We start from the raw sequence: 72,089 nt of genomic DNA on the forward strand, positions 1-72,089 counted from the left end.
CAGCAAATGATGGCAGCACAGCGGTGAAGCTGTTTACGTCGGTTGTGTATTCTGTGGGGTTACTAGTTTTTACAGCCAGGCTAAGTTTGGTCGATTGAGGCCGCTTCAAGGGCCCTTTGTGTGCGCTTTTTAACAGCCATATTGATTTATCACTGCAGAAAATCAGAAGCATTCATCTAACAAAAGATAAGAAGTGCTGCGGTGATGTTAATCTCTATGATCAGTCAGTCTTGGACGGTGAGAAAGAAATTTGAGAGTGTATGCCAGCTAAAATAAGGCCTCTGCCAAGTTTCCTGTGGCCCACTTTTGTCACTGCTTATTAAAATAAAGCTGTTACTCACTTTCTAAGTCGGCTTATTCAAGTAAACAGTGCCAAAAACATACAACTTCAAACAATGTTTTCCAATCAAAACCTCTTTCCTTGAACATTGTGTTTTATCTGACTTATCAACAGTGCCACTCAGCTAAGACGGGTTGAAATCTTAATAACCAACGTAGAACTCAGCATTGACATCTGCAGGACACCATCTGTTGGAATGGAAGTAGTAATAAAAGACTTGGCTGGAGCAAAAAAGGCCTGTGTGTCTGTGAAGAGTTCAGGGCAAGTAGTGTTTGCTCCGGAGTGTCAGTCAGGACACTGGTAAAGGATTCAGAATATTCCGCACAGCAGCTCCGATTGAAATCATAGCTAATTTATTTGAAGATATATAAATAAACATATATATAACTATATTTGAACAGGTGTGTGTGTGGAAAACACATTAGTAAATTTCACAAAAGTCCACTAGATGTCAGTATTACTCTCAAATTAGTTTAGGTAATAACTTGTCAGCAGTATGACATTTAAACAAAGTTTATCAATAAACAGTATCAAAAACCTAAAATATTATAGTAATGTAATAACATGAAATTATCCATCCATCCATCCATTTTCCAACCTGCTGAATCCGAACACAGGGTCACGGGGGTCTGCTGGAGCCAATCCCAGCCAACACAGGGCACAAGGCAGGAACCAATCCCGGGCAGGGTGCCAACCCACCACATGAAATTATTATTGAAATAAATATTACTGCATGTAATAACACTGAGGCAAACATTCTTACACATAAACGCTGAACAGTACACTTTAAACAACATTCCATCTTAACTGTATGATGAACAAGTGATGCAAGTTAAATACAAATGGCCATTAAATGCACTCTTTCTTATTGATTCAGGATACTAAAGACTCTTATTTATTATGAATGACTACTTCTCTCTGAGGAAATGACTAGTACACGTGCATCTCTTTCTCTCCACAAACATCCCATAATACTACGTGCTCTTGTGCATGCTGGGATGTGCACCCTGAAATGTGAGATGTATATCCCGATTAGTGCTGGCCCTCTAGCAGTTTCATTTTCCATTCCAAAAAATGGTGCCTCACAAACGTTTGTAATAATAAAATGCATTACTAACAATATTTGTGATGTGCCATCTGTTGGAATGACAAATGCAATGCACATGTCTCTATTATTTGCCATTTGGTTTGGAACTCCGAAAGCAGTGTTAATGTTTGTGATGCACCATCTGTTGAAATGACAAATGCAATGCATGTTATTACATTCATATGAAAAAGTTTTGGAACCCCTCTTAATTCTTTGGATTTTTGTTCATCATTGGCTGAGCTTTCAAAGTAGCAACTTCCTTTTAATATATGACATGCCTTATGGAAACAGTAGTATTTCAGCAGTGACATTAAGTTTATTGGATTAACAGAAAATATGCAATATGCATCATAACAAAATTAGACAGGTGCATAAATTTGGGCACCCCAACAGAGATATGACATCAATAATACTTAGTTGAGCCTCCTTTACAAATATAACAGCCTCTAGATGCCTCCTATAGCCTTTGATGAGTGTCTGTATTCTGGATGGAGGTATTTTTGACCATTCTTCATACAAAATCTCTCCAGTTCAGTTCAATTTGATGGACAGCCTGCTTCAAATCATCCCGTAGATTTTCAATGACATTCAAGTCAGGGGACTGTGACGGCCATTCCAGAACATTGTACTTCTCCCTCTGCATGAATGCCTTTGTAGATTTCGAACTGTGTTTTGGGTCATTGTTTTGTTGGAATATCCAACCCCTGCGCAACTTCAACATTGTGACTGATGCTTGAACATTATCCTTAAGAATTTGTTGATGTTGGGTTGAATTCATCTGACCCTCGACTTTAACAAGGGCCACAGTCCCTGAACTAGCCACACAGCCCCACAGCATGATGGAACTTACACCAAATTTGACAGTAGGTAGCAGGTGTTTTTCTTGGAATGCGGTGTTCTTCTTCCGCCATGCAAAGCGCTTTTTGTTCTGACCAAGTAACTCAATTTTTGTCTCATCAGTCCAAAGCACTTTGTTCCAGAATGAATCTGGCTTGTCTAAATGAGCATTTGCATACAACAAGCGACTCTGTTTGTGGTGTGAGTGCAGAAAGGGCTTCTTAGTCATCACCCTGCCATACAGATGTTCTTTGTGCAAATGCGCTGAATTGTAGAACGATGTACAGATACACCATCTGCAGCAAGATGTTCTTACAGGTCTTTGGAGGTGATCTGTGGGTTGTCTGTCACCATTCTCACAATCCTGTTCATATGCCGCTCCTATATTTTTCTTGGCCTGCCAGACCTGCTGGGTTTAACAGCAACTGTGCCTGTGGCCTTCCATTTCCTGATTCCATTCCTTACAGTTGAAACTGACAGTTTAAACCTCTGAGATAGCTTTTTGTAGCCTTCCCCTAAACTAGGAGACTCAACAATCTTTGTTTTCAGATCTTTTGAGAGTTGCTTTGAGGATCCCATGCTGTCACTCTTCAGAGGAGAGTCAAAGGGAAGCACAACTTGCGATTGACCACCTTAAATCCCTTGATATGTCATGATTGGACACACCTGTCTATGAAGTTCAAGGCTTAATGAGCTCATCCAACCAACTTGGTGTTGTAAGTAATCAGCATTGAGCAGTGACAGGCATTCAAATCAGCAGAATTACAAGGGGACCCACATTTGTGCACAGCCAGTTTTTCACATTTGATTTAATTTCAAAGCATGGGTGCTTTTCATCAATCAATAAAATCTTAGCAAAAGTGTCCACGCTTTTATTTTACAAGTGATGTATGAGAGACTTATTTTTTAATTTGAAACTGTGGAAGAGAAGGGGAAGTCAAGGAAGAATGGGTTTTTGTGCCAAACATTATGGATCTATCTATCTATCTATCTATCTATCTATCTATCTATCTATCTATCTATCTATCTATCTATCTATCTATCTATCTATCTATCTATCTATCTATCTATCTATCTAATTAAATGTTGAAATTCCTCATTCATTTATGCACTCAGACAGTTTCCTGTGGAACTTCAGATTGAGGTCAGGTGCATCCTGTTTACTTCAGTTCTCCTTCTCATGTGTCTACTTTAGTGGAGTCCAAGTGTAGTAAATGGAATAGATTGGACATCATTTAGAAAGGCAGCATGTCAGGACAAGCACCAAGCCATCAAGTCCAAGGAAATCTCTTTAGACCCATCCATCCATCCATCCATCCATCCATCCATCCATCCATCCATCCATCCATCCATCCTCTTCCGCTTATCCGAGGTCGGGTCGCGGGGGGCAGCAGCTTGAGCAGAGATGCCCAGACTTCCCTCTCCACGGCCACTTCTTCTAGCTCTTCCGGGAGAATCCCAAGGCGTTCCCAGGCCAGTCGAGAGACATAGTCCCTCCAGCGTGTCCTGGGTCTTCCCCGGGGCCTCCTCCCGGTTAGACGTGCCTTGAACACCTCACCAGGGTGGCGTCCAGGAGGCATCCTGATCAGATGCCCGAGCCACCTCATCTGACTCCTCTCGATGCGGAGGAGCAGCGGCTCTACTCTGAGCCCCTCCCGGATGACTGAGCTTCTCACCCTATCTTTAAGGGAGAGCCCAGACACCCTGCGGAGGAAACTCATTTCAGCCGCTTGTATTCGCGATCTCGTTCTTTCGTTCACTACCTCATAGTAGTGAACTAGCTCATGACCATAGGTGAGGGTAGGAACATAGATCGACCGGTAAATTGAGAGCTTGCCTCAGCTCCTTTTTCACCACGACAGACCGATGCAGAGCCTGCATTACTGCGGACGCCGCACCAATCTGCCTGTCGATCTCACGCTCCATTCTTCCCTCACTCATGAACAAGACCCTGAGATACTTGAACTCCTCCACTTGGGGCAGGATCTTGCTCCCAACCCTGAGAGGGCACTCCACCCTTTTCCGGTTGATGACCATGGTCTCGGATTTGGAGGTGTTGATTCCCATCCCAGCCGCTTCACACTCGGCTGCGAACCAATCCAGAGAGAGCTGAAGATCACGGCCTGATGAAGCAAGTAGGACAACATCATCTGTAAAAAGCAGTGACCCAATCCTGAGTCCACCAAGCCGGACCCCCTCAATGCCCTGGCTGCGCCTAGAAATTCTGTCCATAAAGGTTATGAACAGAATCGGTGACAAAGGGCAGTCCTGGCGGAGTCCAACTCTCACTGGAAACGGGTTCGACTTACTGCTGGCAATGCGGACCAAGCTCTGGCACCGATCGTACAGGGACCGAACAGCTCTTATCAGGTGGTCCGGTACCCCATACTCTTGGAGCACCCCCCACAGGATTCCCCGAGGGACACGGTCGAATGCCTTTTCCAAGTCCACAAAACACATGTAGACTGGTTGGGCGAACTCCCATGCACCCTCCAGGACTCTGCTAAGGGTGTAGAGCTGGTCCACTGTTCCACAACCAGGACGAAAACCACACTGTTCCTCCTGAATCCGAGATTCGACTATCTGATGGACCCTCCTCTCCAGGACACCTGAATAGACTTTTCCAGGGAGGCTGAGGAGTGTGATCCCTCTGTAGTTGGAACACACCCTCCGGTCCCCCTTCTTAAAGAGGGGGACCACCACCCCAATCTGCCAATCCAGAGGCACTGTCCCTGATGTCCATGCGATGTTGCAGAGGTGTGTCAACCAAGACAGCCCTACAACATCCAGAGCCTTGAGGAACTCCGGGCGTATCTCATCCACCCCCGGGGCCCTGCCACTAAGGATTTTTTTGACCACCTCGGTGACCTCAGTCCCAGAGATGGGGGAGCCCACCTCTGAGTCCCCAGGCTCTGCTTCCTCATTGGAAGGCATGTTAGTGGGATTGAGGAGGTCTTCGAAGTACTCCCCCCACTGACCCACAACGTCCCGAGTCGAGGTCAGCAGCACACCATCCCCACCATATACAGTGTTGACACTGCACTGCTTCCCCCTCCTGAGATGCTGGGTAGTGGACCAGAATCCCCTCAAAGCCGTCCGAAAGTCGTTCTCCATGGCCTCCCCAAACTCCTTCCATGCTCGAGTTTTTGCCTCAGCAACCACCAAAGCCTCATTCCACTTGGCCTGCCGGTACCTATCAGCTGCCTCCAGAGTCCCACAGGACAAAAGGGACAGGTAGGACTCCTTCTTCAGCTTGACGGCATCCCTCACTGCTGGTGTCCACCAACGGGTTCGGGGATTGCCTCCACGACAGGCCCCGACCACCTTACGGCCACAGCTCCGGTCAGCCGCCTCAACAACAGAGGCACGGAACATGGCCCATTCGGACTCAATGTCCCCCACCTCCTTCGGGACGTGGTCGAAGTTCTGCCAGAGGTGGGAGTTGAAGCTACTTCTGATAGGGGACTCTGCCAGACGTTCCCAGCAGACCCTCACAGCACATTTGGGCCTACCACGCCTGACTGGCATCCTCCCCCACCATTGAAGCCTACTCACCACCAGGTGGTGATCAGTTGACAGCTCCGCCTCTCTCTTCACCCGAGTGTCCAAGACATGTGGCCGCAAGTCCGACGACACGACCACAAAGTCGATCATCGAACTGAGGCCTAGGGTATCCTGGTGCCAAGTGCACATATGGACACCCCTATGCTTGAACATGGTGTTCGTTATGGACAATCCGTGACGAGCACAGAAGTCCAATAACAAAACACCACTCAGGTTCAGATCGGGGGGGCCATTGCTCCCAATCACGCCCTTCCAGGTCTCACTGTCATTGCCCACGTGTGCATTGAAGTCTCCCAGCAGTACGAGGGAGTCCCCAGAAGGTATGCCCTCTAGCACCCCCTCCAGGGACTCCAAAAAGGGTGGGTACTCCGAACTGCTGTTCGGCGCATACGCACAAACAACAGTTAGGACCCGTCCCCCCACCCGAAGGCGGAGGGAGGCTACCCTCTCGTCCACCGGGGTAAACCCCAATGTACAGGCTCCAAGTCGGGGGGCAATAAGTATACCCACACCTGCTTGGCACCTCTCACTGTGGGCAACTGCAGAGTGGTAAAGAGTCCATCCCCTCTCAAGGAGATTGGTTCCAGAGTCCAAGCTGTGCATCGAGGTGAGTCCAACTATATCTAGCTGGAACCTCTCAACCTCGCGCACTAGCTCAGGCTCCTTCCCCTTCAGAGAAGTGACATTCCACGTCCCAAGAGCCATCTTCTGTAGCCAAGGATCGGATCGCCAAGGTCCCTGCACCTGACCTCCTTGGTGGTGAGCCCATGGGAAGGGGGACCCACATTGTCTTTTCGTGCTGTGCCCCGTCGAGCCCCATGGGTGCAGGACCGGCCACCAGGCGCTTGCCATTGAGCCCCACCTCCAGGCCTGGCTCCAGAGGGGGGCCCTGGTGACCCGCGTCCAGGCAAGGGAAAACGTCATCCAAAGTTTTGATTCATCATTGAAGGTTTGTTGAACCGCACTTTGTCTCATCCCTCACCTAGGACCAGTATGCCTTGGGTGGCCCTACCAGGAGCATAAAGCCCCGGACAACAGAGCTCCTAGGATCATTGGGACACGCAGACCCCTCCACCATGATAAGGTGGCGGTTCAAGGAGGAGTCTCTGTAGACCTCTGTGATCAAATTGTGGTGAAGTATAGATCAAGACGAGGTGAGAAAACCATTTCTAAAGCTTTGATTGTTCAGAGTGGCCCTAAGTGTGAAAAGTTTGCAACCACCAGGACTCTTCCTACAGATGAGGTTTTGAGCAATTAGATTGTGTCAACCAAACAATGAGGGTGTTAGTCATGAAGGTGACCAAGAGCACAATGGTCACCCTAACAGAGCTGTATAGACCCTCAGCTGAGAGAGGAAAACCTGCCAGAAGGATAACCATCTCAGCAGCACTGCATCATTTAAGCATTTACTACAGAGTGACTTAGACAGAAGCCACTCGAGTTAAAGTTTGTAAAACTGCATTTAAAAGATTCTGGGAGTGTGACATCACCTGCGTGATGCTGTCCCTACGGTGAAGCAAGGTGATGGTGACAAAGTCCAAGTGCTTCTCAGTGGCAGGGATAGGGAGACTGGTCAGAAATGAAGGAAGAATGAATGTAGCGAAATGCGAGAGGTCTCTGAAGAAAACCAGCTCCAGAGTTCACATCACCTCAGACTGGGGTGACAGTTCCCCTTTCAGCATGACAATGCTGGAATGGTTTCAGGACAAGTCTCTGAGTGTTCTTGAGTATCCCAATCAAAACCCGGACTTAAATCCTGTACATCATTTGTGGAGTGACCTGAGGATGGTAATTTAGAGACACTCCCTATCCAATCTAATGGCGTTTGAGAGAAGCTGCCAGGAAGAATTAGATAAACTGCTCAAATCCAGGTGTGCAAAGCTTGTAGAGACAAACCAGGAAGACTCGAGGCTGGAATTGCTGCCAAAGGGTCTTATCCAACATAGTGAATTAAATGTCTGAATAATTAATATGAATGAGAGATTTCAGTTTTTAATCTGTAATATAGGGTGGTCCAGATCTAATTATGCAATTTCTTAGCAACTGTTCGACTGACAACCGTCTCCCCGCCATTTTGGAATGCAGGGCAGGTGCTGCCATCTATCGGCAACAAAAATAATTTTAAGTGAAATCTCTATGTGCAGGGCAAGTGCTTTAGAATTCTCTATGTAATAAACAAGTTATAGCGTAATGAAAATTGCATAATTAGATCTGGACCACCCTGTAGATTTGCAACCCTTTCTGAAAAAGTTTTCACTTTCACTATTATGGGTTATCGAGTGTGGATTGATCGGCAGGAAATTAATTTTGCAGCATAGTAAAATGTGCACAAAATGAACGGGCCCGAATAATTTCTGAATCCACAGAATTAATCAGTTAATACGTGAGATCTGATGGCATTGAAAGCTGAAGAAAACTCCAGAAATAATGTTTTGACAAAACAACCAGGGGTTTCTAGAAAAGAGCAGACATTATCCGCATCCTCTTTTTTGTTTGCCCAGCAAGCAGATCTGCGGTTGCCTTGAAAAGGCGTCGTGCTGGTTCTAGTGCTTACCAAAAATTAAAAAAAAGAAAAAAAAAAAACAAAAACATCAAAGCGGCTTTGGCCTCCAGCCCTCCACCGCGAGGTAGTCTGACAGTCAGGTGAGCTCTGATTCGCTGCACCGCCCTGCCGCGCGCTCTTCTCACAGGCGCTCGCCCTGTTCGTCCAAAGCGGCGGCGGACAGCACGGGACTTGAGTGCGCGATGCCCTGCGGAGCGTGTCCACTGTCCTCCACGGCTCTGGGACTTCGGGTGCTCCTCGTCTACGTACTTGGCACAGGTAGGAGATGGGTGTGGGGTTCCGACTGCCGGCGGAGGAATGGGGTTCATCTAATCAGTTGGTCGGATTAAGGTTTGTCGAGTGGGTGAAGTAAAACGAAAAAGAAAAGCGAGCCGAAGCCCCAGGAATCTTTACAAGATAAAAATGTCAGACCCCGCGATCGGACACAATGGTCACCTCGTATCCGTCTTGGCAATTCACTTTGTGTTTATGGGTAGGAACAAACGGACTCGGGGTGCGATCCTTTTAGGTGCCTTTGCTTCTTCTTTTTTTAAATCTTTTACGAGGCAACTTTTAAGAATCGGACTGTTTATGGCCACTTCATCATTATGGTGGAAGAATGGCGGGGACTGGTGTTTCTTATCTGAAGGGGGCCTTAAGAGTGAGAGAGACGCCTTCCATCCTCATTTTATTATTTTTAGGACAGTCTTAATCTTTAGTTTTTCGACGAAATTAGTAAAGGAAACCAGTTGTGCTTCAGCAGCGCGTTCCCACTTCTCAATTTTTTAAACTGGTGAACTAAGCGAGCTGTCCATAAAGCATTAGCAGATGGGGATCTGCTCTAGAAGACGAGCTCCTTCAAGTTCATGTTTAGTTTTAGTTATTAAAGAGATAGATATTAAATCTCTTTTATTTCTTTTGTACCTTTTCCTGCAGCACATAAGCCGTCAGTGGGTTTAGCGCAAAACCACAGCAGCAGAACCTCGCAGTGTAAAGACGACATGACAGACTTGCACCAAGGTCAGCTTCAGCTTTTTTCTTTTAAAAATATGAATGGGTCTGTGTAATTTTGTTGGGGGGTGGGGGTCTCTCAGTCGTCCATACGTTTTCCCTAAAGTTTGTGAGATGCTCTCTGCTCCTCTCTGCATGGAAGTTCAAAAAAGTGGCTGCCATATGCCCTGGCTCTGCCATCACTGGTTATGAAGACATCTGAAAAACAAATAAAGAGGAAGCTGTCAGAGAAAACAGAAGAAGGTTTATTAAATTCAGCTCACTGTGCTTACCAGCAGGGCCTTCTTAACAGCATTATAGGCCCCCTGGCAAAGCGGTGCACTCACAGGAATAAAAATGTAAATGTTCGATAAAATTAAACATACACTGTATATTTATTGTATTGGTACTGTCAACAGAATCAGTGTTTATACATTAAAAAACATGCTGTACAGCAAATGTTTGAACGATATAACATGAGCCTTGAAAAATACACACATTTCAACATATAAATGATACTCAGTAAAACATACGACATGGGACCCCTATGTTCGTGGGACCCCCGGACAATTAATTGCGCAGCGTGCCCATACGTTAAGACTGCCCTGCGTATCAGTTTGTTCGTGGAGGCAGGGGACAACATGATCACTTTGCTTCATCTCGAAGGCATCAAGACTCACACGAGGCCCCTCTTTGTATAGACTTACTGTCAGCTTTTACCGACCGTCTTGTGGAGAGACTTCTTAAAGATTCGGACTTCATTTTGGTAGGGCTGACTGTGACTTTTGAACAGATGGGACTCAAGAGTGAAAAGGTTCACTCAGGCTGTCTGTGTTAGGCACGCTGCATTCATCTCCACTCTGAAACACTCTTTACAGTTCTTTACTGGGTTCTTCATAGAAGCACAAAGCACCATTTCATTCTAGATGGGGTCTTTACTTATGATGTTGGTTCTTTGTGCTTTGAAAATTTTTCAAATGCACTGTAAAAAATGTTACATTTACGGTATAAAAAACTGGCAGCTGTGATTATCAGAATTTTAACGTAAAAAAGAAGGTGACAATATTTTCAGGTTTACAGTATAACTTTATAGTAAACAACGTTTTTTTCTTTACAATAGAAGTAATGTAGGAGCACTGTAAATAATATGCTGTCAGAATCAAATATCAATAAAATAACAACCAATACAACAGCAAACATGATTAAAAAATACTTTATTTAAACATATTTAGATGATCTATAAAACAAAAGCACACTATTTCAATCTATGTCATCAATTACAATCGACTGTAATCAGCTAAAATCCATCCATCCATTTTCCAACCCGCTGAATCCGAACACAGGGTCACGGGGGTCTGCTGGAGCCAATCCCAGCCAACACAGGGCACAAGGCAGGAACCAATCCTGGGCAGGGTGCCAACCCACCACAGGACACACACAAAAACACACTAGGGCCAATTTAGAATCGCCAATCCACCTAACCTGCATGTCTTTGGACTGTGGGAGGAAACCGGAGCGCCCGGAGGAAACCCACGCAGGGAGGACCCGGGAAGTGAACCCAGGTCCCCAAATCTCCCAACTGCGAGGCAGCAGCGCTACCCACTGCGCCACCGTCAGCAAAAATCTAATATATTTAACTATCTATTGTATTGTACACTTTTACATATTTTTAGGCAATATATTTAAAGACACAATCTTTACGCTATTACAGTCTATATCAATTTACAACACAATATAAGGTTCCGAGTCCTGTGCCCTTCCTGTTAGGGTTTGGGGCGCTCAGGCTGTGCATGGCTGCGGTCCTTCGGTGTCCAGGACAGAGTGGTCTCTAAGTAGGCTGCGGATGGACTTGCAGCATTCCCGGCTTATCATCCTTTTGTTTCTGAGGACGAGGCGGTTCCTGGCGAACCTGAGAGCGTCTTTCACGCAGCACACAAGACGCCGTAGCTCATGGCTTCCAGTGAGTGGGATACCGGGGAACAGTCCAGAGAGCACCGAGTAGGGCGAGAGACTTTTCCAGTTGGTCTTTCAAGGCGTCCAGCAGTAACTGAGAATTTCCAGAAGAGGTGCAGTGAGTCTTCTTCCCGCAGGACGCACCTTGGACAGTAGCAGACGTGACGTATCATTTAGTTTTATACATTGAAAAGAATTCATTGCTTAAGGAGATTACGGCATGTTGTCTGTTAGAGAAGTAAAGTTTGCTTTTGCGGTGTATGGTGTCCTACAGGTGTGCCAGTTTATCGAACACAACCCACCATAAATCAGCTTCCATAACCTCAAAAAACCTTCAGCGTGCGGGGAAAAAGAAGTCTGCTAACTTTGTTTTTTTTTCTTACAGTGCAAAGCTATGGTGTTCACTGGGAAGGAATGGTAAAAAGGGGCGTGTCCTTATGCAAATATCGTAACGTCGGTGTTTATGAAACGGGGAGAAGGGATCGGCGGCAGGTCGAATGGGAACCGAGCTTTACCGTTTGACACTTTACAGTTGTTCACCTTCGCTGTTTAACAATTTTACACCGTAACAGTAACGGCCATTTGTTCAGTGTTACCGTAACGTAATGTATCACTAAACGGTGCCTAGCATATTTTGAAGGTAGAAAAATAATCGATTTCACAGAACTTGTATGTTAAATTTATGAAATGTATTGTTTAAGACATACAGGTAATTTTCAGTAGAAAATAAGGTAACTTCCTTTTTTTCAGAAAAGGTATTTTTCTTTCACCGTTCACAGTATTTTTACCGTAAAATTTACGGACTTATTTTACAGTGTATGTAGAAAAAAAATCTTTAATATTTGGTAGGCAACCTAGCAGGATACAAGCAGAGTAAGAAATCCTGGACTTTGCCTTTGTTATTGTATGTAGCGGGAGTCGTTTCAATATCAGGAGCCATTGGTATTTCACAAATCTGTCATCCATGTCTTCATGGTTGTTTACTGTACAGATCCTGTAACACATTTAAATAAATAAAGGCATTTTCTGGAACCTTCATGTGGAAGGGTCTTTTAGGAACCAAAAATGTTTCCACTATGGCATCACTCTGAAGAGCCACCTTCATTTTAAGAGTGTGGATAGAGAACTGCTGGTTCCTTTGTCATTCGTATTTTATTTGTAACTAGCTGTTCCCCGCAGCTCGTAGTAGTGAAACAGAACTAACTTTAAAAATCAATAAATAAATGAAATTCGGGCCAAGCGGAAGGTAGGTACACTCCAATGTCAAACGTTGGCACTGTACCTGATTGTGTTCAGCTCTGATGGGAAAAGCACATGGCCGTGATATCTCTGGGAATGAGGAACTACCCTCTAAAACACACGCAGCTCTCATCTCTTTCTCTCAACAATCTGTAGATGATAATGTCTGTTGAACAAACAGGTATCCCTGTACTGTATAGCTTAGCGCAGGCAAGGTACGCTCCAATCCGCTGCCGCTCTCTCGGATTCGCGCGAACCGCAAGTGAACTATAATACTTTGTTGGATAAGAGAAGTTGCAAAATTAACCGGAATGTTCTAGCAAATTATAGAAAAAAAACCCCGATCTAAATCCGTTAAGTAGTTCTCTCAAAAAGCGGATAGACGTACAGGCAGGCAGACACATTGGATTTATATATATATATTTATATTTTTATATATATACGACCATAAGCTCTGGTGGTGAACAAAAACACTGGCGGCCAGTTTCCCTACGCGCGTTCGTAAGCGCCAATGATTTCCCATTCTCCATTTCCCATTTTCTTTTGTTTGCGTCTACAGGGCCTAACAAAGCAGCTGATGTTGCAATAGGAGTTATAATTTTAACCAAGCAGAGGCCTCGAATACTGGGAGAGGTAGGAAAACTGTTGCTAGTGTGGTTGAACGAGAAGCAACTTGCAGGGGATAGCGTAAGCGAGCCGATCATAAGCGGGAAAGGCTGGAAGATTCATGGCGATTTGCGGGAAAAAAAATCCGTCTTCGAGTGGCAACGGTGAGGAATTTAAAGCCAGTAGAGGATGGTTTGAAAAGTTTCGCAAGAGAAGTGGAATTTAATTGTGCTTCCCTGTGCTTAAAACTCATAAAAAAAGTGTTTACAGCGAGCGGTTCCTAAGGGTCTAGCGCGAACTAATATTACTTTTCTCTGTTGTTCAAGGTTTTCTCAGTGTTATTCAATGTTTTTACATTTAGTTTACTATTACAGTGTGCATTCTATGGTATAATTAACTATTGTTGTGCTTAATATATATATATATATATATATATATATATATATATATATATAGTTCGTACGGTCTGGAACGGATTAATTGTATTTACATACAGTCATGGGGAAATTGCGTTCGGGTCGCGACCAAATCGGGTTGTGTCCAGAGTTTTGGAACGAATTACATTCGTGACCAGAGGTACCACTGTATTAGTAAAATCTGTAAATGTAGAAAATAAAAATTATTTATTGCAGTCAAAATCACGAAATTCTATAAAAGTGTAAAAGAAAAATTAATTATTAGGAGTAAAAATCATAATATGAAAATAAAATATTTACTCTCTTGGAGTATTCCCGTTAAACTGAGGTCCACTATGCTCGATGAATATTTATAAGAGATTAAATAAACAATCCATTCGTTTTAACTGACATTCTTATAGATAAAAACCCCCTTTTTTTAAAAAAAATTACTCATTTAAATAACAGGAAAAACCACGTGAAAACTAAAGTGGTATACAATGGGTCATCGTAACTCGACCTTCAGCTAACTAAATCACCTAAATACAAACATTGGTGTTATGAATAGATAATTTTTTAATAGTTTGTTCATGTGAAAAAACGTTTACCTGATCAAAAATAAAAACCACGACTTTCTTGATATTTTAGTTTATAATTTAAAAACGGAATAAGAATCTGAAAATCTAACAACATCACATTAAAGTTTGATACATTCTGAAAAGAATGATACCAAACATATATATGTAGGTTTTAAAATAAGCCCGATGTAAAGAGTGACATAAAATCATTGCACATAATCGTTGCACTTTTAGGCTTAGCATTTTATATATATATAGAGATAGATAGACAAATAACTAACAAGCAATTTAAAACAGGGAATGGAACTGTTTAAGGCTGAAAGAAGCAATCAAGAGTTCAAAAATTAAAATCAAAATCTATCTATCTATCTATCTATCTATCTATCTATCTATCTATCTATCTATCTATCTATCTATCTATCTATCTATCTATCTATCTATCTATCTATCTATCTATCAATAAAAATGTACACATAGCAGAAATTTAAAAAACAAACAAACCAAAGCATGGCAGGTAAAGATTTTGCTGCAACTTTTAAAATTAATATTTGTGGACACTGACCACAGCAAATTCAGCCACTATGTCTGTCCTTCTGGTCCAAAGACCTTCAGATGCTGCAGTCGATTTAAATGTGAGCTCGGGCACATGGTAGCTCTCCAGTAAGATTTAGTCAGCTCTAAACCCCTCTCACCTGAGGTAACAGTCATTAAGAGTCGGGACTGCTGACATTTTGTCTCTGTGGACCCCCGTCCCACTGTTACCCCTCACCCTGTGGCTCAGTTGGTGCTGCTGATTTTGGTAAAGTGTGGCCTGCAGAGACAGAGAGACTGCCTGAGGCCCAATCACAAATGGCCAGATTGTTTCTTCTTCCAGACATGTCAATCTTTTTCATGATTTATGAAATCAGCTTTGATTACGTTTAACATTCCTATAAAAAAGTAACATTCATTACAAACTTTACCAACAGTAATTGGAGCCCCCCCCCTTAAGCAGTGTTGCAGTTGAGTTATTGTGGTGTGTCAATGCTAAGCTTCAAGGGGGTTTCCTGATGATTTCTGTTGCATAAAATAAATGTAAATGGACAGCGTTGGGCCCCGCACCCCCTCCAAGTTCGAGGCCCTGCCTTGTCTGTCCCGTCACTACCCCTCTGGCTAGGAGCTACATGTGAAAGGAGCCTGGGGATATAGGACCCCACAAGTGTCTCCATATACCGTGTACCATTGACGTCTCTGTAGGGAACTTGATATGTGCAGCTACAGGGAGCCACCGGAGTGACCTGTAAAGTGAAGTGACCTGTGGCCGCCTTGGTTGGTTGATCACCAGATGCGCTGCAGCATTTTGAATCACCTGCAGTGGCTTGGTGACACATATCAGTAAGGAGTCCAGATGTGACTGGACCAGGAGCTGTACTGCATGCTCCGTCAGGTCTGCTCTGATCTTGTAGATGTTATCCAGAGTGAATCTGCATTATTGCAGTGTGGTCAGTGAAGAACACGGCCATCGATCACCAAGGTTGTGTGCACTGACCTGGTGGGTGTTAGCAGCAATGAGCGACACCGAACAGAGGTGGGGTTTTGAATAACAAGAAGGGAAGAGCTGCGATAACAAGAAGGTCCACCTTCGTCAGGCTGAGCTGGTGATGATGGCTCTTCTTCTTGGTTGCAATCAGGGCCGTATTAACACATGGGCACACTGGGCAGCTGCCTGGGGACCCCATGTTGTGACTTGCTGTCAATAAATACATACTATACTCTACTAAACTATAAATATTTGTTATTGTGTTATAAGTGGACATTGGCATTTAGTATCACGGTCACCTCTGCCACCTCATGTGCCTGTATGTGTACGGATCTCACGCACTACATCACGTAAAAAGCGTATATGTTAACGTCACTTCAACTCAATTCTCTACAAAGAAATTTCATAAAATGTTTGTGTTGAACACGTGATTAATAATAAATAATTCAGCGCAATTCCATACTGTGACATCTCCGTCTGTATGGCTTAACAATTTAAATATTTCTCAAGGCTCATGTTCTCTTGTTCAAACGTTTGTGTTGATTATCCTTTGCTGTACAGCATTTTTAATGTTTAAACACTGATTTTGTTGGACGTACCAATATAATAAATATATTTTTAATTTTATCGACCATTTCCATTTTTATTCCTGTGAGTGGTTGTGTAGGTAGGGGTCCCAGTGCACTGCTTTGCCCAGGGGGGCCTATAATGCTGTTAAGACGGCCCTGGTGGCACTGTCAGTGGCACATGCAGAGCTTTTAGCTGCCATCCTGTGGTCGTCTGGAGGAAACAGCAGGGCCAGCTGGGTATCAGCGGTGCAGCAATGTGAAGTTGTTGGCATCAGGTTTCTGGTTCAAGATTACAAGGATAGAAAGCAATGCTTGAAACAGGCTGCTATTAATCTCCTAAATATCAATAATAATTATTTACATTTATATAGCGCCTTTCTCACTACTCAAAGAGCCACTTCAACCACCACCAATGTGCAAAGATCCACCTGGATGATATGACGGCAGCCATTTTGCGCAGTATGCTAACCACATGTTAGCTATAAGCCGGTGAAGGGGTGACGGACTGTTAGCCAATTAGAGATAGGGGATGATTAGGGGGCCAGAATGACCAGGCTGTGGACTTCGGGGTACACCCTGCTCTTCACGAAGGATACCCAGAGATCTTTAATGACCACAGAGAGTCGGGACCTCGGTTTTTACATCTCATCTGAAGGATGGCCCCATTTTTACTGCAGTGTCCCCGTCACTGCACTGGGGACATTGGGGGACAACACACAGACCACAGGGTAAGCGCCCCCTGCTGGCCTCACCCACCAACACCTCTTCCAATAGCAACCCACGCTTTTTTCCTGGTTGGTCTCCCATCTAAGTCCTGGTGGGTCCTGAACATGCTTAGCTGCAGGTGGATGACCCCTTCTGAAGTGTAGGTGGTATGGCTGCTGGCCATTAATACAGTATGTGTAATATTCATGATCCAATGTCAAACCAGAAGTATGGGGGCTCTTTGCTCTGTTTTATTTATTTGCACTAAGATTATGTTCATGGTGAGGTGTTTTTAATCTCGTGGTCTCTCTGGAAAACCAGCTGACAATAAAATTGAATTGATGGTGGGGTGAGGATGTCCACTCACTTCCATGTTTTTCTTTGTAGGTTACGCTGGACCAACAGGATGGGTCATCTGTGCTGACCTTTACCAGAATGTGCGGCTCTCTGTCCAGCAGTCAGTGGGCCAAAACAGTGTGAACATCGAGTGGAAGAACATCCAGAATCAAGTGGTAATCACAAAGATGTTTCTGAATCACAATGCTTCATATTTTGGGAAGTACCAAGGGAGAGTGAGCTGTGATGCCCAGTGCAACAGTCTCTGTTTACAAAACTTCACGCAAGCAGATGAAGGCAACTATGAGAGGACAGAAACACCCAAAGATGGGACTCAACACAAGTGGACAGTCCATCTCTTCATGCTGCGTAAGTCTACTGGAGTGAGGATGAGGAGGGAGCGAAGGACACGTCTCTACGTCTGGCAGGGTGTGCCTAACAGCTTTGCACCACAGCGCCTCACTCTGGCAGCCTCTGGCAATTACCCAGAGTTGTGCAGCTCTGTCTGTCCCTGACACAGGCATTACCGCGCGCCTCACTCATTTGTCTTTCTTCTTCACAGGGTCTCCCGTAGGACTAAATATTTCTGTTCCATCCAAGAACAGCTCTGATGCCGAGCTGACGCTACACTGCCAGGCCCAGGAGGGAACGTGCCTCTCCTATTGGTGGCTGAAAGACGGCAAGCCCCTCCCCCTGGACGGCCGCCACCAGCTGTCCCGGTGGAACCAGACTCTGAAGATTGTGAACGTCACTGGAGAGGACTGTGTGAATTACACTTGTGAAGGTGCAAACCGCCTTGGCTTAGTAGCAGCCTGGCGAGTACTTTCAGGTAACACCTCTTTGGCTTGGGGGGGTACCTGGGGCCTCCTCACATGGTGGAATCCTGGGAACTCTAATGGATGTCCATTTTCTTGTCTGTAGATAAGAACTCCAGCGCTTGTGCCAAAGCAACCTTCTCAGCCACCCGTACGCTGGCAATATCAGTGGGGATCATCTGCCTTCTGGGCTTCTGCCTTATCATCTACTGCGCCCATCGCCACCGTCAGGGTAGCAGCAAGCGTTCTTTGAATTCCTAAAAAAAAATAATAAGGTTAAGAAATAAATAAACAAGTAACTTGCTACTTTTTCTTTCTGTAAGGTAGCCATCTACAGTTGGATCAGAGGTGAGGAAATCCTGCTGTCTTCATCACTGGCTTGTGCTTTCTGGCAGCAGCTCTAGATGGCGCTGTGTCCTGTGCAGTGACTTCTGTTTAAGGAACTCTCGGGGTCTCTTTATTTGATCGAGTGCTCTGCTTTATACTTCAGTATGGCAGCTCAGTACCTACAACACATAACTACGGCGCACAGCAGGCTTACGAGTATCGAGGTGACAAACCCTCAAAAGGCACAAAAAAACTGTTAACAAAGATTAACATCAGCCTCCCGGACATCAACAGGGTGACCTCCACACATCTGGAGGACACCTGCTGATGGCTGACCCTGAGTTCTGGCTTGTGGGATAAGTTGGTTTTATTTTTTTAATATGCAACTTATTTACAGAGCTATTACTTTTCTTTAGGACAACAAAAGGAAGAAAATACGTACATGGAGGTAGTCGACACAGGTATGTGTTGAAAGGTGACCTGCAGATAGACACTATATGGGGTAAACAGAGAGAGATCAATTATTTTGTGTTTTATTTTGTTAATTAATTTAGAGCACTTTGCAGGGACCTGTTTTGACTTTACACATTAAAGAGTCTTTGTCTATTCATCAGTGTGAAAAATCCAAATTATATCCACTTAGATTCAATGTTGTTTGACAATGAAAAGTGAATAGATAGATATGAAAGGCACTATATAACAGATAGATAGATAGATATGAAAGGCACTATATAACAGATAGATAGATATGAAAGGCACTATATAACAGATAGATAGATAGATAGATATGAAAGGCACTATAATAGATAGATAGATAAATAGATATGAAAGGCACTGTATAACATAGATATGAAAGGCACTGTATAACAGATAGACATAGATAGATGTGAAAGGCACTATATAACAGATAGATCGATAGATAGATATGAAAGGCACTGTATAACAGATAGACATAGATACTGTAGATAGATAGATATGAAAGGCACTGTATAACAGATAGATAGATAGATGTGAAAGGCACTATATAACAGATAGATAGATAGACATGAAAGGCACTATATAACAGATAGATATGAAAGGCACTGTATAACAGATAGACATAGATAGATGTGAAAGGCACTATATAACAGATAGATAGATAGACGTGAAAGGCACTATATAACAGATAGATGTGAAAAGCACTGTATAACAGATAGATAGATAGACAGATAGATATGGAAGTTACTATATAATAGATAGACAGATAGATAGAAAGATAGATCTGAAAGGTCTATATTAAAGCTAAATAGAGAGGAAAAGCACTATATAGCAGATAGCTCACTAGATAGATATAAATGGAACTTTATAATAGATACATAGATAAATAGATATGAAAGGCACTATATAATGCATACATAGTGTAAAAACTTGGGGGCGCTAGAGAGCCCCAAACCCCAACACGAATACACCAAGGCATTCCAGGGTTCAAATAAATTGATTTTTTTTTTTTACAATACCTCACAAATGAAGCACAAAAACACAGTTATCTCTCCCACCATTCACCTCTCCTCTCTCCACCAGTTGAGTGTTGCTCATCTTTCTTCCAGCTGCGACTTGGCTGGGCAAGTCAGTGCGGTCCCTTTTATTGAGGACCCGGGAGTACTTCCAGGGTCAGGGTTGTTGGCTCTTGCAAGTACTTCTGAACCACATGGAAGTCCCACATAACAGGGAGTACATCTCCCTGCAGCGGCCTCCTGTGCCACTCATGCACCCCAGCAGGGCTGCACTGCCAGACTACAATTCCCAGCATTTCCTGCTGGTTCTCAAATAAGTGCCAGTATCGAGGGCTGCTGCCATCTACCTACTGGGAGGCAAAAACAACCCCCAGAGGCAGTCCTTCTCTGTTCTCCTCTTTAATCCTGGCCAGGGAAGGTGCTACACACATGTCCATTTGGGACACACGACTATTTGTCTGGGGCTTCCCACCTGGGTAAGGGACTGTCTTTTCTGGATGGGATGTCCATCCATTCATTAGGGAAGGCTTGTCTGGGTGTGACATCCTTCCTCTTTTGGTCGGGATGCCTTATTGTCCACTCAGGGCCTCCCGTCCAGGTAAAGTATCTTCCCTATTTCTTGTCGGGATGCCCATCCATCCCATGTGCCACCTACAATAGATACATATGAAAGGCACTATATAGCAGATAGATAGATAGATAGAGATGGGCAGTGTAAAGGGGTATTGCTGAAGAAGCCCCATTAGCTTCTTGATGCAGTTTCTGCTGAATAATTCTTTGACAGGAAGTCCTCCATGCTAGAATGTCACAGTGAGAACAGACAGGCAGCTTTGTGCATAATGGCTGTCAATTTTGTCTTCATTTTGTACTCTTCTACTACCTCCAGTGTGTGGTCCATTAACTGAGTCTCCCTTCCTTTCCTGCTTGTTGATTCGGTGGGTCTCCCTTGAAGTGCTGTTATGGGCCCAGCACAGCACCTTGGCCATCACAGAGGTGTAGAGGATGTGCAGGATGTCACTACCCACATTAAAGAAATGCAGTCTCCTAAGAGAAGAGAGCCTGCTCTGCCCTTTCTTCTTTAGGTCCTCCGTGTTTGAGCAGGGTCTAAAGTGGGCCAGTAATACCAGCAATCCCTCCAAGTTCTTCTTAGAGTACCGAGAACACTATTTAGCAATTAAATTGTATTTAATTGAGGTGACCCTCCCCTTCTTTTTGATCAAATACTCTTGTATTATGTCACATGAAGTTTCATGGGAGATCCCAAGCCCCGAGCCCACTCTTTAATCAAATGCTTGTGTATCGCCATAGAGTGTCACCTGTAATGTGGTTCCACTTCAAGCACTGGTTACGAGACGAGACTAAGCTGTCACTGGTGTGGACCGCCAAGTATCTGCAGCATTACACCAGCTTCACATCCTCTCCGTAACGGTGACCATGCACAGAGGCTCTTTGGTGTGTTATAAAGTTAATTTTCAGTTCCTTGGTTTGCTGTTGTTAAGTTGCTGGCAGTTCTCCAAGTTCTCCCCCCCGACTCCTCTCCCGTCTCATCCCCCTTATCAGTACACACCACTAGTGTAGAATCATCTGAGAAGTTCTGCCAGTGACCTGGTCTGCTGTTATTATGAGAATCCGAGGGGTATGAAGGGGACAGAAGAGCTGACAGGTCTGCTCCATGTGGTGCTCCATTGTTACTCACACAGTCGTTGAGCGCCACAAACCGCCGGACTGAGAGTCCAGTATCAGGACACCACAGGCTCGTCCACCTTTACACCCCTTTAAGGATTAAAGTTGCATCATTACGCTTACATTATCTCTTCAAATGTCATTATTTTGTTCCCTTTATTTTTGCCTGCACAGATTTGGACCCCCGATGCCCCAATACGCATCACACACCAGGTATGTCCATCTGTTTCTATGCTGAAGACGATGAACGTATCTGATGTCTTTCTAACTTCACTTTCATTGTCTCAGGGGAAGGGGAAGACCCATATAACGGACAGGAACTTGATCAGGTATGTTAAAATTAAAATTCTAGGAATACTCCACTCCAAAAACAATATTTTCTTTAAATGTGACTTACCCTGTGCACTTTGTAGTGACAGCCAGAAAAAAAAATGCAATCTCATACTTTCATTTAGTACAAGAGAAAAACAGTTTATGACATAAATAGGACAGAAATGGTGACCAGATGTGACAAATGACAAACAATGTGAAAACGTCCATGGAAAAAAATGTCACATAACTCGTATTTCATATTCCACATATTGCAAATATCCATTATCCATATGTATGGTCAAAATGTGCAAAATGCGTGTGTCTTTTTTTTCTAAAATGTTATTAACATTTGCTTCCTGAAACATGGCATTAAATGTCAACAGGAAAGAAGTTCTGCGTATATCTATATGTGTGTGCGCGCGCGCGTGTGTGTGTGTACAGTGTCCTCCATAGACAAAGACAGTCAGTCAGTCAGTCATTATCCAACTCGCTATATCCTAACTACAGGGTCACGGGGGTCTGCTGGAGCCAATCCCAGCCAGCACAGGGCGCAAGGCAGGAACAAACCCCGGGCAGGACGCCAGCCCACCGCAGGGCACACACACACCAAGCACACACACGGGACAATTTAGGATCGCCAATGTACCTAACCTGCATGTCTTTGGACTGTGGGAGGAAACCCACGCAGACTTGGGGAGAACATGCAAACTCCACGCAGGGAGGACCCGGGAAACGAATCCGGGTCTCCTAACTGTGCGGCAGTAGTGCTACCCATTGTGCCACCGTGCCACCCGAGAAAGACAGTTTTCCTTGATTTGCCCCTCTGCTCCACAGTTTAAAATGACAAACATTTCAGACATCGTGATTAGAGTGCACATTGCAGATTTTTATTTAAGAGGACATTTCAGTCACATCATGTAGAAATGACAATAGTTTTTCTACATGGTCCCCCATTTCAGAACACAAGCAGCCCTCAATACAATATAATTATGCAATAGAAATATTACAAGTACAGAGCAGAATTCAACAGTAGATGATATTACATAACCCAATGGCACACTGCACACAATTGACTTGAGCGTTCATAGTCTTCATCCTCTTTCTCTGTACGTTTACCATTCGTTTACTCAGAGGTTGATGCGCCTGCTGCTTCCTGAGCAGCTCTTCTGTTCTCCACCCTAGCAGTCCCCTTCTTCTCTTCTTTCATCGGCACCTTTTCACATTAAAATTGATTAAGTCTTTGTTTGTGTTGCAATTACTTTGTACGTTTTCTTTAAATATTCACTTAAGCTGACATGAGTGGTGTAGCCACACTGGTGGCACAGGGGTTTGTGCCGCTCTGGGTGGGGTGGTGCTTCAATTTGCTGCCCTCCAACTTATCTAAATATGTTAACCTATTTAAATAGCATTCATTCATTTCCCAACCCGCTATATCTTAACACAGGGTCACAGGGGTCTGCTGGAGCCAATCCCAGCCAACACAGGGCACAAGTAAGGAACAAATCCCCGGGCAAGGTACCAGCCCACCGCAGGGCACACACACCCACACACCAAGCACACACTAGGGACAATTTAGGATCTCTAATGCACCTCACCTGCATGTCTTTGGACTGTTGGAGGAAACCGTAGCGCCCGGAGGAAACCTACGCAGACACGGGGAGAACATGCAAACTCCACGCAGGGAGGACCCGGGAAGTGGGGACCTGGGTTCACTTCCCGGGTCCTCCCTGTGTGGAGTTTGCATGTTCTCCCCGTGTCTGCGTGGGTTTCCTCCGGGCGCTCCAGTTTCCTCCAACAGTTCAAAGACATGCAGGTTAGGTGGATTGCCGATTCTAAATTGTCCCTAGTGTGTGCTTGGTGTGTGGGTGTGTTTGTCCTGCGGTGGGTTGGCACCCTGCCCGGGATTGTTTCCTGCCTTGTGCCCTGTGTTAGCTGGGATTGGCTCCAGCAGACCCCCGTGACCCTGTGTTCGGATTCAGCAGGTTGGAAAATGGATGGATGGATGGATGGATATATAGATATATATATATATATATATATAGCTAGAGATCCACAAAGGAAGATAATGAGTCACGTATCTTAAAACGTTTTTTTATTGCTAAGCTTTCGACAACTTGCCAGGTGTCATCATCAGAGAAAATGATTAGACAAGCAGGAATCCATCCATCCATCCATTTTCCAACCCGCTGAATCCGAACACAGGGTCACGGGGGTCTGCTGGAGCCAATCCCAGCTAACACAGGGCACAAGGCAGGAACCAATCCTGGGCAGGGTGCCAACCCACCGCAGGCAAGCAGGAATCAAAGACCATATATAGCTGGTGAAGGGTGAGGATGGAGGGGGAGGTTGTAAGGAGTGGGGGGTGGATTAGTAAGGTAAGTCTTTTTTTTTATTATTTAGACCAGTGGTTCTCAAACTGTTGGGTGGGTCCCCCTAGGGGGGCGTGAAGTAACAAAAAGGGGGGCGCAAAGATGTGAAAAAAAGAAAGCAAGAATCGAAAATATGAAAAATACATCTATTGAAACCAAAACAAATGAACTTAAACTACATTCTGATGCTAGAAAAATAAAGTTAGATAAATGTCGATAAAAGTTAAGTAGGTATAATAAAACATGCATCTATGATATATCATTAATTAAAAAAAGAGCAAATTGGTATTAGTGGGCTCCTTTCAAAAAAACGTTAGGGGGGCGCGATTAAAACTGTTATGAAAACTCGGGTTGCTAATACTTAAAGGTTGAGAAACGCTGATTTAGATGTTCTTCTTTTAAAGCCTGCAAATGCTCAGTTCAAGTCCGATATACAGTATGTATATTCTGGTTTGTTATTTTAAAGTGTTTTCTTGTTTGTCATTTCATTTTTACTTTGCCTCTCATAAGTGTGGCTTTGTGCCATTTGTCTAACTTACAAGTCTACTGCCGTTCCAGTAATGACTTATTAGGAAACTTCTCAAAGCACACCGACACACTTTCCAATGCAACCCTTCAGGCAATGCGATGGTTCTTTATAATGGAATGGATTCACGAGGTGCCACACAGCCCATTAAGTGCCATTTAAGAACCAGGATTTCTAAGAGTGTAGTGCTCAGGGGATTCATTTTGGTGTCAAATCTTCGATCGATGTAAAGTTACAGTTTGAGTGCATTGAAATGAATTCATTTGTCTTCCTCATTCCTTTGTCCCCGGTGTGTTATCCTTCTCTTCTTGTTCAGACATTCTGCTCCATTTTAACTCCTCTGTATTCTTTGCTTTTTGTCACCTGTAGACCTCAAGAGCTTCTGTGATGGTCCAATATGTCTACGCAGATATTCTTCCTCCAAGGGAGAATGGATGCATTCACAGGATCAACGGGGACCTCAATGACTCCGTTTACTCTACCATCATATCCGAGAGTTCGCTCCGCACCATAAGGGACAACACTTGGCAGCAGAGCTCCAGAGAAGCCCTTTAGGTGTGGTGACTCTGACAGGACTCCTCTATCATGCAGGGCAGGCTGATGCCATCAATGCCAAGTTGATGGTAATCTTGGGAAGAATTATAGGAAATTGGAGCCTAGCAGCTCAACCTCAAACCCTTTGGCTTCATTTTGTTGAAGCAGGAAGACAGCCGCTGGGGTCACCAACACCAACACCAACTCAGTAGGCGTCCATATGCCAGGCCAGTTCATTTAATGACCCAAACAGTCAGCACTTCTAGGAATGTCACACCCATCCATGCTGGAGAGTCCAGCAGGGTTTGTGGTGCTAGCAGAGCGGCGACATTGTGGCGATGGAGTGAACTTCCACTGCCGCACATTGTGGAACATTCAGTGCAGCTTCGACAGCTAACAATAAAGACAAATATGAGAAGGCACGAGGCGTCTCGGATTATTTTTTTTAATTATACATAATTGTGGGTTTGGTTTCTCACGTCTCCTGGTCGCTGATGGATTTCCTGTTCGCAGACGACGAGCGCTCTTCGTGAAGCTTCAATATGCACGTGCGCCGTCTTATTCAAGCGTAACTCCTCTCCATCGGTTTGGAAACTACAGCAGCCCAGCCCGAGAGCTGGCACCCAGCAAGACAATGGTGGACAGGCACCGCCGGGGCGCGACCCCCGGCAGACGGGGGATTCTTCTAGTCGCGCTTCTGGGTAAGTCCGCGCCCATGGCTCACCCAAATGCATGCCGATCTGACGACCGAGCGATCGAAGTTAGGTGGACGAGGCGGACAGTTTTGCAGCTGTGAAAATGGAAAGAATTGCATTATATATACTGTATATATATATATATATATATATATATATATATATATATATATATATATATATATATATATATATATATATATATATAGTAATAATGAGAATATAATTAATTACACTGGTCTCTTGTGAAAAATTTTAGGATTAATAGATTTGTGACGGTGCTGCATCCAAAACTGGCGGCAGTGTCGCTCCATCACTTTCAGTTCTTGGGAGATGAAGGCTTAAAATGAAAAAAAGAAAATCTATTTTTGAAACAAAACGTGATATAAACATGAATGATTCGGACATGAAAAAGTATATACATTCCACTTGGAGCGGTTTAACTAATATTACAAAACACCTCTAATTCTCAGAAGGTGACTAACAGATGTCTGCTAACATTCACCGTCCACTACAGCTAAGCGAGTCCCCCTCATGCTCCTCAGTGATCGCCACCTCGTTCTCCAAATGAGGGTGCACGAAATGGACCTGCAATGAACTTATTGATGTGGCTGATTGTTTGACTGATTGATTGATTGGAGTAATCACACTGCAGACGATGCCCCTTGCTGAAGATGAATATTTAAGGCGGGGGTGCAAACGATGCTGCAGAGATCGGCACCTTGGCGGACGAACGAACGAACGAACGAACGAACGAACGAAAGAGGACTTAACGAAACGGGGCCATACATGAAAATATTCAAAGAAGTAACCATGTATCACAGGGCATTATATTAAAAGTCAAAGCTTCTTTCAAAACCCAGTGCGAAAGGAAAAAAATTAAGCGACTCGGAAGCACAAGTTGGGGAAACCGAGGATTGCCGTGGGCTCCTGAACATCTTTCTTGTGCTTTAAAAGTCCGTGTATCCACCCAGTTATCCGAACTCCCTTTATCATTACAAGGCATCAGGTGGACGGTGTCGATGAGGAGCTCCTTCATACCCAGTGCAGGATTTACGTATAAGCTACACAAGCTATAGCTTAGGGCCCCCGCCTTCTTGGGGGTCCCCAAAACAAATTGTCCGAGTGAGCAATTGTCATATATACTTAAATATACTACAGCATTATTTGTCCCAATCAGGCCCGGCCTTAGGCATAGGCGAAGTAGGCGACCGCCTATAGACCCCGGATCGACTCCTTGGTCTAATTTTCACGCATTTCACAGAGCTTCCAGGGGGGCTCCGCCCCCCTCAGGGTGCCCCTGGACCCCCCTTTCGCCTAGGGCCCCATAATACCTAAGACCGGGCCTGTTCATACCTACGCAATGCGTCTTTATGGTGCCGCAATGGGACTGCTCGTTCATATTAAGGGTTTTCTTCTTTTCACGTGTGTTGTTTTTTTTTCGAAATATTTATTGTTATACTATATCTTATGCTTTTGTAAAAAGCTACATTTCAGTCTTGGGACAAATAAAGTTCGGTCTGTCTTTTGTAGCCTTTCCTATCTATCTATCTATCTATCTATCTATCTATCTATCTATCTATCTATCTATCGAGATTTCTGCCAGTGTCCCCAGAAGAAAGGCGTTTCTGTCTCGAATTGTTTACATGCATTAATCTCACACGTGCCTATAGGCAGTTATAACTGCCATTTAATTTTTCAATACAAGCCTCTACTGGAACAAAAAAAGTCGACTTTTCATAGTGAAGCTTCCTGTGGTGAAAACTTTGGTTTATTTTCGAGTGGAAAATATGCATCACGTCACGCTGCAATCAAAGACGCGGCGCTCCTCTGCGGTGCTGCGTATGAGGCGAATAAACCGAAGAGTTCTGACGCGCGCGCTGCGGATTACTTGCGTCACGGCGTTGTGATAAAAAGAACGCAACTGAACACGGGAATGTGAGCGAGACTTTAGGGAGCAAAATAATAATAAAAAAAACTTTAAGAACTCTGACCACTCTTTAATGAAGTTTACAATTGCTAAAATGCATTCCAGACTAATTTTAGTGTCAATTTAGCAAAACTGTATGCCAACTGATCACTGATCGCCCATGGTCCGCATGATGCATCGTCCATTTCCAAACCCACTTATCCAGGGCAGGGTCGAGGGGAAGATGGAGTCCATCCCAGAAGTAATCGTATGCATGGCAGGAACAGCACCTGGACAAGTGCCATTCTGTCACAGGATGAAAACACACACACCTTACACACACCTTACACACACACCACGGGCTGTCAATTTAGCAACGCCAACCCACCTAACATACACACACCTTTGGACTGTGGTTAGACACTGAAACACTGGGAGAACATGCAAACTCCATGCAGGGAGCACCCAGGTCTCTTTATTGTGCCACCGTGCCCCTTTAGCACCGAGTGTTTTATAAGGTTATTCTGCATAGCCATCTGGGCCTGCAGCTTTCACACCTCCAATAGGATTTAAAATGGTTCTTTATGTTGGAGACCACAGGGGTTCTTAACTTTTTTTTTTTCCAAAGGTCCCCCAGTGTACCACGTGAGGACCCCCTGTTATATTTTTGCTAGAGGTGCATGTTTTTGAACTTATATTTATTAATAAAAGCGTTTTTACTACTAGTGCTGTTACACTGTGTTTTTTAAAAGCATAATACAAAATGAAATGGCCATTTCTGAAACAGCCTAAAAGTTATTTTTGCTAGTAGCTGAAATTCTTAATCATAAAATTAAACGAGTTGGCATTATTTAGGGATACATCATAAACCACAATTACCAAACTACAGAATGGTGTGGAAGAAAAGAATTTGAATACAGACACCCACACCAGAATGCCCCGATTTAGGTAATAAAACACAGGCAGGAGAAAGCGGCAATCGTTATTCTTTATCTAAATCTCACAAGAGGTAACAAGTACATTACAATGTTAGTCACATGTTACAAAGAAAAAAGTGTCTTCTGCGCTCTATTTATACAATTCATCGATTAGGTCACTATTCAAAAAAGGAATTCCTTATATAATCAGAACACTTTTAACATGATTGGTCGCGCCTATAGTTGCTAACGGGACATGGCAGATGTTGATACCTTAGATCAGGGGTAGGCAACGTCGGTCCTGGAGTGCCACAGTATGTGCAGGTTTTTGTTCCAACCCAGTTCCTTAACGAGAACTCAATTATTGCTGATGAAGCACATATTGCTTAAGTGACATTTCAATGCTTCATTTTAGTGGTCTCGCTTGTTAAGGTTCTCCAACCTTAATTGCTTATTTCAATCTTAAACTGCTGCATTCAGTGTTTTAATTGCTCCTTATTAGCAATAAGATGTAAAAGACAAAGCAGCCAGCAGTTCTCCAGCTAGCTTTTTTCCAATTACATCTGTGTGTGTTCATCATGCACGGTTTGATTTAATAAAACACTTAATAGAAAAATGTGACAGACTGAAAATGATCTGTTTTAGGCTTCAAATCATTTGGATGATATCCTTGGAAAGGAAAAAAAATCTACGATATAAAAGCCTTACATTGCACAGACTAACAAGCCATAAAATTAAATAAGGTCTGAGATTGGCAATGATTGGTTTCTAATTAAGCAATTGGGTTGGAATGAAAACCTGTAGCCACTGCGGCTCACCAGGACCGACATTGCCTACCCCTGTTTTACATCTTATTGCTAATAAGGAGCAATTAAAACACTGAATGCAGCAGTTTAAGATTGAAATAAGCAATTAAGGTTGGAGAATCTTAACAAGCGAGACCACTAAAATGAAGCATTAAAATGTCACTTAAGCAATATGTGCTTCATCAGCAATAATTGAGTTCTCGTTAAGGAACTGGGTTGGAAAAAAAACCTGCACATACTGTGGCACTCCAGGACTGACGTTGCCTACCCCTGCCTTAGATCACAGGTGTCGAACTCCGGTCCTGGAGGGCCGCAGTGGCTGCAGGTTTTCATTCTAACCTTCTTCTTCATTAGTGACCATTTTTTTGCTGCCAATTAACTTCTTTTGCCTTCATTTTAATTAACTTGACTCAGCCCCTTTGTTGTTTCTTTTTCCTTAATTAGCAGCAAAACAATCATGAGACACAAAACGAGCTGCCCACACGACCAGCTATCCACAATATCTGAAAATAAAGAAAGGTGAAGGTCTCAGTAAGATTGATCTCTCAGATCACCAAAACATTTTGATGGTGTTCTTAGAAAAAACAGAAAATCAACAATTTTGGAAATGTCTGCTGTGGAAGAATGAGAGCAGCAACAAGCCATGGAATTAAAGAACAAGTTTAATTAACAGCGAGAATTGACTTCTCATTAAGAGATTGGTTGGAGTTTGAAGACCCAATTTAGCTGGTCATCTGTTGGCTCGTTTCACCTCTCATTTCTGTTTGTCTGTGATTTAATGAAGAAAGGAATCAAGTCAGAGCACTGAATCCTTAAAAACAGGGCTACTAAAACAAAGGGCAAATGAGTTAATTAGCAGTGAAAACTGGTCACTGATTAGGAAAAGGGTTAGAATGAAAACCTGCAGCCACTGCAGCCCCCCAGGCCTGGAGTTCGACACCCCTGCCTTAGATGATCACAATTTGATTGATAGTCCTGTTTGCTTAGAATTTACATCCGTCCATCCATTTTACAACCCGCTGAATCCGAACACAGGGTCACGGGGGTCTGCTGGAGCCAATCCCAGCCAACACAGGGCACAAGGCAGGAACCAATCCCGGGCAGGGTGCCAACCCACCACAGACAGTTCATCAATATTTTTTCTATATAGCACCTTGTACAAGAAAAGGGAAATTTATTAAACTAGATAGAGAACTTCTTTCATATAGCGCCTTTCACAGCAAATACACTCCATTCATATAAAGCAGCTCGAATACAATTCAGAGAAACGAAACGAGTCAATGACATTTTAAATGTATTATTTTTATTTTTATTTTAGGAGATGTGTGAGTTTCTCTACGTACATCTTGTTTTCCATAAAGTAAAGAACAATGGCGTAATTTTTTTATGATCCAGCTTGGTACAAAAACAGGAAACATAGTAGTATAGAAGAATGGTTATGCCACAAATATAACATTTTCTCTTAAGGGGTTATATAAAATAATAAGAAATACATTTATCATAGTAAGTAATAAAATAACAGCATCAGCTTTGAAGCATAAGCTCAGAAGGATATGAGACTCAGACACATGCCAGGTGCACATTGGACCAGGGTTCAAATTCAGCTCTTACAATGGGGCACAGGGTGGCACGGTGGCGCAGTGGGTAGCGCTGCTGCCTCGCAGTTGGGAGACCTGTGGACCTGGGTTCTCTTCCCGGGTCCTCCCTGCGTGGAGTTTGCATGTTCTCCCCGTGTCCGCGTGGGTTTCCTCCCACAGTCCAAAGACATGTAGGTTAGGTGGATTGGCGATTCTAAATTGGCCCTAATGTGTGCTTGGTGTGTGTCCTGCGGTGGGTTGGCACCCTGCCTGGGATTGGTTCCTGCCCTGTGTTGGCTGGAATTGGCTCCAGCAGACCCCTGTGTTCAGATTCAGCGGGTTGGAAGATGGATGGATGGACAATGGGGCACAGCAGATATTTTGGATAGCAACAAAAACTCTCACTACTCACTTGACGGATATATAACTTTTTAAACCAACTATAATACAGGTGCCCTCCTTGATTTTAAATGGTTACAAAATCAAAATTTTTTGGAATATTCTTTCACCTTTGAGGTTACAGTTTCTTCAACTCATAAAGTTTCATATGGTATCTGTTGATTACATATACACTCGATGTGCGCCCCACCTGTTACTCGGCATCCATCCATTTTCCAACCTGCTGAATCCAAACACAGGGTCACGGGGGTCTGCTGGAGCCAATCCCAGGGCACAAGGCAGGAACCAATCCCGGGCAGGGTGCCAACCCACCGCAGGACACACACAAACGTCAATTTAGAATCGCCAATGCACCTAACCTGCATGTCTTTGGACTGTGGGAGGATACCGGAGCGCCCGGAGGAAACCCACACAGACACGGGGAGAACATGCAAACTCCACACAGGGAAGACCCAGGAAGTGAACCCAGGTCTCCTAACTGCAAGGCAGCAGCACTACCCACTGCGCCACCGTGCCGACTCGGCAAACACCGATGCGATAATCGAGCTCGGACCAGACTTTCTCCGAAGCATCTCCGGCGTGATCACGTTTAGAGCTTCAGTGATGCGTTCCTGCAGATCATTCATAGTTGCGGGTAGCGGAGTCACGTACACTCTGTCTTTCACGTGCCCCCAAAGGAAAAATTCACAAACAGTAATGTCCGGCGATCTTGGGGGCCACTTGAGGAACACCTGGTCATTTTGTCCAGAGCGACCAATCCATCTCTTTGGCAGGTGCTCGTTGAGAAAATTACGGACAGCGAGATGCCAGTGCGGTGGTGCCCCATCTTGTTGTAAAGGTAGTCACCTACCCCAGTAAGTTGTGGAAAACAAACAATGTTTTGAGTTAATGTATTTGCTGTCATCTTATTTATAAACATATTCCAATAAGTTTTGATTTTATAACCATTTAAAATCAAGGAGTGTTCACCCTGTATAATTATATAGCACTTTTCCCATGTATTACTAAAAATAAAAAATCAGAAGTAATTTTTAAAACGCATATTTAGTCACCGCAGACGTTTTTTTCCTAAGTTATTGCAGAAGCTCCTGTGTTATCCCCCCGGAGATCAGCGTTAGTCTCACTCAGCACAGGAAACGCACAGACGTTTTCTTTCCACCGTCACACTTGTATGAGCGTTGCTGGCGATGCCATTCCAAACTCAGTGGGCATTGATATTTATTTGCCCTCCTGACCCTGGAGATGTTTTGTCAAGCCAGGTGTAAATGTAATCCAGCTAAACTACATACACATGAAACGCACTTTAAGGGGGTCTCTGGCAGGCACTGTGGACCGTCACATAACTCGTTTTGAAAATTGCCGAAGGGGTCTGCTTTAAAAAGATTAGTGTGACACCCCTTCTATAGCTTGATTTGTAGCAATTGAATTACTTGGCTGCAGTTTTAAAATGATTTACAGTCATCTTGCAGCTCCCCTGGAGGCTTAGTGGGCCTCCTTGTTGAGAAGCTTTCCAGCCCACCCATCACGTCTCTACACGGTATTTTCACATTATCACAGTAATCTCTAGATTTGTTTTATTCTGCTATTCAGTAGCCTGATACTTAATTCTCTGTGTTCAGAGACTTTGGTGGCAAGAGCTTCATTGGTTTCTGTGATAGCGTTCCAAAACAGTCTTCTTATGTGATGGCAAGGATAACATCTTCATGCTTCTTAGAGACCCCTGGTTACAGCAGAAAAAGCACGAGAGGCGGCCTTTTAGTCCATCAAGCTCGGTGATTTAACTAATAGCTAAGCTGCCCTGATATCTCATCTAGATCCATCTTCAAAGGTTGTCAAGGTTTCAGCTTCAACTCCAAGTCTCGGTAGTTTGTCTCAGAGTCATAAAGAGGTGCCTCCTGGCTTCAGTCCTAAGTGAACTTCCTCTTAATTTCCATGATGTCCTCCAGTATGTGATTCACCATTGAGTTGAATGAATTCCACTGGATCTGCTTTATCAATGCCTTTTTAGGATTTTGAAGACCTGGATGAGGTCCCCAGGCAATCTCATCCCACATCTGAACATTTAATAAGTTATTGAAATTAACAAAACACAGAAGGAAGAGAATTAAATTAGTGAAAAAATAAACCAAACAAGGAATTCATAACATACAATTAAAAGACACCAGAATTTAAAAACGTCTTCTTCCCTTCTCACAACAGCTCAGTTCTACATCTCCTCCTTGTTCAGACCCTCTCCTTCAAATCATCTTTAAGTTTTTCTATCCTCCTCCACTTTGACCTCCACCGCATTCTCTTCAGTTCAGTTCAGCAAACACAAAGGTTTTATTGTGGGAAGGTCTTTCCAGCAAGCGTTTCTCACGCCACAATAAATATTCCTCCTCCAAAGCAGAATCACTAAGCCTTCTCTCTCTCTTGGCCTCCGTTGATAATCTAGCAAGCTTCGTCCACCTCCTCCCAACTCTGGCTCCCAGACTGAACTGAGGCTGCTCCTTTTATCCCACCCCGGGAGTGATTCCGGTGACATGAGACTGTGGCTCTGAAGCACTTCCGGGTGAGGCAGAAGCCCAAAGGAGTAGGGATTCTCAATCCCCACAGCTCCCCCTGGCGGACTCCACAGTACCCAAAATTGCTGTCCTATGGGGCTACAATACCCAGCATGCCCTGTGGGTAGCTGTGTGAGGATCCCAGCCTGTGTTGGCTGCCATCTAGTGGGAAGGAACCAACATGAATAAGCTGCATAGTGAGTATATATACTGCATATGCTTTCTGTTAGAAAGCTGTTTGTTTCTTTTTAACAGTTTAGACTCATTATCACAGCTGTTATACCGGACAAGTAATCACAAAATGCTAGAATACTACAAATAAGCAGCTCCAAAGTGAGCCAATCGGTAAATGAACATTTTTTATTTATTTTGTGCTGTCCTTTTAATGCAGTTCTTTTATCATCCTTTCTGCGCACATTAATCTCCATTACGGGAGTTGCTGTTAATGTACACTGGAAAATAACGTTTATGATGCTAATCCTCACATTAGGTTAGCCAAGCATTTTGCAGCAAGAAACAACAAAAGCCATCAGCTTCATGAGGTCAGTGGGCGCCCGCCTCCTCTCTGTGGCTTGACATTCTACAGCCGGCCAGCACTTGACAAAGACCAGAAGTTTCCACAAAGATCTGAGGCATGATGAGATGCTTGAGTCGGTGAGCGTATGCCACTGGGAGAGTGGCAGGCCTGAGGAGGTGGGCATATGCCCTGTATTCTGTTAACATGGTAGGGGGCTGCCCTTCTCTGCTCACCAAAATCTTGACAGTGTACTCTTCAGGGTGGTCAGTCCACAAGCAGGACACCTAAACCTGAGTGGTCCCCAGTTTGTACATCGTCTTCCTGATTGGTGTTTTAGATATGACTGAAGCAAAATGCAACTGACTATCGAGTGGGCTGGGCACTTGGACCTATCTAACTCCTAAACATTTTTGATTTTCATTGGCAAGATGGCAACCACTAGGTGATAGTTCTATATTTATATTGAAGATTGATCATTTATAAAGTAGCAGGTGAAGTGTCAGCCAGGAATTAAATAAAGCCTTCAGCTGTAAGCATCACCACACTGGCATGAACAGGCCCTGGGATCGATCTATCTATCTATCTATCTATCTATCTATCTATCTATCTATCTATCTATCTATCTATCTATCTATCTATCTATCTATCTATCTATCTATCTATCTATCTATCTATCTATGATATAGTGCCTTTCATATCTATCTATCTATCTATCTATCTATCTATCTATCTATCTATCTATCTATCTATCTATCTATCTATCTATCTATGATATAGTGCCTTTCATATCTATCTATCTATCTATCTATCTATCTATCTATCTATCTATCTATCTATCTATCTATCTATCTATCTATCTATCTATCTATCTATCTATTATATAGTGCCTTTCATATCTATCTATCTATCTATCTATCTATCTATCTATCTATCTATCTATCTATCTATCTATCTATCTATCTATCTATCTATCTATCTATTATATAGTGCCTTTCATATCTATCTATCTATCTATCTATCTATCTATCTATCTATCTATCTATCTATCTATCTATCTATCTATCTATCTATCTATCTATCTATTATATAGTGCCTTTCATATCTATCTATCTATCTATCTATCTATCTATCTATCTATCTATCTATCTATCTATCTATCTATCTATCTATTATATAGTGCCTTTCATATCTATCTATCTATCTATCTATCTATCTATCTATCTATCTATCTATCTATCTATCTATCTATCTATCTATCTATCTATCTATCTATCTATCTATCTATCTATCTATCGTCATAAAGACGAGACAGACTCAGATAAAGGTTTGCGGCAGCCACCTGTATAATCTGGTATCCTGGCTGCAAAAGTCGTTTTTAAGCAAATAAACAGCACTGGTGTGCATACAATTGAGTCCAAAACAAGACTGAGGAATTAGGACAAGGGGCAGGGTTTTAAAGGGGAAGACAGGAAGTGAGGTCATAAGGATCAGGGACGTGTTTGTTCTCTATTGGTTTGTGCCCGAACGTGACATCAGAGGGGCCGGAGCCAGTAAGGTCTCCTTCCATTGGCTCGGTCCCGGAAATGATGTCACGAGAGCCAGGTGGAATCTCCCGGGAATGGTCTGCAGGCAAGAGAGAAAAAGAGTCAGTGCACTCTGCCACCTCCCAGCATATCTCAGAACTGCCATCACTCAAGCCCTTTAGCTGCCTCCCATGCGCACGTGTGTGACACTATCTATTATATAGTGCCTTTCATATCTATCTATCTATCTATCTATCTATCTATCTATCTATCTATCTATCTATCTATCTATCTATCTATCTATCTATCTATCTATCTATCTATCTATCTATCTATCTATCTAGTACTACTGTACCACTTCATGAGGGAAAAAATAACAAAAACAAAAGAGAAATGCAATTAAAAAGAGAAAAAACGTATCCTTTCCGTGTACCTTATGGTGGGCTGGTACTCTAGGGGTCAAGCAGCGCACGATGCTTTGGTGACCTGCTGAACAGCCTCTAGGGCTTTAGAAAGCTGGCTGCTGATCTCTGCTGTCCCCTCGTGTTTCACAGGTGTGCTGGTGGCCAGACAGGTCACTGTGGAGGGCATCAAGCGTTTTGGGACTCTCGGCCGCTCCGTTGTCCTGCCAGTCTCGCTAACACTTCACTCAGAGCGGCTGTCAATCCAGTGGTCCTTTAGGAAGAATGACTCCAAGATAAGGATGGTCCAACATGAGCTACACAAGCAGCACGTGGTGTCCGAGCCGTACCGCCAGCGCCTCAGTTACATGCCCAATGGTTCCATTAACTTGATGAACCTGAGATATTCAGATGAAGGAGTTTATGAAGTTTCAGTGACCAGAATCCATGGGCAGGTGGAGATGGAACGCATTTCCCTTCATATAATTGGTGAGTGTGGGTGGATTTCATCTTTTCCTCAATCAGTTGTCAGCAGAGCATGCCTGTTATTTTATAGTAATTGAGAGTAAATTAAAAAATGAAGTGGACAAAGCATCTTCTGCCTATTTCTGCATAGGCCTGGTGGTGAAGAGTCTATATCAAGGTGAAAAATTGGTGCCAGTTTTTCAAAGAAACCAATCACGTTGGTTTTTCAGCTACTAGTCGGTAACTAATTAACATCCTGAAAGCCTGTATGGTAATGTCTGTCCCAGTGAGGCACTGCCAGCCCATGTTACAGTGCCAACTGTAGTTCCAGGTCACATTACAATGTCAGTGTCATGGAGTAGTGCAGATGGAAAAGTCAGACATGTCATTCTCATCAGTCTATCAGGAAAAGCTGTGCCAGATCATGTAATTGTAGCAAAGTGGTACCAGCTCATGTGGCAGTAATAGTCAAGTATCTATAAAGAGTGAAAGTGGTACCAGCATATATGCCAGTAGCAGTCGTCTGTCTGTAAAATGATAAAGTGATTGTCCCCTGATATATCAGTATGAGTGATTTCATGCCACATCATGTGCCAATGGCTGCACCATTTGTAAATGCCAAGCAGTATTATCTGGCATATATATCCACACCCATTTCATATCTTATTTTGAAACATTTTAATCCCCAATTCACTAGATGGCAGCATCGTAGGACCTTAGCAACCATTTGGACACCTACAAGGTTTGATGGGAGTTGTAGTGCTTTGTGTCAGCCCTGCTGGGTCCTATGGGTGCTGCTAGGGGGTGCCACGGGGGTTCACGATCCTTGTATTTTGGGGCTTGCACTTGACCCAGACAGGCTTCCATTGGGCTATTCCCTGACACTGGAAGTACTCCTGGGTCCGACATCAAAGGAAGCCATCCAGCCTCCTCCGGTGGAGCGAGAGTCGGGACGAAGGAAGGAAGGGAGGCAACACTCACTGGAGGGAGGTGGATGGAGAGCAAAGTGAATGAAGAATAATTTGATGGGAATTGTGTTTGTGGAACCTTCTCAATAAACCTTTGTGAGGTATTTGTATAATAAAATCCTCAGTTTTGAACCCGTGACTGTATTTGTGTTGGTTGTGTCCAGGGCTTGGGGCTTAGTGGCGCCCCCTACCTGTCACACATTGTAACATGGTGCCTGTTTATGACTTGTGTCTACAAAGGTGTACGTGGCTCCAGCCTGGTTAGCAATGTCTGGGCACCTTTAAAATGTTACCAGTTTGAATGCCAAAGTCAGCCAATTTATTTTCAAGAAATTTAACTGGTCTGTGCCACAGTAATAATTCTTTGCATTTATATAGCGCTTTTCTCACTACTCAAAGCGCTCAGCAATTGCAGGTTAAGGACCTTGCTGAAGGGCCCAACAGAGCAGAGTCCCTATTGGCATTTATGGGATTCGAACCGGCAACCTTCCGATTGCCAGTGCAGATCCCTAGCCTCAGAGCCACCACTCCGTCCGAAGTACATTGGTGCCATTGTCAGCCATGCATGAACATTAATGTAGAGCCAGCTGATGTGAGAGTGTATGTACTCATGTGCCAATGGCTGTTTCAGACTAAAATGTGGCCAGCTTGTGTTCCAGTACTGGCATATGTCTGCAATGAAGTGTGGCCTACTGATATGCCAATTGGTGTTCACAAATGAAAAATGCCAGCTCAAGTGACAGTGTTGGTACAAGGGAAAAGTATTGCCAAGTCATGTTCAACTGTCAGCGACTTTCGATCCATTAAAGCTGTGTCAATGTCTGTACCACAGTTAGCACTGCCAGCTTAAATGCCAGTGTCATCTATTTATATATGTTGAAGTCCTTCCACCCTGTGCTCTCAACTGAAACCTCAGCAACTCATGAATCGATGACTGCAGCATGGTAAAGTTTTGCCAGTGTATGTTCCTACATCAGCCAGATGCTTACAATCAAGCTGTGCCAGCTAATGTGCCAGGGCCTGCACTCAATTAAAGCAATATCAGCCTTGTTGCTAGTAAATTAGTGCCAGTTTCTACAATGAAGTGAAAATATGCCAGACAGTGTTTCAGTGTGTATACCCAAATGAACTGATGCCAGCTCATGTGCCATGCCTGTGGTATTAATTTGTATTATGCACATATGTGCCTTGTGGCCCGATACATTCAAAATCTCTCAGTTCAGGTGCCAGACTGCCAAAGAGGAGTAAAGCAGTGCCAATCCAGGAGCTATGCCAACACATTGTGCTGTTCTGTTCTGCTGTACTTCTGCCATCTTATTATCCATCCTCTCTTTGCCAGCACCCATTCCTCGGACTCAAATCAAAGTGTCTACATATGTCTCCCAGACCGGCTTGTCTCTGTTTTGCCAGACCGAGGAGAGGACTGAACTGTCCTATTGGTGGTTGAAGGACAACAAGTCCCTACCTCGGGATGGCAGACACATCTTGTCTCAAGAAAACTCATCTCTCGAGATCAAGAACATGACTGTGGGGGACTGCGTCTCCTACACCTGTGTGACCGCCAACCAACTGGACCACCAGGAGACCCGGCATACACTGACAGGTAAGTGGAAGTAACAATGGTGTCTGTCTTGTCTGTCCCCGCTCTGTCTCTTGTTGTGCTGAAGTGTCAGTCCTTATTTCTGCACTCCTCCCTCCAGACGTCAGACCTCATCAGACCTCATGAGACCTCATCAGAGGATAATCTTCCAACATGTGTCCATGGAGGAAAAAGGTTACATCATCTCAATGTTAATACTCTTAAAAGCAAAGATCAAGGATCTTTGTGAACAAGCAAAGTCAAAATTATATACAGTAACAGGAATAGTTTACCGTATTTACTTGTGTATAAGTCGGGTCTTGAAACCCGAAAAATCGATCCAATAAATCATACCCTGACTTATACGCCCATTCAAAAATACATCACTTAATTTTTTTTGTTTTTTATATCTTCTTGCTTCTTCCAATCTCGCACCAGTTTCTCAGACACATCGAATTTTATTGCAGCAGCACAGTTACCAATTTCTTTTGCCACTTTGAAGACTTTTAATTTCAAACCAGCTTCATATTTTCTTCTGATCGAACGCTCCATCGTAGATAAGGAATGCTCTTACGATAAAGGTGTATGAGGGTGTGAGATACAAAAAAACACAAATCAGTGCAAACGTTGCTTCAGACTAGTTTAGGTATTACCGTGTGGTCACGTAGGCACAATATGTGGAAATAAAAAGGCCATGTGCTCCGTGGTTACTCTCTCAGGTGGGCATTAGCATATCATAATCTCTTGGACCAATAGCGTGAGTCTTCCACATTCGACTTATACAACCGACACTATAAAATACTGGAAAGTATACAAGAAAATCAAGACTCGACTTATACATGGGAGAACTTATCCGCAAGTATATACGGTAATTACAAATATTGGGTGGATTGTAGCTAAGAACACAGACATGCGTTCGCGGAGAATGCCCTAGAATTTTCCAAGTTGGCCAAATTGGGTCCCAGCCCCTACATATATATTGCTGTTAAGCCCAAGACAAGTCACACTAAACCAGTTCGCTTGCCCTCAGAATGCCAACCAAAGGTAGCCATGCTGTGGATGCCACTGCATGAGAAATGGAAGCTAGGACGACTGAAAAAAACCTGTTGGTGCACCTTTCTCAAAGACCTTCATGCAGTCAGCTTGGCATGAGATGAAACAGAGGCCGCCGCTGCTAGTGATCGCTTGATGCTCAATGTGCCACCTGGCGCAGGAGGAACTAAGTCTAAGTCTAAGTAAGACTGCGTGACAAAATCATGAAGTATGACCCGACAAGCTCGATGAAACGATTGAGCGTCCTCAAGCCTTCAGCACAATTGGGATTTCCCATGCTGCATGAAGTGACCAAGTATTCACATGCGGCATTATTGAATGTATGGTCGAATCTCTGTTAGGGAGCTCTATTCATTACATCACCCAAGGGCCTCTGGTGGTCTTAAACCAGAATGGCTTATCCCCAAGAAAGGGCCAAATGCTAAAATGAGCTTTGGCCAATCTTCTGAGAAAGAGCTGGCTTGATCAGAGTCTTGTCGGGGGACGATTATTTAATTCTGGGGTGGTTTATCCAAAGCTGGCAGCAATCAGATGAAACATAATCTCTCACTCTTTGATGATTAAACACAATCACCGCTGACCTAAGGCTTAGAAGAGGCGTCTGCTGTCAGGTCACTGATGGTGGGCTGATTAACAGAAGTATTCTCTTGTCTGCACTCGTTCCAATATCCTACAAAGGAAAGACTTTTCTCCATGTCTGAAAGAAGTCAGCCCATTGGAAGAGTTCAACAGTAATGTCTGGGTAAAGCCGGTGAGAGACACGAAGTAGAAATAGATAGATAGATAGATAGATAGATAGATAGATAGATAGATAGATAGATAGATAGATAGATAGATAGATAGATAGATAGATACTTTATTAATCCCAAGGGGAAATTCACATAGGGTCTGAGAGATCAAAAAGTGCCAAAGCAATGAAGCTAAAGAACAAGATGAAAATCGAGGTCAGTGTTGCATACAACACGAGAGCGTACAGGTGCAGTTTCTCTCACAAAGGCGTTTATTTCCGAACGACTAATCTTGACAGAAAAACTCACCCTCTAACCCCAAATACTTTATGGCAAACAAAACAGACTGTCGTAAAATGTACATATTGCAAACATAACAGTCAACAGGACAAATTTAGGAACCCAAAGATTAATTTAGAAGGCAAGAAATATTTATAGAAGACTAGGGGGCTCTGCCCCCTGCTCTCTTCGCTTGCCAACCCCCGTGTGGGCACTAAGCACTAGCCAATTCGTGGCTCTGCCGCTCACGTATGGGAAACGATGTACAATTTAAACAGATTGTTATTTTCATGGGAATTGTTACATATGCATAAACACCTAACTATTTTACATTACAGCAAGTAATTAACCATAGTGAAAAATAGTAAAACATCCATCCATTTTCTAACCCGCTGAATCTGAACACAGGGTCACGGAGGTCTGCTGGAGCCAATCCCAGCCAACACAGGGCAGGAACCAATCCCGGGCAGGGTGCCAACCCACCGCAGGATACACACAAACACACCCGGGCCAATTTAGAATCGCCAATCCACCTAACCAGCATGTCTTTGGACTGTGGGAGGAAACCCACACAGACACGGGGAAAACATGCAGACTCCACGCAGGGAGGACCCGGGAAGCGAACCCAGGTCCCCAGGTCTCCCAACTGCAAGGCAGCAGCGCTACCCACTGCACCACCGTGCCGCCCCATAGTAAAATGTAATAAATTGAAAGAAAATTATGTTTCATGTTTTGTTAGAGTTTTTCGTTGCATTATACGTTTTTGTTCTGTTTGGCTTTGAAATTAACACGCAAATACTTTTTAAACTTACATTTTTACTGTATAACGTCAGTAAAAACAATATTTGGAATAAACTTTTCATCAATATGGCTTTGAATTTTGTTTGGAGTTACTTCGTGACAATGCAACGTATAACTGCCTGTGAGTAAATATCGTTTCTTTCTCTCTAATAAATAAACCGACTTTTTCGATTGTTTGTCCCTGTGATTTGTTAATTGTCATAGCAGAAGCTGTTCTAATTGGATACTGTAAACGTTTTAATATGAATTGCATATCAAGATCTCCTTTGGTGTTGTTTTGTCTTGGTAGAGTAATATATATTGCATTTCTTTCCCTTATTGTATTATTAATATGTAGCCTTAGAATGCCTAATCTCACAGACTTACCACTGTTTACAAGGTATTATTGTACTGTATATAACGTATCCCCACCTTCCCTTCTATATCTATAACCTCAGGCAATTAGATGTAGTAAAAATACAAGCAGAAGTTAAGTTACACATAAGATAATGTATTATTGATAATATTCATAAATAATAACAAAATGCAAAGTACATTTGAATATTGGCAACCATACAACCTGATTAATGATGATATGTAGTTCAGGCGGCACACAGACTTGTAGTTACTTAAATGTCTCTAGTTAAGGCATCATTGGTGCTCAGCTTTCAGCCACATGTCTGTTCAAAATGGCTGCTGAGCTGTGCTCTTCATTGTGTTGTTTTCATCGTCACAGGTTAGCAAGAGAGATGCTTCTTTCAGATATTGGTTAGTAAGAGAGAGATTGTGAGGTTAAACACATACATTTATAGATTCTCTGTCCAACCCCTAGAGCTAGTAGGACATCATGGTACTTGAAAGCTTCTGATCCAAGCCAATTCCAAACAGCCATACTTCAGACCAATGGAGGAATAGAACATCTTAACATCTGCCCCCAAACCATATGTTAAAGTACACCTTAGCCTACTTGCGGGGTGGGGTAGAAATGACTTTAGCAAAGAAACACTTGGCAAACTTGTTCAAGACACATCCCCCAAATCCTGTCGTAAAATTCAAACAAACCCATTCCCATTTGCCTAAGTTACAAATAAAGACATACAAAATATTCATCAAGTTATTTGTAAAATCTCACATCACAACAGGTGTCTAATGTTATCCCCTGAAGTTCTACTACATTATCTCTCTTCGCCTATTAAAATTTTACATGTCAGAGTTGTTTGACCAATTTTGAATACAACTAATCTTCTCCCATTGCATAGCCCATCACTCAGACATAAATTACACAGTAACGTTACGACACGTCCTTCTTTCAACAGTAATTCGGCCGGTGGAAGACCAGATAGTGTTAATGGTTGTAGATATTCTACAGGATATTGTAAGCTGATGTTTTCATTTTCCATACCATCACCACCAACTGTCTCAGAACAGTCTATTGATACACATTGAACCAATTGGCTGTGTAACCGATCGAAAATTTTCACATTTATTCGTTTGACTTCATTGTTTCTCGGTGCTAGGATTGCCCGTGTACTCATTTCTTCTGTTGATAACCGTTGGGGATGAAATTCTTCATTAAGATTTGGACATAAGAAGTCTTCTTTTATTGGGAACTTAAAGTGAGGAAAACGTAAATATTTATAAGAACTGAGAGTGCAGGAACTGTGTCTGACAAAAGCCGTTAACTGGAAATGGTGGAGAGGAGGGCGGGACTTGAAAAAAATCTCTTGGCAATAGTCTCGTCTTGTCTCAAGATTTTCTTTTATAGTAGAGAGATAAAGACATGGTTAAGTGGGCAGCTATTTAAACCTAAATGTTGCAGTTACAAGCAGGTGAGGAGCCTTCAGGCCACACCCACTAACTGAGGGAAAGGTTACCGTGGCAACTGGAACAAGGCATACAAGATGGCCTCCAGAAGAAATACAATTCAAAAATAGAACTCTGAGGTTTTTCTAGTTGCTCTCTTTCTGCCTTCAAGGCTCAGTTTCAGCCCATTCCTGTTTAAGTGTTGACCACCTCTTGTCCACCTCTGCCCTTCGGACCACTTTCTACTCACAGACGTGTTTGGTGGTCTCTCCTTGTGGCTGACTCTTCGCTTATCCTTTGACTCCTCACCAGTGTCCATTTTTTCTACATTTTGGCACAGCTGGAGATTCCCCAGTGTGCCCCACGTGGTTCTACAACTACCTCCTAAGTGGATTGGCTGGACTGCTCTGCCTCGGGGGTCTGTGTGTCATAATCTGCTACATCAGGAAACATCAGGAGGGTAAGAGTGTCCCAGTTCTGCTACCTCTCTCAGTGTCACCGAGTCTGCCGTGACATTGATCTTGGCCAGCTGTGGTCTGCTGATTCCACGTCTGGTAGTGGAAGGTCACACTGGTGGTCTCAGTTCTGTTGGTCAGTGTAACCTAATGAAAACCTTCTCCTTGTTTCTCTCCTTTGGAAAGGCAGAAGCCCTGCAGTTCATCAGAGGTGAGTGGATGAAGGGGATGGCTACTGGTGTGCGTGAGTGTGGGTGTCAGCATCCGGGGCCGTGTGAATGTGCATGTTGGAGCCTAAATGTGTGTGTATGTTGGTGTGACAGTCTGCTTGTCATCCTTCTTTTGCCCTCAGAGCTTTGTGTGGAAAGACATAGATGGATGCCAAATGGAAGAGGTACACTCTGCATGCTTATTAATAATATTGGATGACTTTACCAGCATGATGCCAGGTGAGGGTCTTTAGGGGTATTGGGACACTTGGACAGATAGATTTCTGTTGTGTTTTCCAACAGGACAGGACAGGGGAGATTCTTCTGTGTATGAAATTCTGGGTAAGACATTCTGGACTTACAGGACTACCTGCTGATGCCAGTTTGGGGCCCTGGGTTTACCTCACTAACTTCTGTGTCTTCTCCTTGTAGAGCTTCGTCCACTTGATGAACCTTCAAGAGCTCAGGTAATACAAGTGGCACAAGGAAAGGATGGAAAGTGCAATGGGTGGGTTTGAGGAAGGAAGTTTATGGTGAGTGTTGCACCTTTTTGGCAGGGTTGCTTCTTAGGATAAGGGACTGCTTGGGGTCCTGCAAACAGTAGGGGGTCCTGCAGCCATCCAAAGAAAAGGGATAAAGATGTGTGGGGGTGCTCAAAATAAGTATACTGCTCAGGGCAAAGAAACAGTCCTGCTTCTCAGAATATGCAGCATGGCGCCCACACCTTGTGGATGAGCTCTGAAAGCAGCCTCACTGTGATGTTTTGTCTTTCTTTTAGGAGACCATTCCATCCCAACTTTCTCAGGAGCGCCTCTTGTCCTACGTGGATTTTATTCAACCCCCAAAGAGGAATGCCATATTGCCTGATGCCGGCGGTGCCAATGCTGTCACTGAAAGACTTGCCTCTCAAGATGTCACCCACATTTATGAGAATCAGGCTGTTTATGCACAGGAGCCTAATGAGCCAGCAGCCAATCAGGAGCTTCCTGCTAAAGGACTCAGAGATGCAGCCAATCAGAATACTGTAAGGGACAATGTTGTAGCCAATCAGAACCCTCTTAAAGTCCACAACTGGAAAAAAGTATCCCGTCAGGATCTCCATCATGAATACATTAATGATGATCTCTCTAATCAGCCTTCATCAAGTGAGCCAGCACCCAATGAGAACCCTGCAAGTAGCCTCAGTGCAGCCAGGGACAGCTCGTACCAAAGGATCAATGACTTGTATTACAATGGTCATTAAAGCCTAGCCGTGCCAGCGGACAGATTCAGGATAAGAGAAAAGGCGACACATCTTTGGGCGAATATATGATTCACAAAAAATGGTGTTCCTGTGTTTCTAACTGTTTGTGAAAACACAAAGAAATTAAACAAACAAGTGCTTTGATGCTAGCTGGCACCATCTGGGCATGTGCTGGAACCAACACAGCTTCAAAGATGTTTGCTTACTTCTGTCTCTCCACATCACACTCTCTCCTCAGGCTTAGCAAAGATGGCACAAAAGGACCCTCCACAATGGACCTGCGCACATTTTATAAGCACAATGTTAATCACAGCATTTCTTTGTCACCTGGAATATTGGACTTATTGGACAGGATTAGGGACTGTGGACACATATGAATGGGTGCTTCTTAGCATAAGGGACTGCTCAGGGTCCTGCAAACAGTGGGGGGACCTGAAGCCACCCAAAGAAAAGGGATAGAGAGGTGTGTGGGCCCCAAAATAAATATACTGCACACAGAGGTTTTCACCAGGATTCACCTCGAGCTGCATATTCTTGGACCGGCTTGCTCCACCAATGTTTATTAGATAGAGTGGCACACATAGGGGTTTACCAAAGGGATGGGGGCATATGGTTTAAAGGAATAGAATGATTCCTTCAGAGCTGGATTAGGGAGAAATCTCCAGGATGCTCCAATGTCTGTTACCACCAAGTGAGGCACACAAAATGTTTTCGTCAGATTGGCACAAATAGGTGAACCTGAAGCATTTGCAGTAAATTTTACCAGGCACTTTGGCACACAGAGATTTTTACTTGGAGGTGTGGTGCATGTAACATGACAGGCTTGCATAGGAACTAAGGCATATATTACCAGAGAGACTGGCACATAAGAGAGATACCTGAGAGAATGGGTACACAGACTGGCTCCTAGAAGGTTTAGCCTAGAACTTGGTCCATGTTACCAAACAGGATGCTGCTAAAAATAGGTTCCTTATAATCAGAATTGTGCCACTACACAGGCTAGCGCAAAGAGAAGTGCTCCTGTGCCAGGAGAGAGTGTATATGTGTCTAAGGAGACAATCTGCCATGCTGAAGGGTTTCATTCAACTAAAGGTGAAAGGATGGAACTTAGAAATTGCTCCTGGAACAGGAGTGCGAATCTCACCAGAGAGACTGACACACAGACAGGATGGCACAGGAACTCAGGGCACATAAAACCAGACAGACTGGCACAAAGAGGGTTCCTCCTCCATAGCTGAGGTGCATGTTAACTATAAAGTTTATTAAAGAACCAGAAGCCATATCTATTACCTGACAGACTTTTACATTCGGCTACGGTCAGCGTCACTACTGGTAGCATGAGGTGATACCTGGACCCTATAGAGGTGGCACAGGTAGTCCTACTTCTCCAGGATGGCACATAAATTTTGCCAGAAGGTTTGCTGTGTCTCCCAGCACAATCTCAAGGGAATGGAGGAGATTCCAGGAGACAGGCAGTTACTCTAGGAGAGCTGGACAAGACCCCTTGTAGAAGGTCCTTAACCCACCAGCAGGACCAGTTGGAACAGGATTAGCACTGGCAGGCCACTGGTGTGAATGACCAGACAATCAGAAACAGACTTCATGAGGGTGGCCTGAGGGCCCGATGTCCTCTAGTGGGTCCTGTGCTCACTGCCCGGCACCGTGGAGCTTGATTGGCATTTGCCATAGAATACCAGAATTGGCATGTCCACCACTGGCGCCCTGTGCTTTTCACCGATGAGAGCAGGTTCACCCTGAGCACATGTGACAGACATGAAAGGGTCTGGAGAAACCGTGGAGAACGTTATGCTGCCTGTAACATCGTTCAGCATGACCGGTTTGCTGGTGGGTCAGTGATGATCTGGGGAGGCCTATCCATGGAGGGACGCACAGACCTCTACAGGCTAGACAACGGCACCTTGACTGCCATTAGGTATTGGGATGTAATCCTTGGACCCATTGTCAGACCCTAGGCTGGTGCAGTGGCTCCTGGGTTCCTCCTGGTGCACGGCAATGCCCGGCCTCATGTGGCGAGAGTATGCAGGCAGTTCCTGGAGGGTGAAGGAATTGATACCATTAACTGCCCAAAACCCAAACCAAGCTCACTTCCCTGACCTCAATCCAACAGAACACCTCTGGGTGTGACATTATGTTTTGGTCCATCCGATGCCTCAGACTGTCCAGGAGCTCAGTGATGCCCTGGTCCAGATCTGGGACGTTGTCAGGCACGCATACAAGCACATGGGGGCATACAAACTACTGAGTACGATTTGGTGTTACTGCAATGAAATTTTGGCCAAATAGATTCGCCTGTCTGCCTGCCACATCATTTTTCCTTTTGGGAAAATTTTCGGGGTGTCTTTGAATTCAGCCCCCTGTAGGTTGATCATTTTCATTTCCATCCTTTCATTCCTAACACATCACCATATCAGTCCATATCAGTAGAGATAGCCAGCAGGATTTTTTTTCCATTGAGATCTGATGTGTTTTCAAAGAGTTCCTTTAATTTTTTTGAGCAGTTTATATAATGTTCAATTGGTTCTTGTGCGATGTCAGTTTGTTTCTATTACTGTACATACCACCATTTTGTGTTTTTTTTGTTAGCAGTTGCTAACCAGACTGACATGTAGGAACAACGGGAAGTGTGCAACACATAAGGCCAATGTAGAAATGGCATAGAGGTCAGCATCAGGCCCTTCTGGGTTGTCCAAGATTATGGACTCTAACCCTTTCAATTAGTGATTTAGCGAGTTTGTTTCTAGTGTTTTCGGTGTCAGTTTGTGTTATAATCAGGATTTTGAGTTCTGTTTGGGGAGCTTCCTTTTGTTTTTTTTTTTGGAGCAACAGTGGCTGTATGCAAGTTGCTGGGGTCTTTCCTGTGAATCAGAGGACAGAAGCTGTCAGCGAGGGAGTTAGCGGGGCATGTGTCTGGAGGGACCCTGAAGAGGTGGGTCCTCTGTTTTCTGAGTTTCTCTGTTCATATGTTTTGAATGTGGATTGATTATTTGAATAATCACTCTGAGGATTTTAACTTTATTTCTTTATTTATTTATGGAAGATTTTCATTTGCTGTGACATTTTGCTTATCTGCGGTGGGTTGGCACCCTGCCCGGGATTGGTTCCTGCCTTGTGCCCTGTGTTGGCTGGGATTGGCTCCAGCAGACCCCCATGACCCTGTGTTCGGATTCAGCGGGTTGGAAAATGGATGGATGGATGGATTTTGCTTATGCACATTCATCTGCACCTGAATCTTTGCAGGGTTTTGCACCAAGAAACTGATGCGACGTCCTCACTTGCTGTATGACTGTTAATGTCCTGGGAGACCTGGGTTATCACAGTCAGATTTAAAATAAAAGGATCAGGCCATTTGGGGTTGCACAGGGGTTGATGTTTATAATAGTTGAGATGAGACACTGGCCTATCACAGAGCCAATTCACACAATCCAACATTCACACTGTGGCAGTGGTCCTCATATGGGGGACGGAACCACTCCTGACTCTCGGCTTCTGCTGGTCCCTCCATTAACTTACACCAGCTGGGTACAAAGTTATTCATTTGTTCTGCCTGCCAATCCTTCTGTGTCGTCTCACTGGCCTCCCGTCCGGGTAATGAATTTCTTCCTGTCTCATCTCGGATGCTTGTTCTCCTTCTACAAAGTTCTAAGGTGGGTCCTCTTTGATTCATTGTGGATGAAGATTCAAAAGTGGATGACCTGGAAACTGCAGGCAGATAGTGAGAGGGTGCAGGTGTTTCCGAGACCCCATCAAAAAGCAAAGGTGTAGCACACATTGGGGACAATCACTTTATTAAAGATTTTTCACAACAATTATTTAGTTTAAGCCTTTGCAGATTAGGTGCTAGATACCTGTACCATTAGATTTTGTATTATTGAGATCAGGACGTTGGGGACAGTGAGCTTATACCTGAGCACTAAATGCTTTGATGCGGAATTCCGTCAGCACAGACGAAAGCGGTTTGCAGTCTGTCAAGGAAAAATAAGACGATTTCATTCCAAATGATAAGAGTAGGAATTATAAGACTCCCTTTGCACGCTGCCATGTGGTAAGGGTTTTGCGAGATTTGGGGCCCCACTGCCTCCTCTTGCCACACCCTCTGTGACTCTGAATGAAGCTCTCCTCACATGTGGGCATCCCGCGAACGTCATGCGCTAAAGCTTCCCTCTCATGGGGGCACTGGAGCAGGCACCCGTCTACTTTACCATATCCCTCGGCCCTCCCAATTTGTTACCTGCTTTTGGAGATTTCCAGGCAGATGAGCCATCTTGTCAGCCCTCACAACACTCTTAGACACTAGGGGGGGGAACTGCAGGATCTACCCATGTCCTGGGCTCCATCACCCTGAACATTTTTGGCCTGTGCTACTCCAGGAGACACCTGATACGTAACGGAGCCTAATACTGCATTCTAACCGGCTTTTCTTGAACCCCAAAAGTGATAAAATAAGCTATAAAAAAAACAAAAAGCCTACAAAAAAGTTTCCATTTTAAAGACAAATAACAGCTGTGCCCCTCACGGCTCACTCACGGGGCCAGAGGATGCTTGAATTTTTTTTTTCTCCTTGACAGACTGACATCAGCGCAGCCATTCCTGGGCGAAGGAAAAAATAAAACGGGCAGAAAAGAAATACATTTTAAAAAAAAGGGAATAAAAAAGAAACACAAAACAGTCGACGACAAGGCAACGCCGCGGGTAGAAATGCGCACATGCACGTTCCGTCAGCTCCCTTCACAGAAGGCGTGTCTTCACCCCGCCTGGGCTTCAGAGAGAGATGGGACCTCCGGCTGGCATGAGCTGGACGGCGATCAGAAGAACCAGCAGCCAGGGGGAGCTGTGGAGCAGCAGGCTGACGGCCGAGCAGGTTGGCAGTTTAGCTGGAAGAGTGAAAAGAAAGGAGAAGAAGAAGAGTGAAAGGAGTTTGTCACCTCTGCTTACGCATTCAACGTTTTACTAAGCACCATGTGGAGTATGTCTGTTCTAGGGCTGATCAACGCCTGCACTTCTTGCAAAGGCGTAGGGTCCATGGAGTGAACAAAAATATTATGTTAATATTTTACAGAGTAGCTATTCGTTATCCTCTTTAATAAAATCCCTGTGTGCGTCCAGGTGTCCGTGTCTGTGTGTCTTCTGGTGAAGTGCGCATGTGCGGGGCATGGTGCGATGCGCAATACAGTATTACTGTCAGAGAAAGTTACAGGCGTTTTACGGAAATACAAACCAGTATTACTGCGAGAGGAAATTAAAGGTACACAATATAGTGAGTCATATTACAGCCACATAGAAGCCTGTATTACCGCCAGAGAAAATTAAAGGTATATTATGGACGTACAAGCCAGCGGACAGTATTACTGTCACACAAAATTAAAGACACACAATACATGGCGGCAGCCCACGAAGAACGGTCAGCTCAGCAAGTAAACATCAACAAAAGAAAGGCTGAAAGAAAGAAAAATACGACCAACAAAAAGAATGAGGTCAAAGTCCCTTGCCATTTAATACAGACTGTTCCTACTAATGTTTATGCACTACTGTTCTAGCGCCCATTATTGTAACGGGCTAAATGATTAGTGGTATTATAATATGATTTGGTAATCTGACTGTGAAACTTGGATCACAACTCCAAAATTTAATCAGAAGAGCAGGTAAAATAATTGGCATACTGTCCCCATCCTCTCTCCAAGAGATTTTTGAGGAGACAGTGTGGAGTCAGGGCCGTAAAATAAATGGTGATCCAACTCATATTCTTTATAAGGTGTATGAGCTAATGCCTTCAGGCAAGAGATAAAGGTTACCAGCCTGTATGTTGAACAGGTACAAATTGTTATTAGTCCCACTATCAATTAAATTATTAAATAACTAGCTGTGTAAGCCCGTGCTACTAGAAACTATTGAGATTGTTAGAAAAAAAAACTGTAATGTAGAGATGTCAGGTAATTGAAAGGAACTGCTCGGGCATCTCTCTCCTAGGAAGTTTCGTTTTGCTGATGTGCTCACACTGCATTAGTGGCTAAGCGACTGTCTTTTTTCGGAGGTTTTGCTTTGCCGACGTGCTCACAGCTATTGTTTATTAGTGGCGGGAGGAAAAGTAAAAGGGATACCATTTTGCCTATGTGCTCACCTCGCTTGTGCATTAGCTGTGTCCCAGATGGCTGGGGACCCTACCCAGCCGGGACACCTTGATGGTCCCCAAGTGGGACGATACTTCCCCTGGGCCACGAGAGGGCAGCCGCCTGGGTCTGCTTGTGGGCCACTTGAACGGAGCTGGGACGCTCATCCCTACCGGAGGACATGGCCACCACCAGGGGGCGCCCAGACGGTTATGAAATCCTGGATGGCAGCACTTCCGCCACACACAGGAAGTGCTGCCGGAAGAAATCCCAGGGGCACCCGGAGTGCTTCCAGGTACTCTCTTGACACTTCCGCCACACCAGGAAGTGTCGTCAAGGGGAGTACCATCCGGGTCAGTATAAAAGGGGCTGCCTCCCTCCAGTAGATGAGCCGGAGTTGGGAGGAAGGAGATGGAGCTTGTGAGGAGGGGAATGGAGGTCAGAAGAAGAAGAGGAGAAAAAGCAAGAGAGAGAGAGAGAGAGAGGAAGAGAGTTGTTGGGATAAGGCATTGTGGTGCTAAGGAAAAATAAAGGATTGTGCTTTTGGACATTCTGGTGTCTGTCTGTCTGTGTCAGGGGATATGCTTTCCACAGCCGCTAAGCGAGTGACTCTTTCTTCGAAGGTTTTGTTTTGCCAATGTGCTTGCATCGCTTGTGCATCCTCGCAGGTGGAGCCCTTACACCGACTCCACCTCTCACTTCCAGGCCGGACAGACAGACACACACACTTCGCTAGCTCCCTAGTTGGAATAAGTTCTTTTTAATTGTGGCGTTTTAAGTAACCCGAAACTATATAGATATAATGTAAAAGGCGATATCCCTCCCATAGTGATACGCCGGTAAAAAATCACATAAGAGAAAATAACTGAGCTGTCTTTAATTACAATTTATGCGGCATAACAGACAAGGAAGTAATGACAAGACTTTGTGTATAGTTTGTCATTTTCGCTGCTGCGCTAAAAGGATTTTCAGGACGGATGACGTAATCACCCATCCGTCTGGCGACTTCAAAGTATTTGGCTGCTGTCCAAGTCTTTTATTCTGTCGTTTCTACGTGCAGGCCCTTACTTAGGTTCCAAACAAGGCCAGGAGAGGATTCAATTTCATCTCTAACATACAGAAATAGTACAATGCCCATTTTCGTAGTTGTACCTTTTGCTCTTCAAATGCTTGCCTAGCAGTTCTAAATGCTGAGAACCCCTGTGTGCTAACTTTGGCCTGGCCTGTACATGTGAGTGGATTTTTGTACAGAGCACAGTGACATTAAACTTATTATTCTGATTACAGGGAGTTGTGTAATATTCTGTGTAATGTATTTAGTGTAAGTGATATGTATGTGACTGAAATGCACGTGTTCTCTCAAAATTCTCGTCTAACCTAACCTAATCTAACCATTGAGTCCCAAACTCAGTCCTGGAGACCCCCTGTGGCTGCAGTATCCCAATCAGTCTGTCATTTTATTTCTAACTGACCTCATTTCATTAGCTGGACAGCAGGGTGATTTTTATAATTATAATACGTTTAGATGTATTTGTATTTTTATTATTTTCTCATTAATATGTGTTTTTTCTGTGTATTTTGTGTCACAAGCTGAATACCAGACCAGATGGCCTGCTAGTGGCTCAGGACTAACTGGGGCCGATTGTGTAGTAAGAGGGGCAGATGTACAATAAAAAAGGATAGACTTTTATTCCACAATAACCAAACAACTCACATTTCTCTGTGATGCCGGCCCGATGTGCGCGTGTATTGAACAGCTACGTCATCGCACACTTTACGGCGCTGCCCAATCTGTTTAAGGCATGAGTGAATACTTTTACCGGTATGTTAGGCTTCCAATACGCATGTGGGCCCGAATCGGGCAGGCACGCAGATCGGGTAGCGACACACCTTTCACACTAACATCGTCTGCAAGACCATAGACATATATAGGTAGACGCCGCATGACCAGCAGCATTGTACGTCAATGTCGCCGCCATATTGCAAGTGGCACTGCTATGGAGTGAAGTAGTGGATAAAGATGCCTCACACATGTGCTGCTTGGGATTGTACAAACCGCTGTATGCTCCAAACCAGATCCCAGGGGATTACATTTCATAGGTAAGGCTGAACAATTGTTTTGGTTATATTTGGCCATTAGGGTTAGGGTTAGGGTTAGGGTTAGGAAAGCTAGGCATTCATATGCTGTGTTACCATGGTAATTGCATTATCTTTATAATATCCTCAGACTGACAGCTGTGATTGATTGACTTTGTGGGGACAGACAGACAAGCATGTAAATCTATCACTTTGTACAATTTATGAAGCCAAACTGTTACTAGCAGTGCAGTTTTTTTTTCTTTCTCAAGAAATTCAACTGAAAAAGAGTAAAGATCTGTAAAAGTGGTGCATGTGTGTTTTAGGGGGCTGGAATAACAACCCTTCAGCTGGTCAGTTTGAGGCCATTTTCCGTCATCTCATGGTTCAGTGTGGTGCCTCTCCAAGCACATCTGGAAGCGTGGCAGCACAGAATAAGACTGTCTCCCTGTCTGCTGTTGAGATGTCCTCTACACCAGCAGCAGCAGCAGCAGGAGTGCTTCCATCCCCTTTTGCAAATATCCCTGCAATTGTGAATGACCATAGCTACTTGCCAAATCGCTTTGGTGGCCCCGTGGAAAATACCCTGGTTTACATCTCAGGGTTTGTCGTTGTCGATTTTGCCATTATTTGTGTATAAATGGATATAAATAATTTAGTTTTAATGATTCGCCAAAATCTGTTTTATGTAAATGATCCTGTTTTAAACGTTATTGTTTTTTCATCAGAAAACCTGGTTTCCACGTCTACCTGTATTAGTTTAAATGGCACTTTTGCTACTCGCAATATGGCGGATGCGCTGACATATCGTGTCAGCTCGGCAACATAGTGATTTACAAATGACAACATTTTATATGAAAATTGTGTTGCTGTATTGTTGTATGTATGTTTTGTTGTGTTATGTATTTTATATATGTATTGTCCATCCATCCATCCATTCTCCAACCCGCTGAATCCAAACAGGGTCACGGGGGTCTGCTGGAGCCAATCCCAGCCAACACAGGGCACAAGGCAGGGAACCAATCCCGGGCAGGGTGCCAACCCACCGCAGGACACACACAAACACACCCACACACCAAGCACACACTAGGGCCAATTTAGAATCGCCAATCCACCTAACCTGCATGTCTTTGGATTGTGGGAGGAAACCGGAGTGCCCGGAGGAAACCCACGCAGACACGGGGAGAACATGCAAACTCCACGCAGGGAGGACCCGGGAATCGAACCCAGGTCCCCAGGTCTCCCAACTGCGAGGCAGCAGCGCTACCCACTGCGCCACCGTGCCGCCCATATGTATTGTACATTTGCAATTTATAAATTAAAAAAAGGCTATAGCATCACATTTTTCTCCTTTAGTTGTCTCCTAATAAAGACAATTCACCACAAGCCGAGCAGACAGCTGGGCAGACGACACTGAATAATGAAACGCTGAGGCGACTTAATTATCGGACCTGTTAAGGTGCTCATTAGGAAGTAATGGATTAAAATTGAGATGATAATGAAAATCTTAAAAAGCAAGTTAAAAACCCCACTGAATTATGCCCATGTAACATACTGTATATAAATGCATGGCAGAGTCTCATAAAAAATGACCAAACTGAACTGTATTATTTCAATTTTGATCCCAAAATATAGAAACTATAGAAAATGTGCAGCCACATGCATCCGTCTTTGATGAGAGAGGTTTTTGCCATTGTGCATTTTTGCAAGTGCAAGTTAAATAAATAATTTAGCAGGTTGTGGGCTCAGGTGCACGTGATAATGCTGCTTCGGGGTTGATTGAGGTCCTTGGCTGATCACACATGTGATTACAGACGTAAGCAGGTCAGTCAAGTACTTCGTTTACAGCTTGGAGTCGGTTAGTGTGGCACCTGTGCCCGGTCACAGTTGAAAGAGGAGTGTGGGAGAACAAAAAGGAGAGGTAAGAATGATGGTTAAAAAGAGAGGGAGGTGGGAATGGGAGAGCCCACACTATGTGGCATGGAGGCAGGTGGTCAGGAGTGAGCCGCAGAGAGGGAAGTGTGTGTCCAGTTTAAAAACGGAGATGAAGAAGGGGCAGTTCCTTTGAGTGATGTTGGGGAATAGAAGCAGCCTGTTATGTAGTGTCCCCCACAGAAGGGTGTTGGCGCCCCATAGAATTGTGTCAAATGGAACTTTAACCCAGCATGCTGACTTCATATAATGGAGCTGTATTTGATGTTGGTTCTACTGCATATGGTGGGTTTATATTCGGTTGACCTCAGATGATGGACCGATGTAAGGTGGTCTACAGACCCCATGTAATACCTCATATGGTGGAGCCATGTTAGATGACTCTGAGCCAATTTTGTATGTTGTCAGAAGGTCATAAATTAACACTTTTGCTGACTTTGTTTAGCAGTGTTGGGTCCAGCGGACGTCAAATCCTGTCTTCTGATGTCATATGATAGAACTGTGTTAGGAGACTGCCAGACCTCCTGAAGTGTCTTCATAAGGTGGGTTTATGTCAAAGAGCCACCAATGATGGAACTGTGTCAAGATGATGTCAGGCTACCTGGGCTGACCTCATGTGCTAGAGTGAACACAAATAAGAGAACTTACTGTCAATGATGGCACTCAGCTGCTTCTGGCCTATTCCTTTGCATATGAAGGCAGTGTTGGCCTCTTCCAGTTTGTACTCTTTCACGGTCATTCGGAATCCAGGACGCAAGTCTGACACGGAGATGCGACCTCGGAAAGCATCATTTTCCTTGTTTGTTAAGTTTGTGGCCAGTATAATCTCCTTGCCTTTAGCAGAGCTGGTGAACTCGTAACCCCTGGCTGGGGCAGTGGCAATGGCTTCATTGTCTGGTATGCAGTCCACTCGAAGCTGATTGTCCGTCTGAAGGCACACAATGATCTTGCTTTCACAAAAGACTGATGGCAATACTGAAAAAAAAGGAATTGGTTTTGTTAGAAAAGTAGGGGAACAAAGGTTGGATGACAAGAATTAGACTTTCATTTGATCCTCATGATGGGCAGTGCCAGTTGGTTCTGATGACTGAGACACAAGAGCACTGCCAAGCATGGACTGGGAGCCAACTCACACATCTGACTCTTCACTGGAGTATCTGCGAGACCACATCTGAAGCAGACAGGCTCTTATTGGTCCAGTTAAATATGGTGAGACTCTGAGTTGGCCATAGGCCCCCTGAAGGATGCACTATTATCATGGGTATTTTTTTATGGACACAGCTAATGTAAATAAGGTAATAATCAATGAATATGATAATTAACCCTTTCAGCCCTGGATTTTCTGTTTTTATAGGAAAAATTATTTTGTGATGTATTCTACCTTTGGGGATCTCTAGGAAACTCAAAAATCCATCCATCCATCCATCCATCCATTTTCCAACCCGCTGAATCCAAACACAGGGTCACGGGGGTCTGCTGGAGCCAATCCCAGCCAACACAGGGCACAAGGCAGGGAACCAATCCCGGGCAGGGTGCCAACCCACCACAGGACACACACAAACACACCCACACACCAAGCACACACTAGGGCCAATTTAGAATCACCAATCCACCTAACCTGCATGTCTTTGGACTGTGGAAGGAAACCGGAGCGCCCGGAGGAAACCCACGCAGACACGGGGAGAACATGCAAACTCCACACAGGGAGGACCCGGGAAGCGAACCCAGGTCCCCAGGTCTCCCAACTGCGAGGCAGCAGCGCTACCCACTGCACCACCGTGCCGCCCAACTCAAAAATGAAAAACAAAAAAACTATCACTATTACAGTACACCCCTAAAATTCGCGGTGGTTACATTCTTAGAGCATCCACGAATTGTGAAAAACCGTGAATTTTGGATGTGGTTAAAAAATGCCTATTTTTATAGTTTAAACCCTAAATATGCCCCCAAAACACTTTAATTTCAAGCTCAGCTTAATACATTACCTAAAAATGAAGAATGTAAAGGTAAACCTGTATACTGTACTGCTATGTCTCCCGCAGTGCTAGAATGTAAAATACAGATGTTACCGCTATATGTACTGTAATTCATGAAAGTGCGTTTTCATTCCCAGAAGCCTTGGAAGGTGCAGGGCGTTTCGGGAGCATCTTGGGGCTTTAACCCTTAAACTGCCACATACTGTACTTGGGGGTTAATGCATCCCCGGACGGCAAATACTTTTTTGCTGCACTTTTTAAGTACAGTATTATACAATAGCTGCCAAATACTTCACTCTTCTTGAGGAAATAAAATTGAAAGTGGTGCGCACAGTCCGGAAATGTCCATTTTCATTTCTGTGTTTCACGGACTGTATGCCAATCTCCGCTAATAGTAGCACACCCGGTTCCGACAGTTGCAAACGTACCTGTGCTTTACAAAAATGGCTACATATATATGTACTGTATATATATATATATATATATATATATATATATATATAGTGTATAAACTAGCTTTAAAAAAATCCTTATCCCAAACTTACAAAGATTTAAAATGAATAAATCCATTGCCTAATGTCACTGAAGAAATTTTGGAAAATTACCTAAATGCCTTTAGATACAAGAAGTTCATTGTCATATACACAGTAAAAACACATGTTAAAAACCATGTAATGAAATCCTTAACTTTGCTTGCTCAGCTTCATATACAAAGACAGAAAGACAAAACAAGTATAAAAACAAATACCAATTACAATTATAAGATTACAAAATAAGATGCACAGTGCCTGATGACATACCGCAGCAGTCAGTACCATTTATGAGGCTATGAGTTGTGGTTTGGATTGACTTTAACTTTTAGCATTGTTGAGGAGTCTGATTGCTTGTGTAAAAAATCTATGCATCAGTCTTGTGGTGTGTGATTTCACACTCCTGTAGGACCTCCCTGAGGGAAGCAGCATGAAAAGCGTGTGTTGAGGATGAGTATTGTCTTTAATTATGTTGCACGCCCTCCTGATGACCCTACTAGTGTAGATGTTCTGTACGGAGGTGAAGGTTGCTCCAGAGATGTGCTGTGCAGTTTTAATCACACACTGGAGTGCCTTCTTTTCCTGCAAGGAGCAGTTACCGTGCCATACAATAATAGAGCAGGTGATAACACTCTCTATTGTACCCCTGTTAGAAATTGGTGACAATTTTGCTTGGCATGCCAAATTTCTTCAACTTATCTGACTTACAAGTCACTCTTTAATGAATTTCCTATTACACCAACCCTTCCACTACTTTAGTTGCGTTTTAAATGTGCAGTCAGAAGGTGAATGTTGTGCAGCCTCATCTGGGCATCTACTGGTGTCATTAGGCAGATTTGTTGATTCGGGTGTTTTGAGTAATGAAATCTGCAACTTGTGCGGCTCTTCATCATCAGCTCTGTTATTGGCTGTCCTTTTGAGGAAGTGTGACATACTGTTTACTTTAAAAATGCTTATTTTGCAGTTTATATTTTCATGACTGTAGCTGCCAGATCTTTCAAATTTACATTGACTCCCATGCTTTCATTGTAATGCTGAACAAGAGAGAGCACACATAGCACCTTTGATAGCATACTGTTCACGTTTACCATTCATCCATTGATGCTGTTGAATACCAATGTATTATCTAATGCCACAGAAAGTTTTTTCCTTGTTTCAGGTTTTTTTTTTAAAATGTGCGATGTGCTCTCTGCACACACAACACACATTTACAGTCATATGATAAAGTTTGGGAACCCCTCTTAATTCTTTGGATTTTTGTTTCTCATTGACTGAGCTTTCAAAGTAGCAACTTCCTTTTAATATATGACATGCCTTATGGAAACAGTAGTATTTCAGCAGTGACATTAAGTTTATTGGATTAACAGAAAATATGCAATATGCACCATAACAAAATTAGACAGGTGCATAAATGTGGGCACCCCAACAGAGATATGACATCAATACTTAGTTGAGCCTCCTTTTGCAAATCTAACAGCCTCTAGATGCCTCCTATAGCCTTTGATGAGTGTCTGGATTCTGGATGGAGGTATTTTTGACCATTCTTCATACAAAATTTCTCCAGTTCAGTTCAATTTAATGAATGCAGAGCATGGACAGCCTGCTTCAAATCATCCCATAGATTTTCGATGATATTCAAGTCAGAGGACTGTGACGGCCATTCCAGAACATTGTACTTTTCCCTCTGCATGAATGTCTTTGTAGATTTCAAACTGTGTTTTGGGTCATTGTCTTGTTGGAATATCCAACCCCTGCGTCACTTCAACTTTGTGACTGATGCTTGAACATTATCCTGAAGAATGTGTTGATATTGAGTTGAATTCATCCGACTCTTGACTTTAACAAGGGCCCCAGTCCCTGAACTAGCCACACAGCCCCACAGCATGATGGAACCTCCAACAAATTTGACAGTAGGTAGCAGGTGTTTTTCTTGGAATGCGGTGATCTTCTTCTGCCATGCAAAGCGCTTTTTGCTATGACCAAATAACTAAATTTTTGTCTCATCAGTCCAAAGCACTTTGTTCCAAAATGAATCTGGCTTGTCTAAATGAGCATTTGCATACAACAAGCGACTCTGTTTGTGGCGTGAGTGCAGAAAGGGATTCTTTCTCATCATCTGCCATACAGATGTTCTTTGTGCAAATTGCACTGAATTGTAGAACGATGTACAGATACACCATCTGCAGCAAGATGTTCTTTCAGGTCTTTGGAGGTGATCTGTGGGTTTTCTGTAACCATTCTCACAATCCTGTTCATATGCCGCTCCTGTATTTTTCTTGGCCTGCCAGACCTGCTGGGTTTAACAGCAACTGTGCCTGTGGCCTTCCATTTCCTGATGACATTCCTTACAGTTGAAACTGACAGTTTAAACCTCTGAGATAGCTTTTTATAGCCTTCCCCTAAGCCATGAGACTCAACAATCTTTGTTTTCAGATATTTTGAGAGTTGCTTTGAGGATCCCATGCTGTCACTCTTCAGAGGAGAGTCAAAGGGAAGGACAACTTGCGATTGACCACCTTAAATCCCTTTATATCTCATGACTGGACACCCCTGTCTATGAAGTTCAAGGCTTAATGAGCTCATCCAACCAATTTGGTGTTGTAAGTAATCAGCATTGAGCAGTGACAGGCATTCAAATCAGCACAATGACAAGGGGACCCACATTTGTGCACAGCCAGTTTTTCACATTTGATTTAATTTCATACAACTAAATACTGCTTCACTAAAAATCTTTGTTCGGAAAACACCGCAGTACTCAGATGTTCCTAGGAAATGTAAGACATACCACTGCTATCTTTTTTGTTGAAAGGTGAGTAAATTATTATGCAGGCTTCGAGGGGTTCCCAAACTTTTTCATATGACTGTATCTGTCTAATAGTAGGAGACTTTGACTGTAGAAGGTTCATCATAATCAGAAGCTGTCAGATTAGGTTAAGGAGAGCACCTTGAATCTTTGCAGTTCAAAATCATCACCCCTACTTGGATTGCTTTACTGTAGATATGTGTCATTAGGTGAGCCCTCTTACTGTTCCCACCTACTTTTAAGCACAATTCGCTCATCGTTGTTGTGCATCTGGCTTCAGCGAGACTTAACTACAAGCTAGCCACACTAACCCCTAATCTTAACTTCTGTGGTGAACTTGAAGGCTGTGGCTCTGCACTTGGATATTATTGGCCTGGCTGGAGTGTGGAGAGCCATGTGATCTTTTAGCGGAGTGGTGGCTCTGAGGCTGGGGATCTGCACTGGCAATTGGAAGGTTGCCGGTTCAAATGCCAAAAGAGACTCTGCTCTTTTGGGCCCTTAAACAAGGCCCTTAATCTGCAATTGCTGAGCGCTTTGAGTAGTGAGAAAAGTGCTATATAAATGCAAAGAATTATTATTATTACTAGTCATTTAGCCCGTTACAATAATGGGCGCTAGAACAGTAGTGCATAAACATTAGTAAGAACAGTCTATATTAAATGGCAAGGGACCTTGGCCTCATTCTTTTTGTTCGTCGTATTTTTTTTGTTTTTCAGCCTTTCTTTTGTTGATGTTTATTTGCTGAGCTGACTGTTCTTCGTGGGCTGCTGCCGTGTATTTTGTGTCTTTAATTTTCTGTGACAGTAATACTGTCTTGTACGTCTGCTGGCTTGTATGTCCGTAATATACCTTTAATTTTCTCTGGCGGTAATACAGGCGTGCGCGTTGGTAATATGCCTTTAATCTTCTCTGACAGTAATACTGGCTTGTATGTGGCTGTAATATGCATCATTGTATTGTGTACTTTTAATTTCCTCTTGCAGTAATACTGGTTTGTATTTCTGTAAAACGGCAGTAACTTTCTCTGACAGTAATATCGCACCGTGCCCCGTGCATGCGCACTTCACCAGAAGACACACAAACACGGAGACCTGGACACACACAGGGGTGGTGGCGCAGTGGTAGCGCTGCTGCCTTGCAGTTAGGAGACCTGGGTTCGCTTCCCGGGTCCTCCCTGCGTGGAGTTTGCATGTTCTCCCCGAGTCTGCGTGGGTTTCCTCCGGGCGCTCTGGTTTCCTCCCACAGTCCAAAGACATGCAGGTTAGGTGGATTGGCGATCCTAAATTGGGCTTGGTGTGTGGGTGTGTTTGTACGTGTCCTGCGGTGGGTTGGCACCCTGCCCGGGATTGGTTCCTGCCTTGTACCCTGTGTTGGCTGGGATTGGCTTAGCAGACCCCCTTGACCCTGTGTTCGGATTCAGCAGGTTGGAAAATGGATGGATTAACTGGGACATACTGCCCCTAGTGGAAGACCTGGAAAGTGGCATGTAACCACAAACCCCATTTGACAACCAGCCTTGGTATATTTTGTTAATAGTTCTTCAGTCAGCAAGTCTCCAATCCGCTATATCCTAACACAGGGTCATGAGGGTCTGTCGGACCCAATCCCAGCCAGCACAGGGCTCAAGGCAGAAACAAATCCTGGGCAGGGCGCCAACCCACTGCAGGGCTACATTTATATGTACTGTATATATATATATATATATATATATATATATATATAGTGTATAAACTAGCTAGTTATGTAAGCTCTTTATTATGGACTCTTGGGACCCTGGGCCCTGGTGAAGTGTCTTGGCAGATTACCCCATACCCCCTGCCGTAGAGCCAGTGTAGTGGTGTTTCATTGTTTGTCTGAATCCCCGCCACCCCACCCCCCCCAATCCTAAACTTCGCACTCCATCCAGGGTGCTGGCCACATTGAGGGAAGCCTACCTGCCGCCACAGCTGCAAACAGGAGCAAAAGATTCATCTTGACTCCAGGTTCTGTGGTGCTGTAAAGAGAAGAAGGAGAAACCTGTGTGAGTCTGGAGCTTAGAGACCATCAGTCTAATGCCAGAAATGCCCTTCTGTTTGGTCATTCAGTTTGTTTATTTTCCAAGCCTGTCGGCCCCAGTACAATGAAGCAGGGAGCTGGAGTAAATCTCAGCAACAATGGACACAAGGCTAGAACCAGCTGTGAACAGGATAGCGCAGGGCACACATGCAATAACACACACACACTTACACACATGGGCCAGTTCAGAGTTGTCATGTATTTTACATGTGTATCTTCAGCCTGAGGTGGAAAACACACATGCACACTGGGAGGACACAGGGAAGACAGGAGAATCCTGTGTAAACAACAGTGAACTGGAAATGGAAATGGGATCCACATACTGCTGGTCTGCAAAGCTCTACACTGAGGCACCACTTCTCCTCTGTCATAGCATACAGTAAATAATAACTACAGTTTAAGGTCATGGACTGCAGGAGCCAATCCTGGCAGCAGTAGCCACAAGGCAGGAATGAGCTGAGGAAGGGGTGCCAGTCGTATGCCCTTATGCGGCCACCAATGAACGTAATATGCATGTCTTTAGAATGAGCAAGGAAAGGAGGAGGACCAGAAGAAAAATGCAAAGGAGACTCTAAACGGGCAATGGTCAGTGCCCAAACGCTTCATCTGTTAAGCAGTGATGCTAATTGCTACACTGCCATGCCACCCACCTCTCAAGCATTTAATCTTTATTACTCACTAGCAAAATACCCGCACTTCGCAGCGGAGAGGTAGTGTGTTAAAAAAGTTATGATAAAGAAAAGGAAACATTTTAAAAATAACGTAACATGATTGTCAATGTAATTGTTTTGTCACTGTTATGAGTGTGGCTGTCATCAAGGATTTGATTATCATTATTTCTTTCAATCAGGTTCATATTTGGAGGAAGACGTGTTGTGTTCAAGTTACATTCCGCGTTTGTCAGCCGTTGTAAAGATACGACAGGTTTCATTGATAACTTTGTGTCCACATTGTCAGAGTTGAAACATTCCTAAACATCAAAGTGTCCACTACCTAAATCGCTACCCGTGAATCTAAGATGTTTAACAGGCATTCCTGGTTGTCCAAAGGTGTAAAATATTTCCCCATTTCTAAACTCTTGAAAGTGACAATGAAACAATTCCGCGGCAGCTATCAGTTCACATGCAGAACCATAGGTTGAGAGCTTAAGCATTTCACTGCTCTAGTGGTCCTGTGTAGTATAATGGTCTCCTGTGCCGTCATCAGTCCACACCTTGAACCTCTCCCAGTCATTCAGTACATAAGACACAATGTCTCTGCGGATATCAAGGCTGAGACTGATATGTCCATACAATAAGATAGAGAGAGAATGGAAGAGGCAGGCGCAATCTCGGGGCATGGAAAACACTGGGTACGGGTCGGTGAAATTGTGATTGACGGTAATCACCGGAACAGGCATGTTATTCGGGGTAAACTTGCACCTGTTGAGAAAGAAAGTACGAAGGAAGGCGAGAAGCGGTGGAGCAGGGAATGAAAAGCAAAAGTCAGCACCAGGAAGATGTACGTGGGCAACTAAGGAAGCCCAACAATGACAACCCTGAAGCGATGTAGTAAAAGAAAAGGCAACAGTCACGAGGAGGGAGACGTGAAGAAGTAAGGAAACCCAACAATGTCAGCCTTGAAGCGGTGGAGTAAGAAAAGGCAGGAGTCACCAGCAGGAAGATGTGAAGCAAGGCCAACAACAACAGGCTTGAAGCGGTGGAGTAATGAAGAAGGGAGCAGTGAGCACGACGAGCAGCTGAGGAAAGTAAGGAAGCGAGTGAGGAGGCACATGATGTCGTTAATGTATATAGGCAGGGAGTCAACCACGTGGTAGGTGCGCAGACAACGGCCGTGCGGAAAAAGGAAGGGGGACCGGGGGCAGCCCTTGTGCATCTCTGCCGTGAAATAAATTGTCTGTTAATGGAAATAAGGAATGAAACCGCCAAAAGGAGAGGTCAGTTCCGAAAGTTTCTTACGGCATAATGGTGAGAACCGCCAAAAAGAAGACTTAATTTTCGTAAATTCGTTACGGGGAACGGCGCAAAATGAAACGTACTTAATGTTTGTAAGTACAGTGCAAAGGAGGAGCATGGGAAATTTGGGATTCCTAAAGTACTGTATATTGGAAGTCGCAGAAATAGTGATGAGGGGTTTCTCCTATCTATATATATACAGTTTAGGTGGTACACCCGTTTCCCCCCCCTTGGGTGTTGCAATAGGACATGAAACATACCTAACTTTTGTAAGTACACTGCAAAGAATGAGCACACAAAATTTCAGCTTCCCACCTATATGGAAAGTCAGTGAGGGCTTTGCCTTTTATATAAATACTGTATATACAACCCCAAATCAGAAAAAGTTGAGACAGTGTGGAAAATGTGAATAAAAAAAGAAAAAAGCAATTTTATAAATTCTCCTCAAATTTTATTTCATTGCAGACAGTATGAACACAAAATAATTCATGTTTTTTTTTTGTCAACATCATTTGATTTGTACAGTTCCCCTGTCTTTTAACAACACTTAAAAGACGTTTAGGCATTGAAGAAATCAAGTGACTAAGTGTTGCAGGTGTTAGTTTGTCCCATTCTTCCTGCAAACAACGTTTTAGGTGCGCAACAGTACGGGGTCTTCGTTGACGCATTTTTCGTTTCAAAATGCGCCAAACATTCTCTATAGGAGACAAATCAGGGCTGCAGGCAGGCCAGTCAGGCATCCGCACCCTCTTCTTACGCAGCCATGCCTTTGTTATGCGCGCAGTATGTGGTTTGGCATTGTCTTGCTGAAATAAGCATGGGTGTCCCTGGAAAAGACGTCGTCTTGAAGGGCAGCATTTGTTCCTCCAAAACTGAGATATACTTCTCAGCATTGATGGTGCCATCGCAGAAGTGCAAGTTACCTTTGCCGAAGGCACTGACACAACCCCATACCATGACAGACCCTGGCTTTTGGACTTGTATCTGGTAACAGTCTAGATGGTCCTTTTCCTCTTTGGTCTGCAGCACACGGCGTCCATTTCTTTCAAAAAAGATGTGAAAAACTGATTCGTCTGACCACAATACACGTTTCCACTGCACAATGGACCATCCCAGATGCCTCCGAGCCCAGAGAAGTCGACGGCGCTTCTGGACACTATTTATGTAGGGCTTCCTTTTGGCACAGTACAGTTTTAGCTGGCATTTCCTAATGTAACTACGTACTGTAGTGCTTGAGAGTGACTTCCTGAAGTAGTCCTGAGCCCACGCAGTTATATCATTTATTGATGAATGACGGTTTTTAATGCAGTGCCGTCTGAGGGCTCGGAGATCACGGCCATTCAGTTTAGGCTTGCGCCCTTGGCCTTTGCGCACGGTAATTTCTCCAGATTCCCTGATTCTTTTCACTATGTTATGCACTGTAGAGGGAGAAATGCCCAAATCTCTTCCTATCTGTCTTTGAGAAACGTTTTTCTTCATCATTTCAAAGATTTTTGCCCGCACTTGGTGGCAAACTGGCGATCCTCTGCCCATCTTTGCTCCTAAAGGAGTAGGCCTTTCCTCGATGTTGCTTTTGTACCGAATCATGATTGCAATCACCTGTTAACATCACCAGTTTCAAATCACATCATTATTTAGTTATTATACCTCATTACTACCCCTTAATTGCCCCCATCCCAACTTTTTTTGGAATGTGTTGCAAGCCTGAATGGCAAGAATGGATATTTTATTTACAAATCAAATGATGTTGACAAAAAAAAACATGAATTATTTTGTGTTCATGCTGTCTGCAATGAAATAAAATTTGAGGAGAATTTATAACTTGCTTTTTTCTTTTTTTATTCACATTTTCCACACTGTCCCAACTTTTTCTAATTTGGGGTTGTATATATATATATATATATATATATATATATATATTTCAAGCATCATCACTTTTAAAGACCACATGACATATTTACAAAATGTCCCCTATCAGATGCACCAATGCAGCCTCAGTTATGTACATTCTGAACAGACATCCATTCATTTTCTAACGCAAATACTCAGTCAAAGGTGGTTGTAGGAAGTCAGTGGTCATCCATGCATCTTGGACATAAAGCAGGAAATGCCAGTCCTGTGCAGGGTCAGTTTAGAGTCCCCAGTTAACCAAACACACATAGGAGGACCCAGGGGAAAATCGCAAAAGTTCAGAGAAAACAAGTAAACTCCACAAGCAGTCTACAGGGGTGGGATTTGAACCCAACACTACAAAGATGTCAAGAGTGGCATTAACTGCAATCACACACCCCATTGCTTTATATTAATGTGCCATTTTTGTCCGCTTGAATTTGAATAAATTGAAATGAATTGCATTTTGGTGTCAGAAAATTCATTTGAAGTCAGTTTGGTGGTGAAGGAGTTGCTGCTCCTGTAACAAAGCCCTCAGTGTGCTGATGTGGGCAACTCCTGTTTCATATGGCACTTCTGGATTTGATAACAACACCTTCACGTCCCAACAGGACAATTGCATGGGGATGTGAATGACAGAAGCGGGTGGAGTGAAATGCTCTGAGTGGACACTTAACCCGACAGTCCATGGCTAAGGAGCTGAACTATAAATCATGTAAGTTCTAACTCGGATCCCACCGCTGACTCACTATGTCAAGCAGGTGGCTTTTCACGCTGCTGAAGAAACCTGTGAACTCTTAACTTGCACTGACTGGCAGGGTCACCTGCAAATGGCTAAGGTGTTTCCATTCCAGCCCAGATGGGACATCACAAACATTTGTAGCAATAAAATGCATTACTATTTGTAGTAATGCATTTTATTGCTACAAATGTTTGTGATACCCCATCTGTTGTCATGACCAGTACAATGCATCTTATTATTACATGCTTTAAAAAATTCTTTCCAATATATGGTGTGCCGCAAACGTTAACACTCAACACGCCGAGGTCTACGTTGATTACTTAGATTTTAACCCCACTTAAATGGGTAGCTGAGCTAGTTTTGTTCTAATTTATTAATTTCTGGAAATTTCATGAAGGTGTCAGCCACGTATACAATGTCTGTTTAATGTCTCTCAGGTTTGCACTGTGCTTATTTAGCTAGACAGGCCAGGCACAGGTGCAGGACACACCTTGAAACTGCCAAGTTCTTAAGAAAAGTGTCTGGGATGAGCGATCAGGACAAGTCACATTTTGCATTCAATCTCACAAAACTCAATATCCATCCATCCATCCATCCATTTTCCAACCCGCTATATCCTAACTGCATGGTCACGGGGGTCTGCTGGAGCCAATCCCAGCCAACACAGGGCACAAGGCAGGAAACAAACCCTGGGCAGGGCGCCAGCCCACCGCAGAGCACACACACACACACCAGGCATACATTAGGGACAATTTAGAATCGCCAATGCACCTAACCTGCATGTCTTTGGACTGTGGGAGGAAATTATTATTTTTTTTTTTTGAGTTGGGGGGTGGGGGGCAGATCAAACAAAGTAAGTGAAGAATTTGCATTTATGTGTAGTTAAGTGATTCATTTTAAATTTTTTTTACTTTTGTCGATCCTTCTCAGGTTGCACTGTATTGTAGGACTATATACACCGCATACCGATTAAGTGTATTGTCTCATGTCTGGTAAGGATTGGGTTGGCTTTGTCAGTCAGTCAGTCATTGTCCAACCCGCTATATCCTAACACAGAGTCACGGGGGTCTGCAGGACCCAATCCAAGCCAGCACAGGGTGCAAAGCAGGCACAAAGCCCGGGCAGGGCACCAGCCCACTGCAGGGTGCACATACACACACCCACCCACACACCAAGCACACACTGGGGACAATTTAGGATCGCCAATGCACCTAACCTGCAGACACGGGGAGAACATGCAAACTCCACGCAGGGAGGACCTGGGAAGCAAACCCAGGTCTCCTTACTGCGAGGCCTGGGCTAGCTTTGTGAACTTAAAAATGTGCCTTGCCTCAGATGGCATTATTTAGTGTGCCCACTCTTCTCACAGTATAAACACAGGATGCCACAGAGATGTCCACTGAGAGGTCTTTTGTTGCTCTTACTATTTATTTGCAGTATTATACTGTGAATTGGTGGCATGACGGTCAGCCTGCACAACTGATCTTTGTTCAGCATCATGGAAGATGTTCTAAGGACTGGGAGTTGCAGACAGAAAGAGAACTAAATCCTTTTGAGTAAGTGCCTCGCCTGTTATGTGGCAAATGTAAGAATTTTAAAACATTCCCACTCAATCACTACAGCACACTTTATTTCAACACCAATACGGTGATAAATACTGGGATCAATTCTGTCTCTGAATGTACTGCTTATAAAAAATGATAAAACAATGAAACAATGTAATATTGGAGAGCCTCCATGGTCACAATTAAGCAAAACCTGAGACATTGATAAGAGGAGTCTTTGTCAATGTCAGTTCCACAGACATGTTAAAACAATTGTGACAAGAAGAGCTCATGCTGGCTAACAACTGTCCAATGTCAAGATACGAAATGTCCTAAAGTCCTGCTCTCCATCACAGTACTTGGACATTTATTCCATGTGTCCGTTGTTCTTTGCATAAAGAAAAACTTTTCAACATTTTTGCCCTTAACAAGTTTCCATTCGTGTCCACACAATCTTGTTGAAGACTGAAGAAGCGGCCAACTGAATCTAGTAGGTTACTGTAGCACAGATCAAGATGTTGTCCACACTCGGCTGCCGGCACATCCTAATCCTCTGACCGCAGTGTTTCCCCCTGAGTGCATTGAGTCAAAGCAGGAGTGCTGGCTTCACACATGAAATCTCCTTTTCATTTCAGCCCCCAGATCGGCTAATTAGCAAAGCCACACAAGTCCCTGTGGATGCCCTCGTCTTTTAGTGCAAATGTGCTAAAGCGCGGCTAGACCACCACTTAATGAAATTGCATGGCCGCTCATGGGCTAGTCAACTCCGTTTTCATTAAATGTTTCATTTAATTTCCAGTATGTTTTGTAGGAATATGCTGAGCTGTCATCTTTAGTGATTAAGTAGCACACTCCCCGCACACAAATCTCCGGCATATTAAGACATTGGGGCATTTATTTACAGGGTTACATGTTACACAAACTTGACAGAGTGAATTCGGTAAAGAGTGAAAGATAACGATTGGATAATTAACCAATCCATTTTCTCAACACACTTATCCAGGGTGGGGTTGTGGGAGCCTATCCCAGCCTGCATCGGGCTCAAGGCACGAACAATCTTTGGAAGCCAGTCTGTCCCAGGGTTCATGCACACACACACACACACACACACACACATGCTCTCGCTTACTCACTAGTGCCAATTCACCTAACCTACATGTCTTTGAACTGTGTGATAAAACAGGAGCAGCAGGAGGAAACCCACATGGACACGGGGAGAAGATACAAACTCCATGAAGGGTTGCTAACCCTGATCTCCTCCATATGAGGCAGCAGCACTCCCATGCTGCCTTCAGTTATACCTTAGCTTTGGCACCATTCTTATCATTATAGGTTTACACAGCTTTTGGGCAGAGCCTTGGCATAGTCAATGGCATGATCAAAGTCCTCTACTTCAGCTGCTGTATCGGCTGGTTACACAACTACCAGCTACACAGCTCTGTGTTAACATGAAGATATAACATTGTAAAAGGGATACAATAATGTATAGGGCGGCACGGTGGCACAGTGGGTAGCACTGCTGCCTCGCAGTTAGGAGACCTCCCTGCGTGGAATTTGCATGTTCTCCCCGTGTCAGCGTGGGTTTCCTCCGGGCGCTCCGGTTTCCATCCAAAGACATGCAGGTTAGGTGGATTGGAGATTCTAACTTGGCCCTAGTGTGTGCTTGTGTGTGTCCTGCGGTGGGTTGGCACCCTGCCCGGGATTGGTTCCTGCCTTGTTGGCTGGGATTGGCTCTAGCAGACCCCCGTGACCCTGTGTTCGGATTCAGCGGGTTGGAAAATGGATGGATGGATGGACAATAATGTATGACATTACACTTAATCACCGATTGGAAGAATATATTGCATATTTTTATTCTGTGTGAATTTTGCCTGCCCTACTGCGGGCACACTAGTCACATTTAGTGGCAGACTTGGCACTGTTGCGCATCAGCTGTGTGGAGTGTAACAGTAACTAACAGTGTTTAAATCGCATTGGGTTACTTTTACAGTATTTTCGATCAGAGGACCTCCTGTGTTACATTGAAGGTGGGGTTCAGCAGTAGATCATTCTGCCTTGTGCAGCAGATGTGGGAGTTTTCAGAGTTTCCCAGTGAATCTGGAGAGTGTTACTTCCATTACGATGGACAACACTCACGCATAGTAACTGCAAGTGAATAATTAGCAAGTCGAGTAAGTAACTAAATTCAGCCTCCCCCTTATTAGATTCATGGTTAAAACTTTTATCAGCATCACCACAAAATAAGCATGGTGCTGAGAAACATGGCATCTGCAGAGCAGGCATATGGCTCTGG

At 43.8% G+C, this 72,089-nt stretch overlaps 2 protein-coding genes across 5 annotated transcripts; both read left to right on the forward strand.

Moving 5' to 3' along the window:
- The first annotated feature begins 8,410 nt into the window (after window positions 1–8,410).
- On the forward strand, window positions 8,411–26,132 carry LOC114656866 (CD48 antigen). 4 transcript variants are annotated; one of them, XM_028808453.2, is made up of 10 exons: window positions 8,411–8,649; window positions 9,307–9,390; window positions 17,312–17,629; window positions 17,823–18,089; window positions 18,182–18,307; window positions 18,403–18,423; window positions 18,819–18,863; window positions 21,753–21,791; window positions 21,867–21,907; window positions 25,155–26,132. In XM_028808453.2, the coding sequence occupies exons 1-10, from the start codon at window positions 8,574–8,576 to the stop codon at window positions 25,338–25,340; spliced, it is 1,203 nt and encodes a 400-aa protein (XP_028664286.2). In that variant the 5' UTR covers window positions 8,411–8,573; the 3' UTR covers window positions 25,341–26,132. The 4 variants fall into 4 exon arrangements, 3 of the variants coding, with proteins under 3 accessions (XP_028664286.2, XP_028664287.1, XP_051787745.1); XM_028808454.2 differs by having other exon boundaries at window positions 18,399–18,423; window positions 25,155–25,302; XR_003717121.2 differs by having other exon boundaries at window positions 18,399–18,423; window positions 21,753–21,907; window positions 25,155–25,262.
- Window positions 25,900–47,590, forward strand: LOC114656864 (hepatocyte cell adhesion molecule-like). Its single transcript, XM_028808452.2, has 9 exons — window positions 25,900–26,020; window positions 36,760–37,095; window positions 39,379–39,642; window positions 44,602–44,721; window positions 44,907–44,927; window positions 45,069–45,110; window positions 45,229–45,267; window positions 45,358–45,392; window positions 45,704–47,590. Exons 1-9 carry the CDS (start codon window positions 25,954–25,956, stop codon window positions 46,166–46,168), a joined length of 1,389 nt encoding a protein of 462 aa, XP_028664285.2. The 5' UTR covers window positions 25,900–25,953; the 3' UTR covers window positions 46,169–47,590.
- Window positions 47,591–72,089: the final 24,499 nt, after the last annotated feature.

The sequence above is a fragment of the Erpetoichthys calabaricus genome, chromosome 9, assembly GCF_900747795.2.
Source record: "Erpetoichthys calabaricus chromosome 9, fErpCal1.3, whole genome shotgun sequence".
NCBI classification, from domain to species: Eukaryota; Metazoa; Chordata; class Cladistia; order Polypteriformes; family Polypteridae; genus Erpetoichthys; species Erpetoichthys calabaricus.

Excerpts from the sequence above, each read along its gene's own strand:
- LOC114656866 (XM_028808453.2), top strand. The coding sequence starts at position 8,574 with ATGCCCTGCGGAGCGTGTCCACTGTCCTCCACGGCTCTGGGACTTCGG. Across the intron at positions 18,090-18,181 it reads AGCCTGGCGAGTACTTTCAG|ATAAGAACTCCAGCGCTTGT; the intron begins GTAACACCTCTT and ends TCTTGTCTGTAG. Across the intron at positions 21,792-21,866 it reads CAATACGCATCACACACCAG|GGGAAGGGGAAGACCCATAT; the intron begins GTATGTCCATCT and ends TCATTGTCTCAG.
- LOC114656864 (XM_028808452.2), top strand. The coding sequence starts at position 25,954 with ATGGTGGACAGGCACCGCCGGGGCGCGACCCCCGGCAGACGGGGGATT. Across the intron at positions 45,111-45,228 it reads ATGGATGCCAAATGGAAGAG|GACAGGACAGGGGAGATTCT; the intron begins GTACACTCTGCA and ends GTTTTCCAACAG. Across the intron at positions 45,268-45,357 it reads TTCTGTGTATGAAATTCTGG|AGCTTCGTCCACTTGATGAA; the intron begins GTAAGACATTCT and ends TTCTCCTTGTAG.